General features: G+C 38.8%; 1 pseudogene; it reads left to right on the top strand.

Moving 5' to 3' along the window:
• The first annotated feature begins 313 nt into the window (after positions 1-313).
• LOC134368987 (XK-related protein 3-like) lies at positions 314-39,978 on the top strand (annotated as a pseudogene).
• Positions 39,979-60,948: the final 20,970 nt, after the last annotated feature.

Raw genomic sequence — 60,948 nt, 5'->3', positions numbered from 1 at the left:
AGTAGGTTTATCATACTACCTGGTGTTAGGACTGTCATCTGGATATTAAGAGGTGGTTAGTGCCTCATAAAAGTTTGATTTTTGATTTGTTTATAACAATGATTTTTGATTAACAATATGTCAAATAAGATAATGCGGTTTAATATTTCCTAAACCAAATGTAGAATTGTGTTTTGGTCAGTGATCCACATTTGACTTAACATTATCTGTGAGTGTTCAATTATACAGAATCTTGTTTTCTCCTATTTGAATTGGACAGCAAATTGTACTGGATTAACTAACAACAAGACTTTGACTTGTCAGGACCTCAAAAATGGAGACAATATTTGAAGGGCCTGATGAAGAAAGCTCAGGCAGAGTTCCATCTTCCAGGAAGAAGAAATGGTCCTTGACCACAGACCCCATGTAAACTTTCATTCAGCATTCTCTTCTTTACTGTTCTCTACTGCAGTGAGGCTGTCTCTGCTTTGTACATGTTTGAAACTTACAGAAGAATGATGACAAATTCTGGATGTCATTTACCATTGGCATCTTTATTGTGGGAGCAGTTTTGGGTCAAGTTACTCTCATGTTTTTCTACAAAAGTTTGACCAGAAATAAGGCTGTATTTCTTTTTTGGCACATTCTGCTCTTAGGACCTATAATGAGGTAAGTAACAATAAACATTTCTCCTTTGTTCACTGTTTCAAACAAGTAAGTTGAATATAAATACTATTCTAACGATTTAGAATGTAATAATCATCATTTCTCTACTGAAATGCCTCCCTTTTTAGTTTTATTTGGTTTTCATGCTTTTGAAGCTATTAGGAGTATATGATTTTCATCAGATATGACAATGATAGGTTTGAAAAATGCAAATATAAACAAGTCAACTGTTTCATCAGTTCTTTGTATGTACTTATCACTTGCTTGTCTTTATTATTTTTCTCATTCAGCTTATCAGGTATTTTAAATAGTTATGAGAAGTAAACACATAACCTTATATAAAGGGGTAAGAATGGAATGAAAATGAAAGAGAAGGGAAAATCACCTTGCAAAATAATCTCATAAAGTTTCTTTGTGAATTGAAAAGACCTAAGGTCTACATTTTAAATTCTCAAAACCTCCTTGAATGTGAGCTGAAACTTGGAATATTGAAATGTAGTTAAGCCATCATTTCCAGACCACTTCTGTTATTATACTGATTTGCCTGAGGACTATAAATTTTGTAGGAATTTATCTGAGCCAGTTCTACCTTGTAGGTTCAAAAGTATAGAAAACCCAATAGGGAAATACAAGGTCAATTAATGATTCTTTCGATGCCAAAATCTTAATCCCAGTGACAGTGTATGAAGTGATTTGGAGCCATCCACTTGAGCTAATTTATGTTTGATCAGCTGTATTGCCTGAAAGAAGAGGGCTTATGCATCAAGAACAAAAAAGGAAGTATGTATTAACCATAAAACTCAACAAATAAATAAAACTCCTGACAATGTTAGAAGCAATAATCTGTGATGAGTGAAAACGTATATGAGTTTTTCATCCTGATCAGTATTTTCTAAATCTCTTATGATGCCTTCTCTTACAATAAAACTTTAAAATGAAAATAATTTACAAAAATCCCTATCACTGGGAGTTACTGTATTGACCATTTCCCAGTTTATTAGAAAATATTCTAATAAGAATATTAAAGAAATGTGACTGAATGATAGAGAATTATTTGTTGCAAAAATATCTCCAACATAAACTTTTATCATTTTCCTCACATCCTTCACCTTTTAAAAAATTAACTCATTATTCCTTTCATTATCCTTTTGTATCCTACCTCTTCTCATCATGATAGTGTATCTTTTTAAACAAAAATCTCTATAGGTAAGGAAGAACAGTTGATCTTCCCCCTGTTGAAACAGGATATTTGTAATATACTTTTTGAGAATTCATACTTAAACTTACATTACGAAAATATTAATTTATTTATTGTAACTATTATCTACTGAAAAAAAAAGAGGAAGAAGCCCCAAATTAAGGTAAGTGTGCTTATTTTTTCCCCCACATGATATGGAGAAGTCTGTTATTTGGAACTAAATATGTTGATAGTAAATCTTAATTTTCTCTTGGAACCACGCATTATTTAAGAGCCTACTTGTTTAAAAATTCCAAACTGATTTTAAAAAGTTATTTCTGTATTAATGACAATAATGACAACGTATTTATTTATTTTTGGAAGTGTCTTACTTTTTGTCGTTTGCTGTTATGATTCTCTAGATGTTCTCTTTTGGTAGCATACACATTTGATATGACAGGAAATGATATAATATATAAGGTAATGATTTAATTATGCAGTTATATATACAAATACTCCTCAACTTTCGATAGGTCATGTCCCAATAAATAATTTGAAATTGCATTTCATACACCTAACCTACCAAATGTCATAGCTTGACTAGCCTACCTTAAATATGCTCAGTGCACTTATATTAACCTGCGGTTGGGCAAAATCATCTAACCCAAAGCCTATTTTATAGTAAAGTGTTGGATATCTTATGTAGTTTCTTGAACACTCTCCTGAAAGTGAAAAACAGAATGGTTGTAGGGGTACCATCATAAAGCTGAAAAATTGTAAGTTGAACCATTCCATGTGAATGATATACAAATTCACCAAATTAATTTTTAAAAATTTATTATCAATCATAAAATTTTGTTAATACTTCTTGTACATCTCTTTCATAGTATCTCTGTTACAGTTTCTATATCTCTGTTACAGTTTCTATTGTGGCTTTTTGCGGACTTTATATATATATATATATATATATATATATATATATATATATATATATATATATATATATATATATATATATATATATATATATATATAAGGGGAACATGTTCCGTGTTCATCTACTCATTAATTTTGAAAAATCTTTTCCTTCTCAGATTAGCACTATGGAGCTACATCATTTCTCTCAAAGTTTTACAATGAATAAACTATAATTTATTTAACATTCTCTGCTGATTAACATTTATAAAGCTTTAAGATTTTTACTATCATGAATAATAACAGTAAAGTGGTATAACATATTTGTGTGTGTTTAAGTAACAGTATGTATGAAAAATATACTGTGAATTTTGGTAGATTCTTCTAAATGCATAGAGAAGATACAGTTTATGTGCCCATAAGCAACATTTTCATTTTTTTTTTCCAAACTGGTTATGAAAATGGTTACAGTTTTGTTACTGTTTTAATTTTCATTTGAAAACAATTGTGGGGTTGCACATCTTTGCATATGCTTATAAACATTTGCATTTACTATTTAAATGAATTTCTTATCCTAGTTTCTTAGTTTTATCTTCGAATCTGTTTTTAGAGCATTGATCTTATGTAATGTTTTCCTCTAAAAATTCTATGTAGTAAATCACGATAAAGTTTTGCTATTGTTACTTCATACATTTTCATTTTACCCACTTCCATACATTTTTTATACGTATGACATAAATATGATATACATATATGAAGTGATCCATACATCCAAGATGTGATCTCATTACTTTACATTTTTTATTCCTTGGTAATTTAATTTTAGGCAGGACTTGGGTCACAGAATATTATTTTCAAAATTTAATTAGAAATTGTTTACTAAATAGTACATTTCACTGTTAGATTGAAAATATCTCAACTTAGAAAGTTAGGTTTCCTTTATATTTAAGTTACATATCTGAATTTGTTCTGCTACATAGATCCATCTAGTCATAGTTCCAGACTCTTAATTTATTACAGGATGTTAATAACCATAAAATCTGTTAGGTAAAATTCTGTTTAAATAGTCCTCTCTCCCCTGAATTTTCTAGATAACATCATGTTTATTTTTTATATGAATTTCCCAGCTAGATTTTGAGTAGTTTTATTTTATCATATCAACATTATGGATTAATTTTAGGAAGGACTAACATGTTTTTGAGGAATACCTTTTCATATCTATGAACCAAATAGGAATTGATACTCAATATTTATGTCTCTTATTTTTTTAATATTTTATTTGTTGAAGTTTTTACAGTCCTTTGGATTCTTGATTTATGGTGTTTATATTTTTGGTTACTATTGTGCACTATATGTTTTTGTTATATTTTTTATTTATTTTTGGCATGTAGGAAATCAAATGATTTTTGAAAATGTATGAAGATTTTTAACTAATCTTTTTAACTGACTTAAAACTTTAACTGCATTATATCAACCAATGTGCTCTGTATTACATCAAGCTGTAGAGTTCATATATGGAGGCTACCATTATGCATTATTAATAATACATAATAATAATAGCATTATTATTATCTGAGGTCAGCTATTATAAATGTTTCATTTAAGATAAATTGGTATAGTATGATCTAATTAATCTTTAAATCAAAACTAGTAACTTTGTTTTACTTTCTCATTCTTCCAAACCTGTTGACTTTTAATTCAAATATCATAACAGTTTCTAATTTTATTTTTTACTAATTTTGCCTAAAATTATTAAGAAAAATATGTGCCAACTCAATTATCTAGCACAAGCACAAGGACAAGAAAATAAATTGATTAATTTCTGGCTTTTCATCTTATTTTCAAAATTTCAAGGTTCTTAGATTTGATGTATATTTCATACTAAATAAAGTTGAACATTTAACATTTACTATGATTATTAAAATTTTAGGGCCTATTTCTACTGTTTTACTTTTGGATTTCTCTATCTCTTTAATACATGTTTTTAATTATTTTTTTCTTACATTAACTAAATTGGTAAGTTTATTTATTTCTTATTTTTTGAAGTAGAAGAAAATATTTACTGGTTTGGAATTTAAACTTTCTATTTTACTTCAGGAGGTGTAGATACCCTTACAATTTTACAATAATATAATGTGGCTAATTATGAACAGTATTTTTAATAATTAAAGAAAAATATCTTAGTTTCTTTTACAAATGGTTTTAAAAACTTAAAACCTTTAATCGCATGTATGTAAAACAGTCTTAAGATTTAATTTGTGTACCACTCATTACACCCAGTTAATATTTTTAATCCAATGATTTTTTTTTTTTGTAAATTTACACAGCTGAGAATTCATCACTACAGTAAATTTTGGAACGTTTGCATGAACCCCAAAAGAACCCTACTCTCCTTAGCTGTCAACCCTTATGCCTAGGCAACTACTAATATGGTTTCTGTTTCTAGAAATCTGCCTATTCTAGACATTTATATAAATTTGTGATCCTTTACTACTGACTTCTTTCACCTTGCCTAATGATTTTAAGATTCATGAACCTTGTAGCATGTATCAGTATTTTATTTCTTATGGCTGGATAGTATTCCAATTGTATAAATTACTTTATTTTATACATTTATTTGTTGATGGTACTTGGATGGTTTCTACTTTTTAACTATTATGACTAATATTGCTATGAACATTGCATGCAATTTTTCATGTGAGCATACATTTTACTTGCTCTTGGCTCTATATACCTAAGAATTGTTAAGTCATATAGTAACTATGTTTAACCATTAGAGAGACTGTCAGACTGTTTTCCAAAGTGTACAGCAGTTTAAATTTCCACCACCAATGTATGAGAGTTCTAAATTCTTCATTCTTCCCACCTTGTCTTTTTTTATAGTAGATCCTTGTGGAAATGAAATCAAATCTCATTGTGACTTTGATATGTATTTCCCCTTTGAATGGTCCTGACACCCTTATAGAAAATCAAATGACCATAAATGTGAGGCTTTATTTTGGACTGTCAGTTCTATTCCATTGATCTATATGTCTATCCTTATGCCACTACCACACAACTTGATTAACATATCTTTGTAATAAGTTTTGAAGTAGGAAGTATGAATTAAGTTTATTTTTATTTATCTTTTTTGAGATTGTTTTGGCCAATGGAGTCCAGTTTTGTATAGGAATGTTAGATGAATTTTAGGATCAGTTGTCCATTGATCACTTGCTAACTACTACAAAAAAAAAAGCCCACAAAAAACCCCCAAAAAACAGGCAACTGGGATTTTGATAGGGAAATTTGTAGATCAGTTTGGGGAGTATGGATGTTGTGTCTGCAACTTTGCTGAACTCATTTATTAGCTCTAGTGGATTTTTTTGTGTGAATTTGTTAAGATACTCCATGTACAAAGAAATGTTATCGTGAATAGAGATAGTTTTACCTCTTCCTTTCCAATTTGTATACTTTTATTTTCCTTCCCTTCACCTTAGCAAATACTTGCGTTGGTTAGAGCGTCCAGCTCCATGTTGAATAAAAGTGGTAAGAACATACACATTGATATAAGGGGGAAAGTTTCCAATTTTTTACCATTAAATATCCTGTTAGCTTTGGCTTTTTTATAGATGCCCTTTGTGTGATTGAGAAACTCATGTCCTATTTCTTGTTTGTTATGTGTTCTTATCCTGAAATGTGTTGGAATTCGTAAAATACTTTTTCTGCTCTATTGAGATGATTGCGTGGTTTTTGTCTTTTATTCTACTAATATGTTACATTACATTGATTTTTGTATGTGGAATCTGTCTTGTTCCTGGAATTGATCCTAGTTGATTATTGTAGGTAGTCCTTTTTAATATTTTTCTAGATTTGATTTGCTAGTATTCTGTACTGGATTTCTGATCTGTGCTCATAGAGGATATTGGTCTGCAGTTTTATTTTCTTGTAACATTTTTCTGGTTTTGGAATGCTTTCGCATTTAATGGATGTGTGTGTGTGTCCGTGTGCGTGTTTTTTTTTTTTTTTTTTTTTTCCTGGCTTACCAGTGTGGAGTTCCTAACTCTTGACCTTAATGTTGCAAGCACCATACTCTCCCAAATGAGCAGTGAGGTCAGACCTGCTATCACAATTACATAGATTGTATTCATGTCTTAACACAAAAGGGCAAAATAAATTTATAAACCCTTAACAGTTTCTAAATTCTTGTGTACTGCAATTAAGAGTGGAAAATTGTAGCTTAATTGTCAGCTGAGGACACCACAACCTAATATTAGTTTGGAAGTCTCCAATTAATGTATGTTTAAAGCTTAACATTCTCTTCAAGTTCTATGCAAGTTTTTAGAAAGTTGTATTTTCATGGCCACCTTTTTAACTTGTGACTGTTACATTTATGTAAAAGTTTCTTCTTTCTTTTTTCTTTTTTTTTTTTCAATTTTATTTTGTCGATATACATTGTGGCTGATTATTGCTCCCCATCACCAAAACCTCCCTCCCTTCTCCCTCCCCCTCTCCCCCCCAACAATGTCCTTTCTGTTTGCTTGTCTATCAACTTCAAGTAATTGTGGTTGTTATATCTTCTCCCCCCCCCGTTTTGTGTGTGAGTGTGTGTGTGTGTGTGTGTGTCTGTGTGAATTTATATATTAATTTTTAGCTCACACCAATAAGTGAGAACATGTGGTATTTCTCTTTCTGTGCCTGACTCGTTTCACTTAATATAATTCTCTCAAGGTCCATCCATGTTGTTGCAAATGGCAGTATTTCATTCGTTTTTATAGCTGAGTAGTATTCCATTGTGTAGATGTACCACACTTTCCATATCCACTCATCTGATGATGGACATTTGGGCTGGTTCCAACTCTTGGCTATTGTAAAGAGTGCTGCGATGAACATTGGGGAACAGGTATACCTTCGACTTGATGATTTCCATTCCTCTGGGTATATTCCCAAGAGTGGGGATAGCTGGGTCGTATGGTAGATCTATCTGCAATTGTTTGAGGAACCTCCATACCATTTTCCATAGAGGCTGCACCATTTTGCAGTCCCACCAACAATGTATGAGAGTTCCTTTTTCACCGCATCCTCGCCAGCATTTATCGTTCAGAGTCTTTTGGATTTTAGCCATCCTAACTGGGGTTAGATGGTATCTCAATGTGGTTTTGATTTGCATTTCCCAGATGCTGAGTGATGTTGAGCATTTTTTCATATGTCTGTTGGCCATCTGTATATCTTCCTTAGAGAAATGCCTACTTAGCTCTTTTGCCCATTTTTTAATTGGGTTGCTTGTTTTCTTCTTGTAAAGTTGTTTGGGTTCCTTATATATTCTGGATATTAATCCTTTGTCAGATGTATATTTTGCAAATATTTTCTCCCACTCTGTTGGTTGTCTTTTAACTCTGTTAATTGTTTCTTTTGCTGTGCAGAAGCTTTTTAGTTTGATATAATCCCATTTGTTTATTTTTCCTTTGGTTGCCCGTGCTTTTGGGGTCATATTCATGAAGTCTGTGTCCAGTCCTATTTCTTGAAGTGTTTCTCCTATGTTTTCTTTAAGAAGTTTTATTGTTTCAGGGTGTATATTTAAATCCTTAATCCATTTTGAGTTGATTTTAGTATACGATGAGAGGTATGGATCTAGTTTCATTCTCCTGCATATCGATATCCAGTTATCCCAGCACCATTTGCTGAAGAGGCAGTCCCTTCCCCAGTGAATAGGCTTGGTGCCTTTGTCAAAGATCAGATGGAAGTAAGTGTGTGAGTTGATTTCTGGATTCTCTATTCTATTCCATTGATCAGTGTGTCTGTTTTTATGCCAGTACCATACTGTTTTGGTTATTATAGCTTTGTAGTATAGCTTAAAGTCAGGGAGTGTTATGCCTCCAGCTTTATTATTTTGCTCAGCATTGCTTTGGCTATGCGTGGTCTTTTATTGTTCCATATAAATGTCTGGATAGTTTTTTCCATTTCGGAGCAAAATGTCTTTGGAATTTTGATGGAGATTGCATTGAATTTGTATATCACTTTGGGTAGTATGGACATTTTCACTATGTTGATTCTTCCAATCCAAGAGCATGGGATATCTTTCCATTTTCTTGTATCCTCTCTAATTTCTCTCAGCAGTGGTTTGTAGTTCTCATTATAGAGATTTTTCACCTCCTTGGTTAACTCAATTCCTAAGTATTTTATTTTTTTGGTGGCTACTGTAAATGGGCAGGCTTTCTTGATTTCTCGTTCTGCATGTTCACTATTGGAGAAAAGAAATGCTACTGATTTCTGTGTGTTGATTTTGTATCCTGCTACTGTGCTGAAATCATTTATCAATTCCAAGTGTTTTTTTGTAGAGGCTTTAGGCTGTTCGATATATAGGATCATGTCATCTGCAAACAGGGACAGTTTGACTTCATCTTTTCCAATCTGGATGCCCTTTATTTCCTTCTCTTCTCTGATTGCTCTGGCTAGTACTTCCAACACTATGTTGAATAGGAGTGGTGAGAGTGGGCATCCTTGTCTAGTTCCTGTTCTTAAAGGAAAAGCTTTCAGCTTTTCCCCATTCAGGATGATATTGGCAGTGGGTTTGGCATAAATGGCTTTAATTATGTTGAGATATTTTCCCTGTACACCTAACTTATAGAGGGTCTTGGTCATGAATGAGTGCTGAACTTTATCAAATGCTTTTTCAGCATCTATAGAGATGATCATATGGTCCTTGTGTTTGAGTTTATTAATATGGTGTATCATATTTATTGATTTGAGTATGTTGAACCAAGCTTGCATCCCTGGGATGAATCCCACTTGATCGTGATGAATAATTTCACGTATGTGTTGCTGTATTCTGTTTGCTAGTATTTTAGTGAGGATTTTTGCATCTATAGTCATCAAGGATATCGGCCTGTAGTTTTCTTTTTTGGTTATATCTTTACCTGGTTTGGGTATCAGGATGATATTTGCTTCATAGAATGAGTTTGGGAGATTTGCGTCCGTTTCAATCTTTTGGAATAGTTTGTAAAGAATTGGTGTCAATTCCTCTTTGAATGTTTGGTAAAATTCTGCTGTGAATCCATCTGGTCCTGGGCTTTTCTTTGTTGGGAGCCTTCTGATAACAGCTTCAATCTCCTTTATTGTTATTGGTCTGTTCAAATTTTCTATGTCTTCATGGTTCAGTTTGGGGAGCTTGTGTGTGTCCAGAAATTTATCCATTTCCTCCAGATTTTCAAATTTGTTGGCGTATAGTTGTTTATAGTAGTCTCGAATGATTCCTTGTATTTCAGATGAATCAGTTGTTATATCGCCTTTTTCATTTCTAATTTTGGTTATTTGAGTCTTCTCTCTTCTTTTTTTTTTAGCCATGCTAATGGTTTGTCAATTTTATTTATCTTTTCAAAAAACCAAGTTTTTGATTCGTTGATCTTTTGAATTGTTTTTTGGTTTTCAATTTCATTCAGTTCTGCTCTGATCTTAATGATTTCTTTCCGTCTGCTAACTTTAGGTTTGGATTGTTCTTGTTTTTCTAGTTCTTTAAGGTGAAGTGTTAGGTTGTTCACTTGCCATCTTTCCATTCTTCTGAAGTGAGCATTTAATGCAATAAATTTTCCCCTCAATACTGCTTTTGCAGTATCCCACAGGTTTTGGTATGATGTATCATTGTTTTCATTAGTTTCAATAAATTTTTTGATTTCCTGCTTGATTTCTTCTTGGACCCATATGTCATTAAGTAGAATGCTGTTTAATTTCCATGTGTTTGTATAGTTTCCAGAGTTTTGTTTGTTATTAATTTCTAGTTTTAATCCATTGTGGTCTGAGAAGATACATGGGATAATTCCAATTTTTTTGAATTTATTGAGACTTGATTTGTGACCTAATATGTGATCTATCCTGGAGAATGATCCATGTGCTGATGAGAAGAATGAATATTCTGAGGTTGTTGGGTGGAATGTTCTGTAGATATCTGCCAATTCCAATTGGTCTAGAGTCTTGTTTAGATCTTGTGTTTCTCTACTGATTCTTTGCCTAGATGATCTGTCTAATATTGAAAGTGGGGTGTTCAGGTCCCCTGCTATTATGGTATTAGTGTCTATTTCCTTCTTTAGGTCTAATAGAGTTTGTTTTATAAATCTGGCTGCTCCAACATTGGGTGCGTACATATTTATGATTGTTATGTCTTCTTGATGGATCAGTCCTCTTATCATTAAGTAGTGTCCCTCATTGTCTCTTTTTATGGTTTTTAGTTTAAAGTCTATTTTGTCAGATATAAGAATAGCTACTCCAGCTCGTTTTTCTCTTCTGTTTGCATGGTAAATCTTTTTCCATCCTTTCACTCTTAGTCTGTGTGAATCTTTATGGGTGAGGTGGGTCTCTTGTAGGCAGCATATAGTTGGGTCCTCCTTTTTGATCCAGTAAGCCAGTCTGTGTCTTTTAATTGGGGAATTTAAGCCTTTTACATTAAGAGTTGTTATTGAAAGGTGTTGATTTATTCCTAGCATTTTATTGGTTGTTTGGTTGTCTTAGGTGTCTTTTGTTCCTTACTTTCTGATTTACCGTTTGGTTTCTGTGTTTGTTGATTCCTTAGGTTGTAGATAGTGTTTTTGTTTGCTTGTTTTCTCTTCATGAATGCCATTTTTATTATACTAGTGGGTATTGATTTTTCTTGGGTTTTTATAGCAGTGGTAGTTATTTTTCAGGAACCAAACCCAGTACTCCCTTGAGGATTTCTTGTAAGGGTGGTCGTGTGGTAGTGAACTCCCACAGTTTTTGTTTGTCTGAGAAATATACTATTTGCCCTTCATTTTGGAAGGATAGCTTTGTGGGGGTAGAGCATTCTTGGCTGGCAATCTTTGTCTTTTAGTATTTTGAAAATATCATCCCATTCCTTTCTAGCTTTTAGGGTTCGTGATGAAAAGTCTGATGTTAGCCTGATTGGGGTTCCCTTATAGGTGATTTGACGCTTCTCTCTTGCAGATTTTAAGATTCTCTCTTTGTCTCTGAGTTTTGCCAATTTGACTATGACATGTCTTGGAGAAGGCCATTTTGGGTTGAATACGTTTGGAAATCATTGAGCTTCCTGGATCTGAATATCTGTGATTTTTCCTATACCTGGGAAGTTTTCTGCCACTATTTTGTTGAATATGTTTTCAATTGGAATCTCCATTTTCCTCCCCTTCTGGAATACCCATGACTCAGATATTTGAGTGCTTAAGGTTGTCTGATATCTCTCTCAGATTTTCTTCAATGTCCTTGATTCTTTTTTCTTTCTTTTTGTCTGCTTGTGTTATTTCAAACAGCCCATCTTCAAGTTCAGAGGTTCTCTCTTCAACTTCGACAAGCCTGCTGGTTAAACTCTCCATTGTGTTTTTTATTTCACTGAATAACTTCTTCAGTTCAGCAAGTTCTGCCAAATTTTTTTTCAGGACATTGATTTCCTTGTACATTTCCTCTTTCAGATCCTGTATTCTTTTCCTCATTTCATCATGATGTCTAGCTGAGTTTTCTTGTATCTCATTCAGTTTCCTTAGAATTATCACTTGAAATTCCTTGTCAGTTATTTCAATGGCCTCTTGTTCTATAGGATCTAGAGTTTGAAATTTATTAACTTTTGGTGGTGTACTTTCTTGATTTTTTGTATTTCTGGTATCTTTTTTTTGATGTTTATTCATTGTGGCAGGGGGTTTCACAGACCACCGGTTTGAGACTAATAACTAACTAGGATGTTGCTGTGGTTGCCAATTTCGTATGGCTCCCTCCGTGACTGCTCAGTTGGCCTCTAGTGCCTTGTGTGTGTGGTTGCCTCGGGTCTTGGGCTTCTCTGGGGAGCCACCTTTCTGGTCAGCTTGGACTCTGCTGGGCTGGTGGATCACGTACCTCAGGGTGTGTGATCTCTGTTGAGCTTTCACTTCCTGTGCAGGACTTCTCCCTGTTCTGTGTGCTCTGGCCCAGGCTATTGGATCGTGCAGTGGCAACCCCACCAGGTGTGTGGTTTCTGTCGAGTCTCTGCCTCCCTGGCCACACGTCTCCCCACTCCGTGCGCACTGTGCTGGGCTGGGGTGTGTCTTCTGCACCCCTCGTCTATCAGCTGGGCCTTCAAGACCCTGCTTGGCACCGCCACGCCCAGGAAGTCTACCAGGTTTCTTCTAGGCACAGACAACTGGTCTCTCTGGGTGCCTTTGTAGCACTGTGTAGATCTTTCTTGGGTCTTGTTCACCTTTGTATCCCCCCGGCATAGACCGAATCTAGCACCCACCTGCAGCCTGCTCTCTGGCAGGTTCAAGTGGACCTGGGAACTCTCCTACCACACTATACCCAACCAGAAATTGGTTAGGCTTTTTTCTGAACTGGTGGCTGCAGAGATGGTATCTGCCTCCCAGTAACAGGAAGTTTACTGGGGGCCGGAGTCCAGGGTGTGGTGGAGTGACAGTCGGCCCGCCCATACTTCCTTGCCCTCCCCACACTGGCCAGGGACGCCCTCCGCCACCAGCCCTGCCAGAGAACAGTGGAGGGAGTGGGAGGGGAGGCTGGCCCGCAGGCTCCAGAAAGCCCTGTGCTGGGCCAAGCAAGTGGGAAGTCTCAGTGACAGCCAAGCCGGGAGGAGCTGCCAGCACCTGGGAAAATGGAGGCAGCCCCTGGGCGGTGAGTGGCCTGGTGATGCAGGAGGGAGCCGGGTGGGTGTAATCCCCCCGAACAGAGCTGGGCCAGGGGTCACTCACAGGGTTGTGCCAGGTCGGGTGCTCACTCTCTGTCTCTGGTTTGCCGCCTTCCCCGTTCTTGGCCGCTGCTGCCTCGGGCTGTTCAGTCACGGCACGGCTCAGGCGCTCCCAGGAATCTTCTTTAATGCCAGCCTGAAACCTCGAACCCTGAATAGGGCAGCTGGCCACCTTCAGTGTGGCCCCAGCCTCCGGGATACTGGCTGCATCCACAGCAGCCCTGGCGCCGTGTTCCCTGTTTCGAGACTTGCTTTTGCAGCTAAGAATCAGTTCTTTTCCTGCTCCACACTTCAAAGCTGTTGCCTGTAAATGAGGCAGCCTCTCCTGCCGGGGGCAAAGTGGCGTTCAGCCCCCATGACCGGCCAGCAGCTGCGGTCCTCCCTTAAGAGATGGCAAGAGGAAGGTCCACAAGTTTCCCGGCTGCCTGAGGCCCAGTGGCCGCCTTTTCCACCTCAGCTACTCCGCGTCAGCCGCCGCCATCTTGAAACTCTCAAAAGTTTCTTCTTTCATGTCTTTTCTTAATGACAGAAAAAGGGGGGGAGGGAAGATAAAGAAAAAATAAACTCCTCAAATATCACCTTTGGTGTTAGCTGATTTAATGAATGTTTAGAAATGGAGATAATTTACACGAATTATCAGGTAGGACTAAATAGCAGACAGCCTAGTTTTTCAAAGTTTTCAGACATCTCTTTAGGTTTCCTTTACCCCTTATCTTCTTTTTTGTTTTGAAGGCAAAAATTCAACCAAATAAATTTCTTACATTTTCATATGCATGCTTTCTTTTTATAGCCTCTAGAAACAAATTCAGACTCAGAGCCTCTCTTTACATTTCTGAAGACGTGGAACGTATAAAATTTTTACTCTCAAAAACTTGATAAAAGTACTTAGATAAGATAATGGAAGATGGAGACAGAGGAAAGTGATACTTTTATATTGTCGGAAGCAAAATAACATAGAGGAAACATATGATACCGTGTACTTAAAGGACAAAAGAATCCAAAATGTATAACTATAGGATCTTATTTAACTTGTCATATATTTGATGTTTGCTAAGGAAAAGCTAGTTAGTATAATAGAATGAAATTATGTTAGCCCTTTGGTTTATATGGTAAGAGAGAGGCATAACAATAGAAGAATACAGAGGAGGCTTGCACAATACTGAAAATAGCCTCTTTTTGAAGATAAGTGACATTCATTACATTATTCTTTATATATTTTTGATATATTTTCTTTCATTGATAACTGCAGTTGGGTTATGACAGAAAATGAGCTCTAAAGCCTAAGACACCTCTGAAATTAGTTGAGATAATGTTTCTAATGGTCAATTATCATCTTCTAGATTGATGTTGTATCTGCACAATTTTTCATGTTATTAGACTTATAGAAGTTTAGAAATCATAAGATTTTCTGAAGAAATCAAAACACCATTCTGCACAGATTTCCTTTATTGCTGACAGTACTTTTTTATGCCTTAAAAGTGCTAATAGCTTTTCCTTGCATTTGTTTTATGAGGATTTCGTTTTTGCTTTTTGTTTGCCTTCATTCTTTGTTCTTATGCTTTAGTTCTAACTCTTGTAAAAAATATATAACTGAAAATCTATATCTAGATCACGATAAATTTAGTGTATTTGCACTCATTGGATTATTTTAAAACACGCAATTGTCTTTTGTTTATTGCAGATACCTTTTGTGATTGCGATATAGAGGACTTCTTAATCTTGAATCCTGATTAGAAGTGTAAGCTTTCTCACTGTTTTCTTGAGTGCCCTATAATCTCCAGCTCATATTTCCCATGTCTGTCTCTCTGAAGCACATTTTTTATAATTTATGAAATACATCTTCCAGTTGTCTAATTACCTTGAAACTATTTAATCTGTCGAACGATTTAAATTTCTTTAACTATTATATATTGTTTTCTAGTAGTTCTTTGGGCTATTTTAAAAATTTGTTAACCATTGAGAAGTTTTCTTTACCATTGAGAAGTTTTCTTCTTCATAGTTCTGAATTGCTCATTTACTTCTTTAACAATATTAAATATACTTATTTTTCAGTTTTTGATAAGTATATAAAGTATTTTGGGGTTGTCATTATGCTTCTCATGATACCTTGCTTCTATTTGTGTTTCATGATATTTTTATGAGGATATGCATATTTGTCATAGAATTTTAATTGTGGAAATTCTTTGAGAATATTTTGAAGCTAAATACTACTGGAGAGTATTCGTATTGGCTTTTGTGCCTGGCCTGGCACAATTTGAGTTTTTTTTGTTTGTGGCTAGCTGGCACATAAGTTTTAATTTAATGTTTTAAACCACATTGTTAGAATGAATGGCAAATGAGTTACAGCCCATTAGCAGAAAAAACAATAAGCCAAATCATGTTACAATGGTAATTTTGAGCCCTTTGAAAGCAGTTAATTTGAGGCATATTTACATCATGGAAAACATCTAAAAACACTGACAAGAAAATCATCAGAACGATATGTAGAACTATTTTTTTGCAGACAAATAACATGTGTAAGAATATAAATGCATAGGAAAAGACTGGAACACTATACATCAAACTGAAAATAACTAGTGACTATGAATGGAGGGATCTTTGCTTTTTAATCTATTTGACTTTTTACAATAATATACCCACATAATATTTTTGTTATTAAAATGAGAGACATAGAACTAAAGAAAGCAAATGGTAAGATGGCAAGCTACATAATAGGTGATTAAGTTAGTGTTTCTTACATTTAATAACATGATTTTAAAATTAGAGATTCATCTGATGACCCTTCAAATATTTCTATGCATCTATTGGCAAGGAATGTTAGTCTTGAATGTTATTTCTCTCTAACAGGTGTTTGCATGTCATTCTAAGTTATCATAAAGTTCTTGAAAAAACTTAACAGTAGGAGGTAGAGACTCACATTTGCATCCAAAGGATAAAGATGATGCTTGAAAGGGAGATTGTTCTCTCAATCTATGGTACTTTCATGCATCACAAGCCTTTCGAGTGCATGCCAGTGATCCAGGCCTTTCTTGGTTCTGTTCCACAATTTATTTTTCAGCTATGTATCACTCTCACTATAAGACAATGACTTTTGGGGAGAGGTAAGTTCGGTTGTTTGATGCTGAGAGCCAGTTCTACACATGCAGGAAGGGTAAAATAAGGTGGTAACACACACTGGGAAGTTTAAATGCTTATTCTTAAGTCATGACTGTACTGAAATTTTGTAGGGTTGATTTTCCATGAATTTCTTTGTTCAGTAGATTATAAATAGATGAGGCTGGCACCTACGGAAAATTATTGTGAATGAAAGTTAACATGAATTGATTTTATTGATGGGGTTAAATTAAACTTGATATATTTTAGATGTCAAGTGGAGGAATAATATGTTTTCATTTCAAACATTGTTTTATTATAGTCTATTTTTGGAAAACAGTATACTTTTAATAATAAAAGTAGAAACTATGAAAGAAAAAGTTGGAATGTGCATATGATTATCAAATTTTGTGGAAGCCAGTAAGCAAATGATTGTGTGTTGTGATTTCAATGGTAGTTCACATAAATGTATACATGTATAAAATAGGATAGAACCACACAAATGCTTTGAGCCAATGTCAATGTCCTATTAATTATGTTGTGCTGTGATTATGTGAGCTTATGTAGCATACAACCTAACAGATAAAATATATAAGATGTTACGAAGGACATTTCTATACTCTCTTTGCATCTTTCTACAAGTCTCTCATTATTTCAAATAAAAATATTTTTAGGGCCAAGCCCGTGGCGCACTTGGGAGACTGCGGTGCTGGGAGCACAGCAATGCTCCCCCCGTGGGTTCGGATCCTATGTAGGACTGGCCGGTGCACTCACTGGCTGAGTACCAGTCATGAAAAAGACGGAAAAAAAAAAAAAGATTTTTAAAGGTTACCAGGAATGTATGCATTTAGATATGACTCTAACACTTTAGCTAGCTAGATGAATAAGAGGAGTAGTAATTGAACATGACAATGACTGCTAAATATATAGACATTGATGACCTTGTAGGTAAAATGAAAATTTTCCATTTAGAGGCAAATGGTAATTCCAATTAACACTTAAAAGCAACCGTTTCTCATATTTCAAAACTAATTAATACAGACATGAATTTTTTTTGTAAAAAAGTAGAACGTATAGTACATTATTATGAAGATGTAATTTGCCATCTTAGACATCATTTGAAATTATCTGTGACTATAAGGGAAATCCCTTTAAAATGCTAACTACATTTTTTTGAAAGTTGCTATTACCATTTATCTGGACAACAAAATAAAAAGGAACAGCTACAGTTTGGAAACTATAACAACGACGGTAGACTATCTATTGTACATAAAGTCTATTATTAGGATAAAAAGTTGAGTTTGTCAGAAAAATAAGTAATTGACAAGTGAACATAGAAACTGAATTAAAACCATTTATATGCACATTTTCAAATATCCTAAATCATTTTATTGTATGTAACTTTCTGCGGTGAAACTAATGATGGCTAAATCAACCTAAAGCTATGCAGCTACTATGAGGGATGATATCAGTATTTATTTCTTAGAATAGGATGAACTCTAGTGGGAAAAACTGTTCATGAAAATGTAAAATATGTAGAGTAAATGTATGTAAAGTAAGTTTACATGTGTGTAAACGTATGTAAAGTAAGTTTACATGTGTGAAATTCATATGTGAAATTTGTCCTCTGGCTTTATTTTTTATGTTGTTCTTTTTTGTGTTTTTTTTGTTTTTTCTTTATCAATTTTACTTTTAAAGTTATACTAGCTCCACGGTATTAGAAGCAGTGTAATTGTACGAACAGAATCCATAGACTGCATTTGTGTGCTCACTTGTCTTTATATCAACTAAACAATTTTTTTGGAGAGTTTCTTAATTCATTGTTTCCTTATCTGTAAACTTGTAATATATAGATACATTTTTATAATTTTTGAAAATTATATGAGCTTGATACATTTTAAGTGCTTAAAACATTATAAAGCTCATGACAGGACATAATATATATTCATTATATTTGTTCTTGTTGTTTTTAATATAGTTAAATGTTAGGAAGATATACTCTGGTTTGGTATAATTCCCCAAGTGATGATTTATAATTAGAGGTAGAACTTTGATTTTATTAATTTTTTTAATAAATTTAAAATTTTTTTAATTTTTTGAGACAGTTGACTCATTCTTTGAATTAATTTTAATATTGACATATATTTCTTAAAGTCAAACATTCAGCTAGATAAGAATTTGTGTAAAATTTTACTTACTGTTAAATAATCTTGAATATTCCCTATTGATCTTTAATTGATTACCTTTTTTTTGTTTTTAAAGTTTTGTATTAGAAGTATCCAACTTTTTCCTTATTATAGTTTAAAATTTATGTCCATAATTAGTTTAAAATTTATTAATATCTGCTTTTTATTTATTAATTTCTTTCTTATATTCTGGAATTTTATCTTATTTAATTTTACTTTATAAAATTGAATTTTTAGGTCTTTTATTTTTAAATAATCTTGTTTTCTCATAAATTAAGATAAGGATATCAATGGTTTTAAGAGTTTCACTTTAAATATTTCTCAAATGTAAATGGAGTCTTGTGATTCATTTTCTAAAGGGTGTGCAATTTCAATTTTGATATCCTCATTTTAATTTATATGAGGAATGACTACCACTTGTTCTTTCTCATTATGTTTTCTGGTTTAATGCAATTATGAAGAATTTTCTTTATTTTTAACATTACACATGTATATTAAAAAGAATTTCCACACTTCTTTCAACTAAATGTAGTCTGAAATTATTTAAACAGACAATTTAATTACTTTTATATCCTTACTTTTCTTAATTTTCTTTATTTCATGTGCTTATCTGTCCAATTTAAGGGCAACAGTATTGAAATAAAATGATCTTTGCTTATAAAAAGAAATTCATTTCTTATAATAGTTAAGAAAAAAAATCTTTCTTAATTTCTGGAATTTCTTATTCCCCTTGTTGTAAAATACCTTTTATCCTACCACTGAGGAAATCTGTCAGCTCCATTTTTAGGATTTATTTTAGAGAAATAAAAAATAATAAAAAAATTTTTTAACTCCACATCTAGTTTTTCTAGTCTAAACCACATTCCATATTGTATTAGCCTTCTGCTTTTTATTCTAGTCTTCTCCTAAGCTTTCTATAAAGAACAAAGTTATCTTTTTATTCAGATAATTTAATTATTTTAAAGCTTAAGCTTCTTCCTGTGTCCTGTCACACTTTATGCTATGAGATGTGAATCTATGTCTTCAATTTCTTTTTTTTAATCAGTAAAACTGAGACAAACTCTCTCTCCAAATTCATCTCTGCCTTCTTGCCTTTGAGTGGATGTGTATATATGTATAAAGGTATGTATGTGTCTATTTATTATCTATTTTCCCAGGTGGAGTATATGTTTTACATGAATGTATTTACTATGTCCCTGATTCCAAAGATTAATAAGTTCTTATTTCTTGAGTAAATGATTTTCCAATAAAAAAGGAGGTGGGTAGGGAGGGGTATACCATAAAATGAAAGCTTTAGAGAACAAATAAAATATTGTTACCACTTATCGAATCTATTCACTAATATTTTTATGTTATTCTTAATAGCATTGCTGATGACATTTTCCCTAATATCAGTTACTTATGGGGCCATATACTGCTATATACTGACCACCAAAATCAAATATGACAATACTAACATTAAGTAAACTACAGCCAGTAGAATTCATCTGCATCATGATATGCTGTTGCTTGGAGATTACCTCCTGTGTTGTGGCTCTGGTACTTTTTACCACATCTCTGAAAATGAAGAGCCTACCATTTTTATTAATCATATTTTCTGTATCATGGTTGGCACCATGGCTGGAGTTTTGGAGACGTGGAGCTCATGTCCCTAGCAACACTAAAAACTAATTCCATTCCAGTAGGTATGTGCTGATGTCAAGTGAGGAAATAATTGACAAGAGGCAGAAGTGGGGTCTTAGAACACTATACTACAGCTTTTGGTTTTTAGAAAATGTGATAATAATATTGGTATTTAGTTTTTTTGGTGGGAATACTTCTTCATTGAATTGTTGTGACTCATTCATTGCCATGCAACTCATTATGACCTACCTATTATTCACTGGATTTATGTTCTTCTTCTATCAATATTTGCACCCAGACAAAACTTACCCAAACATACTGAAAATCATCCTGAAGCTATGTGATATTATGAAAACATCTAGAGAAAAGTCAATTAAAGGGGTAAATGTAAACATATGAGAGTTTACTATTACTCAGGGAATAGGATTAGGTATTTTCCATTTAAGAAAGTACAAGCTATTCATTTTATTTTTAAAAATGACCTTTACAGAAAAATGAGCAAAATTGCAAAAAATTACTTCATTAAGATACTCTTAATATAAGAGAAATTAAATGTTTATTTTACACACAGTGAAAGCTTGGAAGCAGCTGCTAATAAAATTGGTTTTTCTCCTGTGAATGCAGAATACTTCAAACTCTATCACTACTTTCAAATAAGTAACTTCTAATTTTTGTTTTCTCAACTCAAGTTACAGATTTGTTTGTTCGGTTTTTTTTAAAGGTCCTTCTCGGTCCCCAAACTGAGCAGGAGAAATAACCATAATCCATTTTTCACCTAGTACGTCTTCAGTATCCATGTATTTAATTTAATCAATAATATTTGTAATCTAGAACATAAATTATCTGTGAACATTCACCATTCAAAAAGAGTATTGCCACAGGTATCTGATGAATTTTGGAAGTGACTGGTGCCATTGTGCACACAATAAGCACAAAATAGCTGCTGTCCTTGTCTTCCACTCCAGCAACAAGCCCCACCCCCTTCTCATTAGGAGCAGCCTCCTGACTTAAACAGAAACGCTTTTTGCTTCCACAGGATGCAGTTCTCCACCCCAATCCCCATTAGCATAATGCCCCTCCTTGATTGTATCAGTCCATATAAGCTCTCCCACCCCCCACATCTAGTGCTGTCTTCCATTTTGAAGGCAGCACCAGGTTGCCCGCTACTTTGAGCACAGCTTGGCAGATTCTTTTCCTTTAAGAAAGCTTGAAGGGTACCTGGCATCTCGGTTCACTTTCTTTCAGTATCATTCTGTACTTAACAACAATCTGATGGAGAAGTCTTATAATAATGATAGTATTTATATTAGTTTATGGTAACTAAAGGTCCTCTTTATTGAAACGACTACCAAAAAGCATCTTAAAACACAAAATATTTGTTATTAAAAAGAATCATGTTGGAATGAATTTAAGTACTATTTTACATGCCGACCAACAGTGCACAAGAGTTCCCTTTTCTCCACACACTTGCTAACACTTTTAATCTTTTTCATTTTGCTGTTGTTATGGTGTGAGGTCAAATCTCTCATGGGTTTTTTTTTTTTTTTAAGGGAAAAATGAGCCTTTTTATTGTGCATCAATTCACTTGGTATGAACGATTCTACGTAGTATTAAAACACTGTGAGAAAGTGGTTGTGGATGAACTGGAATTTTTTAAAAATCAGGAATAAAAATATCCAGACATCCAGATGCATTTGTGATAAAACATGGTAGAACAACACATTGCCATTGAAAACGGGGAACCTTCTTTACAATGTTTGGCAATGGTGTGCACAGAGAGAGAGGAGGTAGACCATCTGACAAATACCTTCTGTTAGAAGGGTTCAGCATCAGGTGGGCTTTTTATAAATGCCCCTCCAGGAAAAGCGACTGTTTGGTGGCTTTGCTTCAACCTGGAAACCCCCTCCCAGGTCACTTATGCGGGGGCAGGGATCTGATTGCCTTTTCTTGGGCGCCGCAAAGCACGGTGCTATTAAGATGAGATGGATGAGCTGTCTGGAAGCCCAGCATCCTGTCCAGGAATGGTCTCACGGCCATCAAAGGGACCAAACTGAAGAGGAAAGACTTTCAGCCCTGTGCGGCCATGCTGTTCATGTCGCTGGATGCCACAGGTCACAACTGAGCAAGGCAGTCAGGGGAAAGAGGTATGTTCTAATGCCTTCTTGGAGTGGGGGAAGGGAGGGAAGAAGGAGGGATTCTGCTGCCCGATCCATTGCCCAGGTAGGCCACCGGAAGGGGGCTGGACATTTCTACCTGGCACCCTTGCTCACAGCCGACCCATTGGAAACACAGCACCGGCTGCAGAGGAAGGAAAAACTGTTCTGCCACCCCCTGTCGCGCGCGCGCGCGCGCGCGCGTGCGTGTGTGTGCGTGCGTGTGTGCGTGTCCTTAAATCATTTCCTCCTACACAGTTGAGAGATGCTCCACAAGGCCAAAGCTGCTGCTGTAGCCAATTCCAGTTGGAGATACACTCACCATACTGAAAATACCTGAGCAAAAAATGTTTTCATGGTGGATATTTCCAGGAGAGAAGCACTGCAATGGGCACATGTGCACTTATGTATCAGTCTGCAAAGCTATTTCCCACAGTACTGTTACTGAGATTTACTCTAAAAGTAAAAACTAATGGAAGATCCAGCCCCACCCCAAATTTAGAAAGAAACACACCGGTGGGAGGCTGTGGTCACTTGCAGGACAGTGATGCTGGAACACTTATCTCCAAAAACAATATTTGGAGAGTTCCCAAAAGGGAAGTGGAAATTGAGGATCCACATCAAGGTTAATTCGGGATAGTTTGTATTAATAAGGGTTCCAGTGAAAGTATTTAGTAACTTGCCATGATGTCTTCCTGATATTTGGGGACTTGGGGCAGTGAGACTAGACATGTTGGGGCTCACACCTTTTCTGGAAGAGGAGTTCCCAAGTGAGGCTGAAAACAAACTAGAGCCCAGTCTGTTAGGCTCTTACAAAGAAGTGGGGTACCAACAGGCCTCCATTGGCTGTGGCTTTATTCATCATTTATTATGGCTTCCCCTACTGGGAGAAGGTGAAGGGGAGTTGGGCTGAAGAAGCAGAGTTTTCATTGCACAAAGCTACAGATTTGAAGATTTATGAGGGTGAATAGTCCTGATTTTTGCAGAGGCCCTTTTGGGGAGAATCGTACATATGTCATGAAGTTTGTGGCTTTTACTTGCCCATCTGCAAAAACTACATATAATTACCCCTTATGGGTTGTATGGTTTTAAGCCTTGCAACTAATGAAAGATTGGGAATTCCTGCATTATTCATGAAGGGAAAAGCCTTCTCATCTAGTGTGGCAGTTAGCTACTAAGACTGTGCATGCAAATTCTGACATGACTAGTTGATAACTGTGTGATGTTGGGCAAATCTTTCTGGTACCCATAAGAACAGCACATACTTACTAAGCACTTTACAATGGTTGGGCAGGGGAAGGGGTCAGAGGATAAGTTCTGGAAAGTCCCTTAATCAGTTGGCATAGTTTAATGCAATTTAACAGTACTGCTACTACTAACATTAATGATATAGCCCTTACTATGTGTCACATACTGTCTGGAACTGGGTGTGTCTTGCAGCTACCCTCTAGTCAGCTTTTGGTCTCAGCCTTGGGGCCCTTTCATAGGTCCCAACTTTTTGACTAGTGTAGCAGCTAGGAGGTCCAAATCCACCCCACCCCCCCTTTTCCTATTTGTCCCATGTCAGGCCTCCAGGTTCTGGTTAACAAACACCTTGGTTGCAGTTTTTAAGAGCTGGGTGACATTCATGTTAGCAAATACTCTCAGCTTTTGGAGGTTGTGGTGGATATCTCCCTGTGTCTGTCCCACAAAAGTGACATTGACTATTCTCTGGTTTTTAGTCTGTCAGGATCAAAGGGCATGTAGAAGTGGGATGCCTTACAGAGCATCTCAAAAACTGACTGGGGCTTTCATTTGGCTTCTGGAGGTCTTCAGAGATCCTATTCATATTGGTCAGGCTTTTTTTCTTCCTGTCTTTAAGTTTCCCAGGAGAGCCTTTTGGTACCATTCCAGCATCCGTAGGCCCTGACCTGTGTTAGCTTCTTAGTGTGGATCCTCATCAGGAAAATGAGTATGGTCATGCATTTGGGCATTCAGCATCCTGGCTGGGACATGGTCTTGGAGCCACTTTAGAGCCACCTGGCTGATATGGCATTTCTCTTCTGTATTGGAGAGTCAGTAGGAGCTGCCTACAGTCCATCAAGTTGGGCCAGTGATTCTGGCATATGGATTGGACCAGATCAAATATAGCCTGAGGCTTTTTGGTATACATGGGCATTTGATGTTTTCAATTCAGGTCAGTCATTGTGAACAGCTAATAGATGAAGGTGGGATATGCTCCCCTAGGTGCCCATCCTGATCAAAGTATAAATGACCTAGAGTCTCTCTGAGTGGCAGACATCTGGAGAGCCATTCCCCATGGTGACTTGGTTGAAGGCTGGGCCCAGCTTGGACCATATGGGGTTAGAGTAGGTGGCAGTAGGGTCTCTGGAGATGTGGAAGCTGAAGTAGTCCCTTCTGATGGGGTGGGATATGTAGGAGTCACCGCTAGAGTAGGAGGCAGTGACAGGGACCAGTGGGGTGGCAGAGCAGTTGGCCCAGTCAAATAGGGAGGTAACAGATCTGAGGGCAAAATAGCTGGCTTTGGTGCCACATGCAACAGTTGCCTCTGGGCATGAGTCTGAACTGGGACTGATATTTCTTTGACCAGGAGAATCTGGCAATGTTTTTCCATGCAGGCCTTTAGCCAGGAGGGTTGAGAATGAACTATGTCTTCCTAAGAACCAATATAGTAGTTCTGGTCAGCATGGCTCTGACAGTCATTTCCATGTTGGCCAATAATAACCTGTCTGACTTGACAGGTGAGAGGGGAAGGTTAAAAGATCCCTCTGAGGGCCAATGAAAGACATTGAAAGACATAAAAAAAGACATTGAAAATACGTTGAAAGACAGCCAGTCTACCTAACAGAATGCCCTGAGTTTATCAGGAGGTAATTTGACATCATAGTCATCAGAAGAGCCTTTTAAAAAATTCCTCAGCACATAGGCTAGGAGAGTTTTGTGAGGTTCTCCTCCTATGTTTTCCACACGATTGGTGTTGCAACAGTCACTCAATTCCAATCGCTTCATCCGTCTCTGGCCGCTCACCTTGAGGTGATATTTCAGCGCCTCTTGGCTTTGGTGAGATGGTATAAATCCCACATCAGGACCTCTCTTGTGAGAGTTACTCTTATCCCTATGAGGTCCCAATGGACACATGGATTGGGACTCTGCACTTGCTTTGTATCCCAGATACATTTCAGCCACACACATTCATACACTTTCATTCATCACCTAAAAATTCCAAAAATCCTGGCCAAAAAATGTAATGTGGTTTTCTCCATAGAATAAAGTTCACTACTCAAAAATTACTGAAATCCTGACCTGATAATGTGGTTTCTTCTGCAAAACAGAGTTAGCCACCCCAAAATTACTGAATTCCTGGCCTATATGGGGAATGTGGTTTCCTCCATAAAATGGAGTACTAAGACATCCCCTCCTTTGGGAAGTGATCAGGCACCCCTTCTACTCACGTGGGAGTAGGAACCTAGTGGGACCTGGGTCCTTACCTAGCCCAATGGGGAGAGCTCCCCTGGCCTGTTTCCTGTGCCTCTTTGTGTTCCATTGTGCTCAGGGTTCGACCTCTGTGTCCACCTGGTGAATTCTTTCCCACTCATGGAAAACTCTCTGTTGGTGCCTGAGTGCAGTCTGCATCATTGGGTGTCCTGAGGGCTGAGGCAGAGAGACAAGAAAAGTGTTCAAGCTTCCATTTCCACCATCCTGGATGAGCCCCCAAGAAATGTTGCAGTGAGTTACTGTGAAGTCACAGGGAGAGGGAGGAAACACTGAGGCTTAAAACAGGAAAACAGAATTTATTGAAATGCCAGAATTTGGCTCAGAATGACTCAGGTCCAAAGTTCTGAGCAGCCCAACACAGCGGGGCAGTTATTTTTGTATCATAGCATTTCTGGGTTTTGCAGAGAAAAAAAGTAAAAGAAGTTCAGTCTCAGCAGTCTGTGATAACCACAGGGTGTTAGCTAGATAACCACAGGGTGAGATGAACCAAAGGTGCAGCATGACATTTGGGTGGGGGTCTTGCTTACAACACAGTGTGGCACAGCATGGGTGCCTAATGTCCACAGCCAAGCTGGGCACAGCTGGGTAAATGTCAGTGCCTCAGGCTGAGCACAAGCATACCAGGATCTCTCAACTGGGTTAAACTGCATCAATGCTGAGCTGCCTCCACCTCCTCCAGTGCTCACTTCTCCTACAGCAATAGGCTTTCCCTACTGAGTCATAGAAAACACATGAACTTGGGGAGCGGGGGGCCTATAATCTTTCTGAGTCTGTGGCTTCCTGGGGTCCCTGACCATGGGGTCTGAATGTCTAATTTTAAAAGTCCTAGAGTTAAAGTGAAGGGAGAGGAAAGTGCTGCAAGGGAGAAGAGGATATAGGGTGGGCTGACTGGGAAAATTGTAATGCTGAAGACCAACCAGTAAATTCAACTTAGATGTGATTTGCTCTTTAAAACATCCTTTCTTTTGGAGGTGAGGGCAGCCCCCACAGACAGCCATCAAGGGCATTCAGCATCATCACACTGGTGGCCCACAATTTCTGCAGACACCACTATCATATGGGTGGTCCACCACAGCCACCACTGCCACAAAGGCAGCCTGCTGCCACTGCAAGGGTGACCCACCACCACAGCAATGGTCACCAACCCTGTAGCAGCCACTCTGCTGTATTGACACAAGGAGGGTCATCAGCAGGGAAAGAGGTGAGCAAGTGCACACTCACAATACAGACAAAAAAGAGTGGGGAAAATATTTGCAATCTATACACCCAACAAGAGATTAATATGCAGAATACATAAGGAACACAAACAACTTAACAGTAAACAAACAAGTAACTCAATTCAAAATGGGCAAAGAGAATAGACATTTCTTAAGAGATGATATGCAAATGGCTAACACAGAAATGAAAAAATGCTCAACATCACTAAGCATCAGCAAAATGCAAATCAAAACCACCTTGAGATATCACCTCACCCCAGTTAGACTTCCCATTATTAAAAAGACCAAAAATAACAAATGCTGGTGAGAATGCTGGTGGGAGTGTCAATTAGTGCAGCCATTATGGAAAAGACTAAGGAAGTTCCTCAAACAACTACAGAGGGAACATCCACATAATCCAGCAACCCCAGTACTTTGTGCATACCCTAAGGAGTGGACATCATCATGTTGAAGGGACACCTGCACTCCCATGTTTAACATAGCTATATTTACAATAGCCAAGACTTGGAATTTTAAACATAGAAAACTCCCCACACTAATTTATACACTATAGAACTAACTTTGTTTTCTCTTTGTAGCTTGCCCTTAATGATTAACTAAGAGTGTATCAAAAGCAGACATTGTGTCTTACATGATACATCTCCCAAAGCAGGATGCAGCTGTCCATCACACTTGAAAATCCTGTATACCTTTCTCAAAGTATCCTGTCTTTTCTGATACATCTCTCAATGCATACTGTTTGAGCAGATACATTTACCTATATAAACCCAGTCCTCAGCCAGTCAGGGAGGCAGTTGGGACTTCACTGTATGTCTCCTGGTTGATGTCTTCTGAAATAAGAAGCTTTTCTTTAAGTTCTGTATAGCAAGCATGAACAGTGATTCTATAGTGGTGAGCACTTGGACCCACATAGGTCAGGGATTCCTCCAACTAAGTTGTCCTCTCACATTTTGGCTAATCATGAGCAGGAACTGTACAGGACTTCTTCATTACCAGAACCAACCTAAATGTCCGCTGAAGGATGACTGGATAAGGAAAATGTGGTGTGTGTATGTGTATGTGTGTATGTGTGGAGGATATTACTCTGCAATAAAAAAGAATGAAAGTCTGCTGCTCATAGCAACATGGATGAACTCAGAGAAAATTATTTTAAGTGAAATAAGCCAGGCACTACAGAAAGGGAAATACTCCTTGTCCACAGTCATAAGTAGGAGCTTAAAAAAAGGGAAAAATCATTTTAAATGAAAGAAAGAAAGATACAACAATCACAATAATTCATTGAACTTTCAAAAGGAGAGAAGAGAACAGAATTTAGGCCACTAGAGATGGGAAAGGGGGAGAGAAAGTGGGTTAAGCAAGAAATTGGTAAAGGGACACAAAATATGATAACATTGTGTAATGTTGAATATACTAATTTGAGTATCACATATGGCTCACAGGTATTGATTTTCAATGCTGTACTCTAGAATTTATACAATGGATACCCCACAAATACATACAATCGATTATGTTCCAACAACAAGAAAAAAAGTGAGCATGGATCTACCATATTCTGTGTAGATTAGTAGAATTGAAAGGATTTCTCTTCCTTCAACTCAACAATGTATTTCTCAACTCAATGGAATTTTGAAAATATCACTTGAAGGAAACCCTAAAGAGAACTGAATGAGACATACTAGAAATTTAAATATGGGATTTTCTTCACCATTTCAGATGTTCAAAGTCTTTACCCCTTAATTTGGTTAGATGAGGTTGTTTGGGAGAAATGGGGCATGAAGCTGAAGATGAGTAATAACAACTTGTCCACCATTCCCAACCATTACTACTACCATCAACGGCTGAGATTTTACATCTGGACACAACAATTTTTTTCCCTTTTTCCCATTGCTCCATCTAGGGCTCTTTGCTGCTTCAGATTGTTAGTCTCTGTAACTCCCTAGCAGTCTGTTTGATAACCCTTTTGTGTATAGGTGTGTCTGTTCTGGCTATCCCTTTCAGGCCAGACTAACATTTCTGGATCAGCCAGCGCTCTCTTGAACCTCTCAGGTCTGTGGGAGAGCCCACTGCACCTGTGATGATACCTTTAGCCTGTGTGTCTGGAAATTCTGTACTCCCAACACTGTGCTGGGGGTTGATTTGTCATAGAAAAACTAACAGGCCTTCAGTGGCCCTCCTTAGGAACTTTACTCCGGGTCCTGAGACAGTAGCATTCTAACAGGGGGATTTGCACGATTACAGATATTGTGTTGTTACTTTACATAATGTATAGTAGCCTGTTCCTATAAAACAATAATACAAACAACCAAACACCCACAATGAAAGCCTTACAGTCATTTGTAAAAAGAAGTCTAAGCAATTGCTGAAAGGCACTAAAAACATCCACTGGCCCAAGACCTTGCTACCCGTCTGCCAGCTGCTTTGAAGCACAAAGCATACATCTGTCTTCCCTCCATTTCCTGGTAAATGAAGTAACACCTGAAGATATATTTCTTTCTCAGGAATTTCTGTACCCTTGGAAAGTATCTAAGGTTACTTCCATTCTAGGCATCCCACCTAATTTATGCTTTGACTTGGGACCCAGGGTAGGAGACAGTTGCAATCAAAGGGCAGTAAAGTGTAAATGGCTGTTCTATATGGCATTTAGAGGGTTTTGGGGGCATTTGGGGAAGGAACACCGTAAGAGCAGGCCCAAGTGGTACTAGCAACATTGTCTCAAAATTTCTGCCCTAAACTCATCATTTGGGGGCCCTTAGCTCCCCAAGCCTTGGAAAGGTAGATGAACCACCTTCTACACTCCAGGTGTGACTGGGACTATGAGTGTCAGGTGAACAGGTGTAAATACAAGCCACATAGGGATTTGCTGAGTGCTGTAGCTCCAAGGAGGCTGTGTCTAGTCTAAATTGACGAACCCTGGAAGCCACCACTCTTTACCTTTACCCAGCTTGCTGGTCTATGGCCTCAGCAGTGGTGATAGAAACAAAGCAGGTTTCTAAAGTAAATTTTGCGTTGGGAAGAGTCTCAGGATCTCAATGTTGACATCTTGCTCCAAAGGTGAAAATAGGATGTGGTTTAGATTGTGGTCCAGTAACTTACTGACAAAGAAAGGTCGAAAAACAGGGGAAATGCGCTAGAAAATGCACATGGACATTTTTAGCTTTATGACGTAATTTCTGTTCAATGGTTATAACTTCTCTATTTTTACTCATTAGTAAAAATGAGACAACTCCAGAATGATGTGTCCCCTTCTCTATGTAAATTTTCCTATGAAAACTTTTTTGAATGTAATAGACTTCAGCACTTTGCCACCCTTTTTTCTGTATTTCCCAGGTCTATTCTCATGTTTGGTTCCTAACAAAGTTCTCTAAAATCCTTTTGCCACAACAGCTTTAATTTTCCATTTACAGTGGGAACCCAAGGTCAAGGGGGTACATAGCACCAGCTACATGTTAGCAAACCCAGAGCACCAGCCTCCTGCCTCAATCATTTTGTATACTTCTTGGCTTTTCTCTTTCCTCAGAGCAGCTTCAAAGACTTACCATGTCCAAGCCCCTCGCCAACCCTTCGCCTCAGCCTTCCCTGAGGCTCAGATTTGTTCTAAGTACCTCTTTTCTTTGCAAGTTTGTTTGGCAGCTGCCCAGTACAGGGAGTTGGAGGGAGTAGGTGGTGTGGGTTATGTGTGTGAGGTGGATCCAAACCTGTGACCTTGGTTTTAACAGGCTGTGCTGTACCCGACTGAACTGACCGGGCAGTGCAGGCTTTTACAATTCTAACACTGTGCTTCCCACTTCTTTAGGGCCTTGCACAGCTATTTTACTATTCTTTTCTGGTTTATTCCAAACATTTGCTTTTGTCCCAGCCTCTCTTTAAACCAAAGTTTTGGTGGGAACAGAAGGCAGTGCAGGCATAAGTGGCTCTTGGTGCTGGAAGATGGGTGGCACCAGACCAGAACTTGCTGGAACCACAACCTAATCACCCTCCTGCCAGCCATTCATATACAAACTGTTACAGTTAGCCTATACTCATATCCCTATCCTTGAGGTCCTGGTGACCCAGAAGGTTATCCAGGCCAGAGGAACTGTTGTGACCAGGGAAGAACAATATGAGGTTTTTATCAGTCAGCCTGGAATTTTTGGCAGTCCTTAATTTTGCTCCTGGCAAGAGGCACTAGTTGCCTCTTCTTTTTTTCACCACCCCAGTTTTTGTTTTGTTTTGTTTTTCAATTTTGATAGACAACACATTTTTACATAATGTGAAATTTATCTTCTCAACTGTTTCCAAGTGGCTGTTTTAGTAGTGTTAAGTATAGTCACACTGTTAGGCAACCAGTATCTAAAACTTTCTCATCTTGCAAAAATAAAACTCTACAGCCATTATTCTAGGTACCTCATATAAATGCAATAATAAAGTATTTGTCTTTTTCTGTGATTAGCTTATTTCGCTTAGCATAACATCCTCAAAGTTGATCCATTTTGTAGCATGTGCCAGAATTTTATTCCTTATTTAAGGCAGAATAATATTCTATTCTATTCCATTCCATTTTATTTTTCCATTCATCTGTTGATGGACACCTGGGTTGCTTCTGCCTGTTGGCTATTGTGATTAGTGGTGCTATGAACATGGATGTGCAAATATCTCATTAGGATGCTACTTTAAATTCTTTTGGATATATACCTAGAAGTGGAATTGCTGTATCATATGGTAATTCTATTTTTTAAATTTTGAGGAATTGCCTACTGTTTTCCATTGTGACTGCTACATTTTACATTCCTAGCAACAGTGTACATACTCACCAACACTTGTTATTTTCTCTCCTCTTTTTAAAATAGTAGCCATCTAAATGGATGTGAGGCCATATCTCACTATGATTTTGATTTGAATTTTCCTAATAATTACAAATGTTGAGCATCTTTTCATATACTTGATAAACATTTGCATATCATCTTTGGAGAAATATCTTTTCAAGTCTTTTACCTATGTTTTAGTTATTTTACTCTTCCTTCCTCACAGCTGGCTGGTACAGGGATTGAACTTGGACCTCGGTGTTATCAGTGCCAGGCTCTAACCAACTGAACTAAGCAGTAGCCTGTGCATCTTTTAATCAGGTGATTTTGTTGTTGAATTGTAGGATTTCATTTTATATATATATATATATTTTTTTTTTCGTGACTGGCACTCAGCCAGTGAGTGCACCAGTCATTCCTATGTAGGATCCGAACCCGCGGCGGGAGCGTTGCCGCGCTCCTAGCGCAGCACGCTACCGAGTGTACCACGGGCTCGGCCCTTCATTTTATATTTTGGATATTAACCAAGGAATTAATATATTGATATTTGATTAGCAAATATTTTCTCATATTCTGTTGGTTGCTTTTTTTACTGTTTAATGTACTTTTTTTGGTTTGTTGGTTTGTTTTGTTTTTAGAGACAAGGTCTCCCTGTGTTGCCCAGGCTAGAGAGTCATGGCTGTTCACAGGCATGGTCCCATTACTGATCAGCAAGGGAGTTGTGATCTGCTCCATTTCTGACCTGGCCTTGTTCACCCTTCCTTAAGCAACCTCGTGATTGATGGCTCCGGAGGAAGTCACCATACTGATAAGAAACAGTATAGACACCCAATTGGTATAGCACACTACAGCTCACAACTCCTGGACTCAAGCCATCCTCCAGCATCAGCCTCCCAAGTAGCTATGCCTACAGGTGCACAACATGCCCAGCTGTTGTGGTTTTTGATGTCAAGAAGTTTTCTTTTGATGGAGTCCCTTTCATCTGTTTTAGTTTTCATGACCAACTTTCGATGTTGTGTCCAGGGAATCCTTGCCAAATTAAATGTCAGAAAGCTTCCCCTCCTGTCCCCCCCCCCCACCTTTTCAGGAAACTTCATAGTTTCAGCTCTTAAACTAAGGTCGTGGATCCAATTTTAGTTAATTTTTGAATATGGTGAACAATCAGAGTCTGATGACATTCTTTTGCATGTAGATACTCAGTTTTTCCAGCACCACATTTTTGAATGGTCTGTCTTTTCCCCATTGAATGGTCTTGCCACCATTTGTCATTGACTTTGAAGGGAAAAGTGTATTTCTGGGCTTTCTGTTCTCCATTGGTCAAGGTGTCTGTCTTTATGCCAGTACCACACTGTTTTAATTATTGCAGCTTTGTGGTCAGTTTTGAAATTAAAAGGAGTGAGACCTCCAATTTTGTTTTTTCCATGGTTGTTTTGGCTATTCCAAGTCCCTGGCCACTTGGGTTTTGTATCCACCAGTGACGTAGCAAGAGAAACTGTTTCAGATATGTGGTTTTAAGAGTTTGTTGGAAATCCTCATCTGTAACTGCACAGGGGACTGCTTCCTTTATATTGCCTAGAGTAAGAAATGTGGAGTTCTAGGAGTCAGCCTGGGGACTGAATAATATACTCTACTGGACTGCTTAGTCATACTCAGTCTGCATGTCAGTGGGGTGACCTACAGTGTGTGGGATTCCAGGGCCAAGCTGTCTGTCCAGGAGATACCAAATTTCTCTCTTGGGGCAGGGGCTTAGGATTTCTCCTGTGATTTTCTCCAAAGCAGTGCTGTACCCTGGGCCAATTTGTCTCAGAGCTCCTAACACAATAAATTTGTAAGCTTGCATTAAGCAAGGCATGTTTTCTCTGCTAGTGTTGATCCTTTCAGTCATGTGTGACCTTTGTGCTTGGAACCTGGGGAATCATCGTGAATGAGGAGGACAGTCTGGCCAATGCCAGCCTGCAAAGCCCAGCTGCGCTGCAGACCTAACTAGCACTTGAGTGAAGTTTTAGCACCCCTCTCTTTTACTGCCCCCATAGTAAGTTGGCAACACTACTCCTCCTACCCATGTACTCTGCCTGCAAGATATTCTAGTGGAATCTGCTGCATAAAAATGGAAAGTGTATTTTAGTGCATGGGGAAGTGGGTGATAAAGTCTATATTTGTAACATTTGTGTGGAGTGCTCAATTATTGGAGTGGTTTTATTTTGGGTGTTTGTGTTGCCTCCTATGAGAAATGAGAATACTGCTTAATGCTTTTGGTGCCCAGGGCTCCCAGCAGCACCTGCCTCTGCATGGCCAGGAATAGTCCACAGTGAGCAGGTTGACAGCCAGGTGGGTGACCCATTAAGACTCATAAAACCAGGCATTCTAATTACCAGCAGCCAAACTATGGCACTTCCCAAGGTTACATTAACCCAAACAGGGCCTCCTGCTTATTAGCCTCCAACACTAGTAGAGCTGCCAGTGGGAACTAATCAAGAGGCTGCTCCTTTCTGTAGGCAGGGAGGCTTCTTTATCTGGGGTGAACTCACTCCAATCTGCTTTGCTCACCTGCAGCTCCTCAGCTGGGACAAACAGCAGGGTGTGCACTGGCCAGGTGGGGTGGGTAAATCAGTCATTAACTTTATCTCTAGGCCCAACCACTAGAGGGAGTGACAGCCAGAGCCAACTCTACAGGATGAGCTCAAAGCCCCCACCCCAGGTGGGAGACCCCAAATGTAAATTTCTAAGACCCCCACTCATCCCCTTGTTTAACTTTCCGCTTGGAATGAGCTTGCTTGTAAGAGACACCTGAGAGTTGTGCTAATGGCTAATGGTTGATTGCATCTCTGGCCTCTGTAACTCTGTGGCTTGCCTGATTCAGAGAAGCTATCTGCTAAGTTTACAGAAAGCCTCTTAAACACATTTCCTCCCTTTGTAACCCCACCTGATGAAGACCCCAGCTTGGGTGACTCTGCCTGGATACAGGCAGGGCCAATAAAGAAGCTTGCATGCTTGCTCAAGAAAGATATAAAACCCCAGTTCTCCCTGCACTCAGGGCCCAGGAATTCAGAATGAGAGTTCACCTGGGACCACTAGCATAATAAATCATCTGACTTCTCCATCTGTCTGAGTGTCTGCATTTCCTTGCTTACTTTTTCTGTAACACTACTAGTTGCCAGCAAACTGGGAGCATGAAGAGGGAAGCTGTCTCACAGGGATCTCTTGGCTCTTTCCAGAAGCCTCCTTTGCTGGGCCTTTGAAACCTGGAAAGTCAATTTACTGTGCAACGCAGTAGGGAATTTGAACATTATCAGCCTCAGCCCTCACTGCCTGCTCTTCCCAGGACAGCCTGTTTTCTTGCTTTGAATTTACCCTAAAATTGACACAAGTGTTAAGTTATTCCAAGATACTCACATAAAGTTGTTCAGTGCAGCTTTGTTAGAGCATAAGATTAGAAACAATCTACATGTCTAGCCATGACCTTGAAGATACTTTCATACAATAGAATATTCTGAAGCAATTTTTAAGAAAATAAAGATTAGTTCTGTGTACTGGTTTCCTAGGAATGATCTCAAGGTCTGTTGCTGAGGGAGAAACCATCAGGGAAGAACAATTTGTATAAAACATGTTTCAAATGGATAAGCAAAAACTTGAGAACAGAGAGAGAGGATCTGGAAGGCTGTGCAGCAGGAAAGGGAGGGCAGGACATTTCTCTCATCTTTGTAGCTTTCCATCAGTATAAAGTGCACACAGAAGGATAAATGCATAACCCCCCTCCACATTTTTATGAATGAGAATATACTGCACATCCAGTTTTGTACTTCCCCTGTGAAATTTATCCTTGGCAAATATGGAATTTTAATGTATGTTCTCTTCAACCCACTGCTTGTATTTCCTCCCCATTCTGCAGAAAGTGCCAAGGACTACTAGTCGCTTGCTTGTTGCCAGAAATGGTGGGCATATTTCAGTCCTTCCATTACTCAGCTGTTTGGAAGCATTCAAGATGCATAACCACACTCTCTTTTAATCTTGATCCTCTTGGCTTCAGCATAAACAGCCCCTGACATTATGGAGAAGCGCATACAGTCCTGTTGAGGAAATGGTTGCACATGAAGGAACTCTCAGAGCCTGTTAAGGGAGACAATGGCAAGCAATGAATTGGCAGGGATTGTAAGCCTTGATAAAAATTTTGGGTTTTGTTTTAAGTGCATTTGGAACAAATGGGGCAGTGATATCCAATAGTCATAGATCTTTTATTTATTTATTTATTTTGGTGGCTGGCCTGTGCAGGGATGGAACCCTTGACCTTGATGTTATCAGCATCATGCTGAAACCAACTGAACTAGCCAGCCGTCTCATAGAAGAATTTTTTTAGATGTCTTGTGGAGGATGGATTAGAGGAGGGTGAACCACAGACCAACTGGAATGATAATCCTGGATAATAATGTAAGGAACATGGCAGGCTTGCTTAAGATAGACAAGGGAAAATGGAGAGAAGTAGGCTTATTGGATAAAATATTTGGAAGTAGGACCATCTTAGGTTCTGGTTCTGTGGGTTTCCGAACCTTTTTCAGTCTCTTTCTTATTCTTTCCTATACTTTATTGGTTATATTTGGTACTGATCTTCCCCTTCTGCTCATCACCAACTCATCCAGACCCATGGCTTTAAATATGAATTATTGCTGATGACTAATGGCTTGAGAGCAAGTTAATTGTGGGTATGTAATAAAGGAAAAGGGGAGTTCCTGAGCTTGCAGGTAGAGCCCTTGTAGTGCTGGTGATGACTAAAGTAGAAGAAAGCAGAAGTTAGGTATTGAAAGAAAGTGAACTGAAAAGCCGGGTACTGATAAAGTTTTATTAGATATAAAATCTGCCAGGCTGTGCTCAGAATGGAGGGCATCACCAGGCCTGTGGGTGGGAGAGCTTATATAGACTGCAGGGAAGGCTGACGCGATGAGAGAGGGGTTTTGGTGCTGGAATGGAAGATAAGGCTGGTGAATGTAACCAGGTGAAAGGTTGCAGCCATGTGGGAGTAGAGAGTTTCTATTTCTCAGAAACCACGAGGTTTCTCATAAGGGAAAGGCTGGTGACCATTTTGTGCTCACTGTGTGTAAAATGGCACCGGTCACATCTAAGATCCATCAGGGGGCCGAGCCCGTGGCGCACTTGGTAGAGTGCTGCGCTGGCAGCGCGGGATGCCAGAGGATCCATTACCCTATGGGAAAGCCCAAGGGAGACTCATGGAAGTATAGGATGCATGTATTTGTGTCTTTCTGCTGACAGAGGAGCCAAGTGACCAGGGTGCATGATGGTAGGGAGGACTTACAAGTCCTATCCTTGTGAATTGTTGGAGAATATCATCCTCAAGAGATAAGAGAGGGATACCCTAGCCATGAGCAAGAAAAAGCCACAAATCAGAGCCTTTGTACAATGCTGGGTCTATTGTGAACTATTTGTTTTTCTTCTTGGTGGCAAAAGACTGAGACTGTCTTTTTCCTAGAGACCCTCACAGACAAGCAAAGGGTTTCCTGATCACAGTTGACCTTTGGGCAACTACAGTGTCCTTAATTTCATGCCATGTTGCCTCTAACAGTAACTGTATGTCCATAGTATATTTGATAACAAAACAAGTCCTTTTGACTAGGAATAATTCCTACATGATAAAAATAGCTATTGTTTATTGAGAGATTTGTTTTGTCACTTTACTACATATATTTCAAGTTATCTCATTTAATCCTCAAAATAACCCTACAGGGTAGTTATTAATATGCACACTATATATTAGAAAAAACTGAGGTCTTACAGTTACCCATATAACACACAGAGCTAATGTAGCAGGAATTCTACCTGACTCCAAAGCTAGGCTCTTTCTAGTACAGTATATTGTTTGCCTCATATGCATATGCACTGTTCCCAAATCTGAAACTATTTCTTGGATCAGATCCTACATAGTTTCTCCAAACATGTTCTTCTGTATCATCCTTGCTACTGCAGTAAATATCATAAAAGGAGTTTCACTCTTTCTGGGATCAGCAGATCTCCAATGATCTTCCGTGTTCATTATCGAAACACAGCATTTTCTTTTCTTTCTTTATATGCATGTCTGTGTATGTGTGGTTGACATTTTTGGGGATCCAAAACCATGACCTTAGTATTTAGTATTTATCATACAAAGAGTTGCCTTTCTCTCAGGTAAGTCTTGAAAAAGAGGACAAGAAGTTAATGGGAAGGGTTTCCACCCCAGAACAAGTAGATTCTTTAGTTCTCTGTGGAAAGTTTCTGCACCACAGCAACATCAAATTATGGCTCAGTGTTTGGCAAGATTATAAACCACCTTGCTTTTTCATATTTCTGAGTAACATTTTTCTGTTTGGAACTTGGTGTACATCTAGTACAGAGCAGAGATGAGATGGAAGAATTCACCAAGAACTCAGCACAAAGCTCTTCTGAAGCTGAAGAGTTCTTGAGATTTAGGGTGAAGAAGGTCACTAGCTCTTTTTCAGCTTTTAGAAGAACAATAGCTAAAATTTATTAAGGGCTACGTGCAAGGCAAAGCTCTAAACATTTTATATACATAAATAATTTGATATAGGAAAGTAACCTATAATAAAGTTACTATTATTAATCCCCATTTTGTTAATGAGTAAACTGAGACTTAAAGAACAATTAACTTGCCTAGACATTTATGGCTACTTGGTGGAGAAGCCAGGACTGGAACTTAGAGCTGATTCCCAGTGTTCAAACTTTCACCCACACCATCACTGCCACTGCCATTATGATGTGACACTCTAAATTTCAGACTTTCCAGGCACCTGTGGTCAGCTTAATTACCATGCCAATAATTGGGTGCTTTATTTGGATCTGATGGCAATGACCTTCACTACATCCAGGCATGCAAATGATGTTTTCTCAGGATATGAAGGCAGTGAATTTATACTGCAGGTCCACGTAACAGGTCTTATCTCTTCTGTAGCTTTGTAAGATGCAGCTTGTTCAGAGCAAGAAGGAACCTTCCTGGCCTACTTGCTGGCACAGGGAACACAAAGGAGAGAACATCAATCTCCATGAGAATTTGGTTCCAGTCTTTCCTCAAACCAGCCATTGTACTCTGCTCTGGGTCTGTTTTATCTATTCAGCTTCTTCCTTGCTTTGGGGTTTACTTTCTAGCTGTTGCCATAGTTCCTCATGAGAAGACACTAAACACTCATAGACTGGAACACAGACATGGTATTGCTTTGAAAGTGTCTCAGGTGGCAGATCACACTGGACCATTCCTGGAGTAGGTGATGTTACGGTTTGAAGGGTTCACCACCTCCACCAACTGAGGCCTAATCCTTCAATTATTCTGGGGAAAAAAGACAAAAATCAGGATTATAGGGAAGACAACTAATAGGATTATACAATCTATTCCTCATTTGCAATTATACTCATACATTAATTTTTTTCTCTCTGCTTTGTTCCAGTAATGATTGTTTCTGCCACATGGGGGACCAGACTTTAACATGAGCTTTGGTGAGGCAGAAGTGGGGAATATATCCAAACACTATCATTCAGCCCCTGAGTCCTCAAAACTTATGTGCCTATCACATACAAAATATAATCATTCCATCCCAATAGTCCCAATAGCTTGTTTCATCTGCAGTGGTGTTTGTGGCTTTTCCAAGTGGGCACTGCACATTGCCAATTGCCTTACAGTTCTGGGGTTCTGGCAGCCCTGCTCCCATGACTCTACTAGACATTGCCCTGGTGTGGATGGCAGGTATCTGCCTGGGCCTCCCAAGCCTTTCCATACATCCTCTGAAAACTGGGTGAAGGCTGGGGCACTGCTTCTCTGCATGCTTTTGTGTTCTGTGGGCCTGCAGACTAAACACCACGTGGATGCTGCCAAAGTTTCTGGCTTGTGCTACCCGGAGCTGCCACACAAATCACACTTGAGACCACTTGAGGCCAAGTTGCTCCAGCCAGAGTGGGCTGGATGCAGGGAGCAGCTTCACAAGACAGGGCAGAGCAGCAGTGCCCCAGGTCCTGGGACAATTTGGTCCTCCTAGGCCTCTGGGCCTGGGACCCCTCTAGAATTGAGCAACAGGGTACAGCCTAACCTAGGAGACTGCAGATAGCCTCCCTGTGGCCCCCCTCCTCAGCTGGTAAGTGATGGACTGCTAGCAGTTAGAGGAGGCTGTCCATTCTCAGCTAATGATCACCTTAGTTGTCAAATGATGTGAAATCTAGGTAGGCTGACAATGTTCAGGGCATAGCCAGGGACAATTGTAAGGAACAGTTTAATACTTCAAGAATGATTTCAGAAGGAAAGCTGTGTGTGTGTGTGTGTGTGTGTGTGTGTGTGTGTGTTTCCTGGTCTCCTTTCTTCCCCCTCTCTGTTATTTCTCATTTTGTTCCCATTTTCTCTTGCTTGTGTTACTAACCCATTAGAGTTGAAATCAGGAATTATTTGAATTAAATAATCTGTTTTAACAAAGAAAACATTTGAAAGCAACACACAGCAATTTAGGAACTATAAAATTCAGTTTACTAGAGACATAATTAACATACTCTTTGACTTTCCCTAAAGTTTGTTGCACTGAGGACAAGACAGAAGAATCAAAACCAACTTTAGTAAAACAGAAGATGGTATCAAGGCAAAAGTGAACAAAAAACTTTGGGGTGGGAAACAAAAGCCAAAGAGGGGATCTTTTTCAAAACTTTGTGGTAAAATGTACATAACATAAAATGTACCATCTTAACTACTTTTGAGTGTATAATTCACTAGTGTTATGCATATTCACTGTGTGCAACCAATCTCCAGAAATCTTTTCATCTTGCAAAGCTAAAATTCTATACCCATTAAACAACCTCCCCATTCACCAAAAGCTATGACTGAGTTATAATAAATATGTTTCTAAAAATAAACATAATTTCCTACAATTTTTTTAGAAAATAAAAGAATAGAGAATATTTCCTAACTCATTCTGTGATATCAGCATTGCCCTAATACCCAAGTCAAATAAAGGCAGTACAGGAAGGGAAAACTACAGACATGTATACATAGATGCAAAAATACTCAACAAAATCTTAGCAAATTGAATCTAACAATTTATAAAAAGAATTTTACACCTGTCAAAGTAAGATTTCTTACAGGCATGCAAGGCTGACTCAACATTAGAATACCAATTAAAGTAATCCATCACCTCAAAAGACTGAAGAAGAAATACCATATGATTAGAAGCATATCAATAGATGCAGAAAAGCATTTCAGAAAATCTAAGATCAACCTACTCACTTAATGCAGCCAGCAAAGATGGGAAATAAAAGGTATACAGACTGAAAAAGAAAAGTAACTAAATCTATGCTTATGCACAGATAAAAATAATTGTATAAGGAGAAAATGCAAAAAATCAACAATGACAAAAAACCTCTTGGAAACAGAAGTAATCATAGCAAGGTTGAAGGATACAAGATTAATATATAAAAGTCAATGATTTTCTTATACACCAAAGGAGTATAATTGGAATTTAAAATTAAAAACACAATACCGTTTATTAAGCACAAGAGAGAGAGAGAGAGAAACATCTTAATTACAAATCTAACAAAATTCACATGAAGAAAAGTAGAAATCTGTGTGAAAGTAATCAAAGAGATCTAAGTAATGAAGAGATATTCCTTGTTCATGGAAGACTATTGTTAAGATGTCAATTCTCCCTAACTTGATCTGTAAATTAAATGCAATTCCAATCAAAGTCCAAGAAGTCACTTTGTGAATACTTACAAACTGATTCTCAAGTTTGTATGGAGAGGCAAAAGACCAAGAACAGTCAACAAACATTGAAGGAGAAGATTGAAGTCAAAGGACTGACACACCACCAGAAGACTTTAAGATTCACTGTAAAGCTACAGTAATCAAGACAGTGTGTACTGGTGAAAGAACAGACAATGAGGTCCACAGGAGAGAATTACTCCTAGAAACAAACCCATACAAGTATAGCCAACTGATCTTTGTTTGATATAGACGTAAAGGTAATTCAATGGAGAAAAACAGCCTTTTCAACAGATGGTGCTGGAACAACTTGACATCTACATACAGAAAAATAAATTGAGACACTTACATTACACAAAAATTATCTTGAATTACATCCTGGACTGAAGTGTAAAATACAAACCTATAATTTATAGGACTTTTCATATATAAAACTTGAAGTTATATATAAAATAATTATAAGTTGTATATATAAACATATATAAAACTTAATGAAGATAACTTAGGGGAAAATCACAGTGACCTTGGGTATGGCAATGTCTTGTATACATCACCAAAAACATGATACATGAAATAAAGAATTGATAAGTTGGACTTCATTAAAATTAAAAATTTCTGTTTTGCAAGACACCATTAAGAGAATAAAAAGACAAGCCAAGTTTGGGGAGAAAATATTTGCAAAATACAAATTTGATAAATACATGTTTAATAATCTAAACATACAAAGAACTCTTAAAACTCAATGGTAAGGAAACAAACAATGCAATTAAAAATAGGCAAAAAAGGGTCTGGCGAATTAGCTCACTGTTAGAGTGTGCTGCTGGTAATACTGAGGTCAAGGGTTCACATCCCTAACTGACCAGCTATCAAAAATAAAATTAAAAAAAAAGGTAAAGAGCCAAAGAGACACCTCACCAAATAAGATACACAGATGGCAAATAAGCATATGAAAAGATGTTCATCATAAACATATGGGAATCATAAGTTAGGGAATCATAAGTTAAAATAACAGTAAGATACAAGTACACTCCCATTCAAATAGATAAAATCCGAAATAATGACAACACCAAATTCTAGCAAGGATGAAGTTAAAGCAACAGGAACTCTCATTCATTATGGGTGGGAATAAACAAAATCATACAGCCAGCACTCAATTGTACTTCTCAGTATATTCCCAAAGGAGTTGAAAACACATTTTCATATAATAATATGTATACAAATGCTTACAAGCAGTTTTATTCATAAATGCCAAATTAAAAGCAAGCAAGATGTTCTTCAAGGGGTGAATGGTTAAATAAAAACTGTGGCACATCCATACAATGGACCATAAGTCAGTAAGAAAAAGAAATGAACTACCAAGACAAAAAAGGAAACATAAAGGAATATTGCTCAGTGAAGGAAGCCAATTTGAAAAGGCTACATACTACATGATTACAACTCTAAGACATTCTGGAAAAGACAAAGCTACACTGACAGTAAAATGGTCTAGTTGCCATGGATTAGGGGGAAGGAACATCAAGGATTTTGGGGGCACTGAAACTGTTGGGTATGATACCGTGATGATAGACATGTCATTACACATTTCTCAAAAACTATAGCATGCACAGCACAAAGAGTGAACCCTTATTTAAACTACAGACTTTAATAGTAATGCATCAATATTGGTTCACCAGTTGTAACAATATACTAAAGGGATGCAAAATGCTAAAAATGGGGGAAATGGTGAGAGGGAGGGGGGATATGTGAACACTCTCTGTAATTTCTTTTTTTTTTTTTCTTTTCTTTTCATGGCTGGTCTTCTTTGTCATTTCAGATCAGTTTTTCTGTAACCCAATGCTACAAAAAATTAAGTCTAGTAATTAAAAAATAAATATTTTTTTCTTTTTTTAGAAGCCAAAAGCTCAAATCCAAGGTAGAGAAGAAAGGAGGTAAAAGAATAAGGAGGAGATAAACCCTGGACTTTCAGGAGTCTGATGTATCAAGGCCAAGGCAAATTTCTGTTCCACACATGAGTCTTCATTCACTATTACTTCCAATAAACTGTTCCCTTCCTCACTCCTTGGAGGAAGTGAAATAGGACATAGATTTTCTATAATCTCATATGGCGGTGATCAACTGAAACCAGGAGAAGGCCAATTTATAGAAATTGCATCTGTTTCATTGAATGGCTGGAACCAGGGGTCTGAAAATAATAATCTACTCTTTGATGTGTGAACTTGCCTAAAAATGACAAACTACATTGCCTGTACAAATGGTGTCTTTTGAAAGGTAAAGATGCTCTAGAGAGGCCTGCTTTAGGAGACCACTGTAGAGGCCCACCAGAAGGTGACCTGAGCACATATTTAAGCTGCATCAAAGACATTTATTGTATCTCCGTCTATTTATTTAGGCACTTATTTTATCTTCTGTCTATTCTGTCATGAGTTGGCATTTCCGTCATTCTTGTTTGTTTATTGTTTGTATGTTTACTGAATTAACTTTTATTAGACTTTCCTATTTGTCCTTCAAAGGTGGCTTCTGGGAGTTGGGCCTCTTTTGTCTTTTTGACCAATTCTCATCCCCAAGCCAGCAGGGGAAGGTCACAGCCTCTGTTAATCCTTTGCGTGGTGGTGTCTTTCTAAGTACCAATCACCTCCTTTTGATCACAGCTTAGTTCTCAGATTGAAGATAAGACAATTTGACAATTCTGTCTGGCCTTTTACGTGAGCCTGAAACCACCACAAATTAAAAACATCTACTAGGCTGATTTGCTGATTGCTAAACAATACGATCCTCAAACATCCCTTCCCCCAACTGTGTGTTATTCACAAATTAATCATTTAGTGTGGGAAATAAATCAGGGAGGTCTAGGAGCCTCACAGGAGACAAACACAGCACAGGCCCTTTCCAAAGAAGCTTCCCAGGAAGCTGAGTGAGCAGACCTGCCAGGAATTGGGAGCTTCACCTGCTGGAATGTAAAGAACACCTTTGGCCTTCTACCATTTTGGCTGCTCCCAGAGCAGGAGGGATGGGTGGGTGATGGCAGGGACACAGCCCCTACCGTGTGTCCTTGGTTTTGTCACTTCCTTCCTTGTGACCTCTCAGGACCTGACCACTTCTCTCTCCTTAGTACTGTGCTATGGGCAGCCCTGACGAGAGACCATTAACAAAGACTGTGATCTCGCCCATACCCAGTGGTAGCCTTCAACTGGTGGAGTTCTGCCCAAAGGACCTCGGTCTTACATTAGCCTTTGGTCTCTTCCATTTCATCTGTGGTCTCCCCTAACTGTGAGTGCTACCCCATCTCTTCATGTTGGTCCCTCCTAGACTGCTCTGTTCTAAGCTCCAAAAAGCTACTTTCAGATTCAGCCAGGGATTTGGTTGCACTTTCTTTTATGGTGTATTAAGGCTTAGGGAAGATGCAGTAGAGGCCAAAGGCATGAAGAAGATCCAGGTTCCTAGTTGCAGAAACCCAGGGCTAGGCTCCACAGATGACTGAAATGCAGGGGCTCAACCTGGGTGTTTCCTCCACCACTGTGGATCTGTGAAAAATCTGACCTGGGATAGACCTATGCAAAGACCTCACTTGTGTTGGACTCATCTTGTCAGGGCCTCCCTCGCCAGAACATACTCAAGTTCACTGTTGACTGGTGTTCTGGTTATTATTGTGGGACTCCACAGAGGATAGGAGGAGATTAGTATATAGAAAAGCTTTTTTCACTCGCAGCTCTCAAAGGAGCCAGAGAGAAAAGTAGGAACTACTACCATCTCCGTTTAATATTGTACCCAAGTTGATCTTCTACTTTTCCAGCACAAATTGGGACCATGAAAGCCATTACTGTCAGCATGTGCAACGCTTTGAAATATTTTCAAACAATACTTCTGCATTTTATCTATTTATTATTTTTTATTGGTTACAAATATTCATGGAGTACAAAGCAAATTGTCACCACACGTGCCTAGATGTGATGGCAAGGTCCATATTGGCAGCATGCCCATTACCACAAATTGTGATTATATCCCTGGTCCTCCTCCCAATTGTCCCAATTATCCCTGACCTCCTTCCTCATCCCCCTTTCCCCACTCCAGTTTGTATCCCTAGGTATGCTCTCTCCCTCTGCAAGTCCAAGTTCCAATCCACTGCTGTGGATTTCTTTCCTTTCTTCTTTGTCTATTTATTTTCTCTTTCTTCTTTCTCTGTTTTCTCTACTTATTTTCTTCTTTCTTTTTTTTTATTTTAGATCCCACTTATGAAAGAGAACATACAGTATTTATCTCTCTGTGCTTTGCTTTTCTCACTCAAAGTAAGTTTCTCCAACCTCATCCATGCTGTTGCAAATGGGATAATTTCATTCTTTTTCATAGCAGAGTAGTATTCCATTATTATAATAAGTAGTTTCCTTATTATTTCTGCATTTTAGACAAACCCATCCAGTCAGTACAGACACTGAAAGCAAGGCTCTGCTCCCTCTGAGAGGCTTGGAACCTGGAGCAAAGCTGTCTCTCCCCCAACTTCTCCTACAGCCTGCATATTTTCTCAGGTGGCAGGGAGATGGCGGGAGACTGCTCAGTGGACACCAGGGCCCTGCTAGGAACACAGCAGAGCCATAGAGGACAGCACAATAGAGAAGGGAGGACCACAACTTGGATTTAACAGTTGTCATGGAGAAGAGAGCAAGACACAAACTTGAAGTTTGCCCTGTGATGAAATTCAGGGAGCTGTCACCTAGCCTGGCCACTTGTAATTTTGCTAGTGACTAACAGCTCTACACAAGCTTCAGTGAATGAATGGATTGCAAAAAATGCCTGGGTACTTCTCAGCTTAGAAGACTCTACCCACCTGCCCCCAACCAGGGACTGACCTCAGTCTACCAGAGCTGGTCCCTGGGAGTAAGCTATTGAAGCCCGAGGCATGGTTACTCCATGTGTCTCACACACCACCTTTCCTAAAGCCTGGACTCCTTGCCACCAAGTGTCACTGCAGGTCTGAAAGTTTACACAGCTTTCCCATCCTCCAGGAGTCAGATAGACATACAAGGCAACTCTCTCCCTTGCTCTCATTGCCTATAGCAGCAAGTTTACCTTCAACAAGTTGAGCCCAGTTTATAACGTGAAGGGTGACCGTGTGCAGATGTGGAGGTGGCGGAGGACTGGGAAGAGTGTCTTCAACTGCCCTTGGGCTGAAGTTCTTCTCAGGACTCAGGCTTGGCCCTTAGCTCATGGGCCTGGTGGAGGTCACCATCAACCACCTTACCTATAGTCCCTGTGATGTGCATACATACACACCCAGACATCCCCAACCAGGCTGGCCACCTATCAGGTCAACTGCTCAAGTTTGTGCCCAAATTGTCCTCTGACAAAGATAAGCCCAAGGTGTGAGAAAACAGCCCAGGAAAGAGCCCATATTCATGTTGACAGGCAGCACAGCATTAAGAGCCGAGGCAAGAGGGACCCCCAAACAAACAAAAACGCCAAAACAACAAAACACACACACACACACACACACACACACACACACACACAAAAAAAAAAAAAAAAAACTATTCTTGCAGAAGAATTACTCTGAAGTGTTTTAAAAATACAAATTCACATAATTTAGGTAGAATTTTTTTCAAATGAGACTATTTTGGTTTAATAAAAACAACTTGTATTTTCTGATTAATTGGTATTAAGTATAACACAAGCACATTTTTGTTCTACTTGGTACATTCTTCCATGTTTACTCATAAAATTATTTCTGTTTATTGTTTAAGATTACAAACAAGTATATTGATGTTTAACCAAATTGAATCATTATAATGACAAACTTTTATTTCAACAATAAGCACATTTTGTAATATGTGAAGTAGACGATTATTTCCCCAGATATTTAGTAATTTAAAGTGTTACACTGATACAAAAATGAGTCCATTAATGAACATTCATTAAATTCCTAAATTATTTCTGAGACAGTACTGAAACATTGGTTATTAAGCATAATTTTAAGTTTTATAGACTTTTACTTCTGCTTTTTATATACCACAGAGAGTCTATATTATGAGTCTGTTTATACTGATGTTCATATGTCCCACTCTGAGAAACCATAAATGGGAAGTTTACAACCACGTACTTTGTAGTTGTAGAAAGTTACATCCCCAGGCTTACTCAGCTGGGTACAGGGGCCAGCACTTAGCAGGCTGGTAGGCCCTCAAAAGCTTTTATGGAAGCTGGTTAATGGGCTTCTGGCTTCCTTTGATGAAAGGCACTGAAGTGCATCTAGTTATGATTACAGGGAAGGAGAAAGGTCTTTCTTGGGTAAGATCAGTCAACTGGCTCTGACTTCCTCTAGGCAGAGCAGGCTGCTGGTGAGGCAAGGAGGCCACATCTAGGGACAGAGGTGGGAGAGGACAGGCAGGACAGTCCACTAACCTCCACTGTCCAATTCTCTCAGGCTCCTGATCCCTGTCCCTGGCTCTGTTGGACCCAGAACCCTAGAAATAAAGCAAACGTACTATTTCTTTTTTTTAAAAAAATTATAACCATAGCATTTCCTTTCTCCTTTTTCATGTAGGTTATATCAGTTTTCCCACAAAAGAGTCATTGTTAAGCATGTTCCATATCAGTAGTACTAAAACCATGATGACTGAGGAAAAAATTAATGTTAAAATAATGTGACTGCCTCAGAACGTCATTAGCCAACACAAGATTCTGTATTTATGTCTGTATGAGACTCCACGTGCACACAAAAATCTCTGGTAGAATCAAATGGGTGAAATACAGTTCATGGTTTTGGAAATAATTATGTTTTCTTTATGCTTACTTTGACTTAGTCCTGTTGCTTGTTATTATCTATTTTTAGCACCACTGCTGTTTTTAAAGAGAAAACACTTTCAGTATATAGGGTCTTCCTCTTTCTGTGTGGCTTTCACTGTAGACGCAGGCTGATGTACATTCTTCCAGTAGATCTGGCAGTTTTGGCATGGACAGCCTCAAGTTGGCATTTCAAGAGACTACTGCATCTCAGTGGTATTACTACTACTATATGGTACTACTACTATAAATAATAGATGATAATAATAATAAAAGGCATGAAACAAATGCCTCCTTCCTAAATAAATCCAAATTTTTCTTAATAAAATCCATAACTAGAAATAAGCTTTTCAAAAGATAATTACAATATGGCAATGTAGGAAAAAAAATTGTGCTACATTGGAAAACTATGCTTTTTTAGGGAGCATAGATAACAACCTTCTGGGTTATCTAATTCTGAGAAATATATCACCCTTTTCACTGACTCTGCCGTACATGCTATGTGAAACTTAGATGAACAAGACTGAGTTAGAGATACTTCAGGAGTTCAAAGCAGGGAATATACCACTATCTATGCTTCACACTAACAGATGCATAATTGGAAAGCTACTTTGAATTGATATTCTTCATCAGGTTTTCTTCTCCTTTACATGAGGTTTGACAAAATTGAGAGTCACTTTTTCCTTCCATTTAATTCCTAACTCTTCAAAAGGATTTTTCCTCCCTCAGTTTTCCACTGGAAACATTTAAGAATCTTTTCATTTATTTCCCATGTTCTCATAACATTTAGGAAGTTATCACAGTACTTGAGAAACTTAATTTGAAGGGATATAAAAGAATAAGAGTTTCAAAACATTAGATTGCCTTGAATTCTCTTTATCTTTTACAGTCCTACACGGATTTGCAAAAGAATCAACTTTTGTTGTTTTTTTAAAAAAAATCAGCAAAAGACTGTTGTCTCTAGGATAAGAGAACAAAACACTGATCACAGTGAAATGGAGATGTCAGGCCATGTTTATAAAGTGCTTTAACATATTCTTTCTCGAGGTCTTCAGAATCCCATGTTAAGTGGACAGGATGGTGGTATTGTTGCCATATAACAGATTCAGAAACTCCCTAAGTAGGTTTTAGTAAGCTAGGATTCCTTATTGAACTGGGGCTAGAAACCAAGTAAAACCTACCTCCTGTTGCCCATACCTGCCATGAAGGTCAGTGCCAATTAGTAAATGCTGTACCCTTTTCTGAGATTTTTTCTGCTGGGATACAACCACACTCTCAGCTGAAGCAGCCTGAAAACTGCAGGGTCTTTCTGTTACAATCCTCTGTTCACTTACTTTACCTTGTCAATTCTAGCTCTAAGCCTGGAAGAATAATTTTAAAGCATTTGTACACACTGATGTCTGGCCAGGATTAAAGAGTTTTTGGACTTGTGATCCTAGATGATAGTAGGGCAGACAACAGGATTAATCCAGGTAGGTGGGGAATTCATGTAGATATTATTCCCATGTGAGGTAGGAGAAGGGACTTCCATCACTTAGGCTATGTGTATTCTCCTTCCTACTGTTTCCAAATTTTGCCAAGATGTATAGTCCTGAATCTCAGTCCATCTTCATGGATGAGACACCATGCAGGATAATAGAAGGCATGCCACATTGCGGAGTCCTGAGAAAGAAATTCTCTCATTGACAGTCCAGTTTCATGGTTTGGTTTGGTTTTTGATTTTGTGGTTGGAAGGTGTGAGTATTCAAACCCTTGACCGTGGTGTTACAGTTTCATAAGCTTTAGCAAGTGTTTATTCCCAGTTCTGTGGAATGAAAAGCCGCAACTTCAGGAAAAAGTCACTAACAACCATGGCTAACACTGAAGTACCTGCATTAGGCTTTTAGTTTGCAGAAAACCGGTGTGTTCTACCTTGAGGGACACAGGAGCCTGATGGAGTTTGGATGTGCTGTCCCCTCCAAAACTCATGTGGAAATCTGATCCCCAATGTAGCAGTGTTGGAAACTGATTGAGTCTTGGTATAGATCCCTCATGAATGGATTCATGCTCTCCCGGGGGAGGGAGGATTAATGAGTGAGTTCTTGCTCTATTAGTTCGTGTGAGAGCTTGTCGTTTAAAAGACCCTGGCATCTCCTCTCTCTCTTGCTTCCTCTAGCTGTGCGATCTGCTTGTACCTGCCACAAGTAGAAGCAGCCTGAGGCCCATGCCAGATGCAGCTGTCCCATAATCATAAGCCAAATAAACCTCTTTTCCTTATAAATTACCCAGTCTCAGGTATTTCTGTTATAGCAACACAAAACAGACTAAAACAGAAAATTGGTACCAAGAGTGGGGTGTTGCTAAACAGATACCTGAAAATGTGGATGCAGCTTTGGAACTGGGTAATGGACAAAAGGTTGGAGGAGTCTGGAGGACTTAGAAGAAGAGAAAAAGAAGAGGGAAGGTTTGGAATGTCTTAGACTTATGTGGTAGTGACCAGAATGCTGATAGAATATGGATAGTAAAGGTCAATGCAGATGATGAGGTCTCAGATAGAACTTATCAGGAATTGGGCAGAAGATCACCTTGCTACACCATAGCAAGGAATTTGGCTGCATTGGGTCCATGCCCTTGGACTTGGTGGAAGGTGGGACTTAGGAATTGTTGTTTGAGTCTGTTTGTGTTGATATAACAGAAATACCTCAGACTGGGTAATTTATAAGGAAAAGAGGTTTATTTGGCTTACGATTCTGGGACAGCTGCATCTGGCGCAGGCCTCAGGCTGCTTCTGTTTGTGGTGGAAAGTGGCAGGGTGCCGGCAGGTACAAGCAGATCACATGGCAAGAGGAAGCAAGAGAGAGGAAGCAAGAGAGAGAGAGGAGGTGCCTTGGTCTTTTTAAGCAACGAGCTCTCGCAGTAACTAATAGAGCGAGATCTCACTCATTAATCCCTCCTCCCCTAGGGCGAGCATTAATCCATTCATGAGGGATCCACCCCCATGACTCAATCAGTTTCCAACACTGCAACATTGGAGATCAAATTTCTGCATGAGTTTTGGAGGGACAACACATCCAAACTCCATCATTCTGCTCCTGGACTCCCAAAACTCATGTCACTGTCACATACAAAATACAATCATCCCATCCCAACAGTCCCAAAAGTCTTAGCTTGTCCCAGCACCAACTTAAAAGTCCAGAGTCCAAAGTCTACACGTTCTACTACATGGCCTTTACTGTCCACATTTCTATCAGCATTCTGCTCACCACCACATAAGTCTGTAAGACATTCCAAACTTTCCCTCGTCTTTTTTTCTTCTTCTAAGTCCTCCAGACTCCTCCAACCTTTGCCTATTACCCAGTTCCAAAGCTTCATCCACATTTTCAGGTATCTGTATAGCAACACCCCACTCCTCGGTACCAATTCTCTAGTATCTGCATAGCAACACAAAACGGACTGAAACATCAAATTGGTACCTGAAGTGAGGTTAGGGTGAACTGGAATGTTTGGTAGAAGAAATTTCCAAGCAGCAAAGCATTAAGGAAGCTGCATGGTTGCTTTTAAGAGCCTACTCTGAGTTATGGCAGCAAAACCATGATGTAAAGCCAGAATTTAAAAGGGAAGCAGAGTGTGTGTAAAGATTTGGAAAATTTGCAGCCTGGCCCTGTGGTAAAGAAGCAGAGAGCCGGAGAACAATGCAAGGGTGAAGCAGATAAACTGGTTGCTAAACATATCATCTTGGTGGTGAGGCAGCCAGATGCTAACAGCAGAGACAATGAGAAGAAAGCCCTGCAGGCATTTGAGAAGTCTGGAACTGTGCCCCACCCTTCACATGCCGAGGTCTAGAAGGACTGAGTTATCCTGGAGGACAGACCTTGGGCACAGCTGCCCTCAGGATCCTGCTCCCTGCATCCCAGTTGCTCCAACTGGAGCGGTCCCAAGTGTGGTTCATGCAGCAGCTCTGGAGAGTAGAAGCCTGAAACCTCGGTGGTGTCCACATTGTGTTAAGTCTGCAGGCCGGCAGGACATGAGAGCAGTGGAGGTGTGGCAGCCTCCACCCAGTTTCCAGAGGATGTATGGAAAAGGCTGGGGCCCAGGCAGAGACCTGCTGCAGGGGTTGAGCCACTGCAGAGGCCATCTATTGGAGCAATGCCAAGCAGGAAAGTAGGGTCAGAGCCCCCACCAGGGAGCCCCCACCAGGGAAATGTCTAGTAGAGCCAAGGCAGTGTAACCACCATGGAGACCCCAGATGCATGGAGCTACCAGAGTGGAACACCGGCCTGGAAAAGCTGCAGGTACCAGCGCAGCCCACTGGGCTGCACCTCACAGAGCTATGGGAGTGAGGCTGCCTGATGCTTTGGGGGCTCAAAGGCCCCATTGTGCCCAGGATGCAGGACTTGGAATCAAAAAAGATTATTTTGGAGCTTTAAGATTTAATATCTGCCCTGCTGGATTTCGGACTTGTTTGGGGCCAGTTTCTCCTTTCTTTTAGCCTATTTTTCCCATTTGGAATGGGAATGTATACCCAATGTCTGTTCTACCTTTGTTTCTTGGCAGTAGATAAATTTGGTTTTGACTTTTACAGGTTCACAGCTGGAAGGACTTTTGCTTTTGGCCTCAGAGGAGACTTTGGACTTTGGACTTTTAAGTTGGTGCTGGAACAAGCTAAGACTTTTGGGACAGAATGACTGTATTTTGTATGTGAGAGGAACATGAGTTTTGGGGGATGGAAAGATGCAGGTTGGATGTGTTGTCCGCTCCAAAACTCATGTGGAAATCTGATCCCCGATGTAGCAGTGTTGGAAACTGATTGAGTCATGGGGGTGGATCCCTCATGAATGTATTAATGCTCTTCCTGGGTGGGGGAGGGAGGAATAATGAGTGAGTTCTTGCTCTCTTAGTTCCCATGAGAGCTGGTTGTTTAAAAGACCCTGGCACCTGCCCTCTCTCTCTTGCTTCTCTCTGCATAGCAACATGTGATCTGCTCTCGCCATGTGATCTGCTTGTACCTGCCAGCTGCCTGCCACTTTCCACCCAGTCTCAGGTATTTCTGTTATAGCAACACAAAACAGAGCCTGTTTCAATTTAAGCAACAGTGGCTCAGCTGTACAATCTCTTAGGGGAGCCTTCCTCTATAGGTCATGGCATAAATCCATCCTTTCAGGTTTCAGGCTTCAGGGCTGATTACTGCAATGGACAATGGAAATGGGTCTGTCCAACGGGAACTGCAGGCTGATTAGAAGGTTATCACGAACTACATGTTAAACTTCGAAGGATTAGTGTTGAACGTCCACGTCCTTTATTCACTAGGAAGCACCTGAAGGCACAAGAAAATATTAGGCCACAGTCAGCTCAGGACCTGAATAATAGAGACTAGGATGGTGTTGGCAAGGACTAGAAGGGGCATTCTTAGAAGGGATTTTTACTGTCACTGCAGTTGCTCCAGCTAGTTCCACCATGTAACCCTTTCATTTGATTCTGCTGGTATGGTGGAACATGGAGAGCACAACACACAAATCTGGTATATTTGTCACCTTTTTGGTGGGTGTGTGTGGGTGGTCTCTAATCTAGCTGTGTACCCAGGGTAGCAAGCTGGTGCACTGCACTCACCCTGGGCACAGCACTCGTGTGTATATAAGTGCATGTGTTAGGTTGTTAAAGGGAAGCTGGGCAAGAATAATCGAGCTGGAATAAGATGCCCCTACCTAGACAGAAGACCCACGGTTCTCTCATGGATCCCCAGTTCCCTACCACAGCAGAACCAAAGGCTGTCAGAAATGTAGGTCTGGCCATCACGTGCTCTGTTTCCCCGCCCTAGCCATTGGATGAGGCGTTCCTAATAATTTGTCATGGAATTGACTACTGAAAGCCTCCCCGTCTTCTCCTTCAGCCAATAATGGGCTACAGAATTTTCTTTTACAAACCAGGGGCTGAATATTCAGTCCTCTTGTTGCATAAGTTGGTCACATTACGTTTACCTGGGAAAGTTGGGCCTGAGTTACATGGCTCAAGACATTGCCCCAACACTAAGGACATGACACTAAGGACAACACAACTGATGAAGGAGCACAACTGGTTGTATCCAGATCACAAAGGAAGAAGTATTACTAATTTGCAAGACACGATCTTGTATATAGAAAATACTAAGAAACATGCACTCCTTCCTTCCCCCGCATCTACCAAAGCTAATATGTGACTTCTGCAAATTTGCTGTAAACAAGATCAACACAAAAAACAATTGTCTGGTTTCATTTCTACATGTTAGTAATGAATAATAGACTCCATTTACACTATCATCAAAACCAATAAAATACTCTTTGGCCAGTGGACTAGGGTGGATGGGTGCACTGCTATGTCAAAAACTGTTCGGGCTCAGAGGGGTCCATAGCAGCAAGTGCCTGATTGGGGAAGACCCTGGGCTCTGGGAGTTTGTTTCCAACATCTGCGGAGAGGAAGCGGCCTCAGTTCTAAATTCAGAAAACTACATGCACAAGCCATTGAAGCTGGGACCCTCTAATGCTTGCTGGTTAACCTGTACCATACCTGTTTCCATGCCATGACATAGGAGTTAGAGAAGTAGGACAATGATGGTGGTGACAGGGCAGTGTAGCAAGTGTTTCATATTCATGTTTTTCTTTAATTCTCCCAACTCTGAGGTTTTATAGATGAAGGAGAAGGTTGGGTGAGTAGCTCTGAATAAAGAGCATCATGTGTGTAACTTTGGCTATGTGAGTTCTGGAAAGTCACTAATCTCTTGATATTTGGTGTTGTGGTGTAACAATAAAAGATATTTTAAAAGATCAGGCCAGTTTAGAGGGAAGGACCACAGTAGAGCTGTTAGGAATACAAGCTCTTCAGAGTATTTAATTGCATTGAACCTAGGGAATTCTCCCAAAATTTGGCACAAAGGGAGCATTTGTAAGTGTGTTATGTGTTTTTGATGGCACAGTGGTGCAAGACTTAGAATATAGTGCTGGAGGTGATGGGGAAAGTTTTCACATGGGAAGAAATGTAATAGTCCAGCAATGCACAAAGAGCCCAATATAGGCTAGAAAAAGTCCATTCTTATTAACTAGTCTGCATGTCTACCAACTGAGATTCTGATATTGGCCTGTATGTCAGTTACAAATAACACATTTTCCAGAACCCATAAATGAAGGTATTAAGTATTTTTAAAAAAAGGAAAGAAACTTAACCAAAGAAGTACAAACTTATACATAAAAACTACAAAAAAATTTTGAAAGAAAGCAAAGCCTTTTTTAAAAAGGGAGAGACATCTGTGTTTGAGGACTGGAAGACTCAATACCATCAGGATGTCAGTGTTCCCCAAACTAACCTACGACTTCAGTCTAATCCCTATCAAAATCTCACCTGGCATTTTTGTTTGTTTTGTTTTTCCAGAAATGGACAGCTGATTTTATAATTCATATAGAATAACAAAGACTAAGAAAGTGAAATCAAACTTGAAAACAAATTTGGAGGCTTATACCTCCCAATTTCCAAAGGCATTACAAAGCTACAATAATGAAAACTGGTATAAGGATAACATACAGACCCATGCAATAAAATTTAGAGTCCACTATAAACTCTTACATTTATAGCCAATTGATTTTTAGCAAAGTCGTTAAGACCATTCAATGTAATAAAAAATGGTGTCTTATACCAAAGGTGCTGGGAAAAATGTATATCAACAACCAAAAGAATGATTCTGGACCCTGTCATATGCCATATACAAAAATTAATCCAAAGTGGCTCAAAGTTATAATTGTTAAGAACAAAAATATAAAACTTATAGAGGAATCAATAGCAGTATATTATCATATCTGAGGCTGAGGCAACAGTTTCTAAGAACAGGACATCCAAAGTACAAGTGTAAAAGAAAAAAAATCGGATTTCCTGAAAATTAAAAACTTTCAGGGGTCAAATCTTACTATGAAGAAAGTAAAATGGTAATTTACAGAATGAGAGAAAGTATTTGCAAATCATATCTGCCAAGGGATTGTATCAGAATGTATAAAGAACTCTTACATTCCAATAATAAAGAAAAATAACTCGATTTTTAAAAGGGCAAAAGATTTAAATATGTATTTCCCCATAGAAATATACAAATGGCTAATAAGCACAAGAAAGTATCCACAGTATCATTAACCATCACGGAAATGCAAATCAAAACTACGATAAATATACAATTATGATTTGTCAATTAAAATAATACACAATAAAACTACTATTTTACACCACTAGAATGGCAATAATCAAAAGGATGAATAATAGGAATTAGCGAGGATGTATAGAAATTGGAATCCTCACAAGTTGCTAGTGGGAATATAAAAATCGTGCAGCTGCTGTGGAAAACATTTTGTCAGTTACTCAAATAAATTAACATAGAATTGTCATATAATCCAGCAGTTCCAAAGAATTCAGAACAGGTACTCAAAGAAACACTTGGACAAGAATGTTCATGATAACACTATTCAAAACAGCCCCAAAGTGGAAACAATCCAAATGTCCATCATTGGACGAATGACTAAACAAAATGTGGTAAATCCAATAAATAGAGTATTAGAGTCTTAAAAAGGAATGAAATAGTGATATAAGAACCTTGAGGTAATATCAAGGTCAAGGGTTCTATCTCCATACAGGCGAGGCGCCAAAAAAAAAGTACAGAAAGAAGAAAAAGAAAAAACGAACCTTGAAACTTTGGTATCATTTTGGTAAGTGGAAGAAACCAGACACCAAAGGCAACATATATCATGATTAAACTCATATGAAATGTACAGGATAGGCACATTTACATACACGGAAAGTCGATGAGCAATTACCAGTCCCTGGGGTGAAGGCACAAAGGGAATTAATTTTTAACCAGCATGGTTTGTTTTTTCTCTCAGTGAAAGAATGATGTTCTGAAATTAGATCGTAATGGTAGTTGCAACACTTGATAAATACTACTGAATGGTACATTTTAAACCGTGAATTTTATGTACGGTGTGTAAATTATTACTCCTCTCGCCAAATCCCAAGTCTACATCATTGGAACGCTGATTCCCTCAAATAGAAATAGATAATATTGTTCAGGGAAACTTCTCCTCCCTTGTAAGTTTTCGTGTCAAGGAAAAACAAAATGGATTGAGCAAACTTTTGAAAACTTCTAGGTCAAGAAAGGATAGAGGGAAATGTAGGATCCAGTCCGCATATACTAAGTGCAAAACGAATTGCCCATGCTGCACTGTTCAGCCACAGTGCACATGAGGTCGTCTGTACCCCACAGGAACTCTGGACAGGTCAACAACAGTCAGGATTCTCGTCAGAGGGCAGGACGTTGGCCCGGTATTATAGGTACCTGAGTACTCAAATACTGAAAGTCGATATACTGCCCCTTTAAAGCTGCGGATTATTTCTCTTTATGATCATCCCAGCTAAGAATGGCAGGTGATACTCCCATACGATAACGCAATAACGCCACAACTTTATGACTACTCCCACTTTTTCATGATCCAATACCCTCTCAAACTCTGAAATAGTTATAGACGTTTCTACCACGACACTGATTACCTTAGGACATGAGAACACAATCCCAGACACTACAAATCTTTTTAGGTTTTTCACCAAACAGGGACACTCCAATGCCAATTCGGAACTGCGAGGCATGGCCCCGCAACATGCTGGGACTTGTAGTCTCCTCCATATTCCTTCATCTTCTTCTTCTTTTTTTTTTTTTCTTTCTGGCAAGTAGCCGGTTAGGGATCCGAACTCTTGACTTTGGCGGTATCAACACCGCACTTGCACTAATTGAGCTAACCGGCCAGCCTCTTTCAGAGGCACACACTCCCGCGGCCAGAAAGTGGATTCTGCTCCCTTGACTTTGCAAAAGCGTAGCAAAGAATTCAATGTTCCCAATCCCTACCCCGCGTCCTTACAGGGGCGGGGTCAACCTTCATAGGTCACGTGGAAGCACCGCAAGTGGCGATTGGACATCAGTGTTCTGGGACTAGGCATAAAGCCTGAGAGTTTACCAGTAAATTGGTGTGACTGCCGGTTTGGCTGCTGCCGTCACCTTGTGGCGACGCTTTTAAAGAAGGCAACGCGGAGAGAGGCCGGAAGGGGCAGACTGCAACGCAGCCCGCTGCAGCAGGTTAGTCAGGGGACGTCCTCGTTGTTGCCACGCATGGGAAGATGCTCTGTCTCCCTTTTTCTGGGTCAGCCTCTTCCCTCTCCACAGTTACCTTTAACTACATCTACTCAGGTATGACAGCCGCGGGCGCCAGGTGTCCTGTTTCCCCGCCTCCGCCGTCACCGTGCTCCTAGTCCTGGCACAGCATCTGGGGGCTCATTAGGGTGCCGGGCTCACTCTCCTCGCGTTGGACAGGTGCAGGGGGCGCGCCACGCGTTTCTCCGCCGTTGTGCAGACGATACTGTTGCGCACTAACTGCGCGGAACCGGGGCGGGGATGATGCGACCGCTTGGCGTCCCCCACACTTTCGACTCCTTGCCTCAACTCTTGATGCTATTTTCTTGGCTAAACTTCGGGCTACAAATGGGAAGTGATGCGGGGAATAGCTCTATCCAAAAGAATTGAGGAGACTCACCTGGTGAAACCTTGTGTTTTCTACTCATCTTTTATTCTCTTCGTTTCTAAGTTCTTTTCTTTCTTCCTTTCCTTTGGCGTGTGTGCTTGTGCGCGCGGGTAAAATTATGAGGTTCCCAGATTCAGGCCTTTGGTCTCTTAGTCCTGGAGTCATGTTGGAACATTTCTCTTCTCTTACTTCACTTTGTAGTTTTCAAAGTTTCTCTGACTACAGAAAAATCGAGACAATCTTCAGGATGGTAGAAATCTTATTTGTTCTAGCGTTCACATGGAGTTTGAAAAGTTTGCACAACAAATTGTCTACAGGGTGTAAGGTTTTTAGGGCTTTAGAGTGGAAAGTCTAAGCAAAGGCTTTAAAAAGATAGAAACCTCATTTCTTTTTCTTTGCATTTGAACATAATTGATTCATTGGACGTCCTGCCTAATCACTTACAACTATTTATATTATTTAATTATGCATCTGAGTACTCCTAAAAGTCATTCCTGTGAGAAGTTACGAAATATTTTTCTGCTGTGTTTCACTAACTTCAAACAAAGATCCGTTTTACATAAAGGCAAAGTGTGAACTTAACTTTTTGGGGCCTTTTTTAGGGTAGGTATTTTCGTGTGTCTGTGCATGAGGGTGTTACTACTTCTCAGTTCGCTTTTTCTCCTTTTATATTTCCTTCAGTATTTGAAGGATTCTGAAAGAAGCTATGGACCATCTTTCTCTATGTATTCAACTTTGTCACTTTGGACACTTCACTTATTCCCAGAGGGCTGGGAATTGATCCCAGCCCATACCCAGGGGAGAACTCTGTTAAAAAACAAAGAAAGAAAGAACAACCAAACTACTGCAATTTAGAATGTAAATTCCTGTTTATGATGCTTGGAATGCTGATTGAAAGTCCTTGAATTAGGAACAAAGGTTAAATGAACAATAATTTAAATGGCCAAATTTAAATGGCCAAGTTAAAAGGTAAAGATAATGATCCTTTGAGGAACTGAGCTCAGGTTAATAGCTGGATATGAATAACTGTGGAAAGTTAAGCTGACACTATGTTATCTCATTGTTCTTTATTTTCCTTTCGTAATTAAGATTTTATTGGTTTTGTTGAGGATCATTATGCAGACATTCCAATTTGTACAAAATTCTTATATGTACAGAAGTTCCAAAAACACACTAATCATGATTTTTTAAAAAAACTTATTCCAGTGACCTTCCAGATCCATATTTGGAGGCAAATTTTCCATAAGACGATATCAAGTACCAGTATTTCCAGAGGTTAGTAAGTTGTTACATAAATTTACAATTTAATATAATATACAGTACATACTCAAATTTTCAATCATTCACAATACATTAATAAAATTATTAGGAAAAACTGTTTTGCTGTGATGAAAGATGTTACACAGTGCACACAGTTCTGACAGGGAACCATTCTTCTGAAAACCAAAATGGGAATAGAAGTAGATTTAAATGTTCAAGATACGTTAAATGTGTGACTGTGACTCCAAATTACCGCTTAGCACACTTTGTATGTATAGAATATAAAAACTATCCAATCTATGAAATGTTAAACTGACACCTAAGACAGTCGGAGCCTCCTATAATTCAATATTCTATTATTTGCTGGTTGTACCAAAAAATAACCAGCAGGTAATTTCACCTCCTAAAAAAAAATTACACGAAAAAAATGTGATGAGTTGGGATTCCTTCCTTCTTAAAAATGTTTCTAGAACTACTAGAAAACTTGAATTTATAAAATAGTTGACAAAAATATTCTTATGGGTTGTATAAGGGTGACAGGGACCACTGATAAGACATGGTATATAATATTAATCAGATTTGGCTTCTTTTTCTCCTGCTTCATCAGAGGCTGGTCTCACCTCGGTTTTAGTTTCTCCATTTTATGCAGGTAGATAACTTCTTCAATTTCTTGGTTTGTGTGTTTTCCC

Source organism: Cynocephalus volans, chromosome Y (genome assembly GCF_027409185.1).
Source record: "Cynocephalus volans isolate mCynVol1 chromosome Y, mCynVol1.pri, whole genome shotgun sequence".
NCBI classification, from domain to species: domain Eukaryota; kingdom Metazoa; phylum Chordata; class Mammalia; order Dermoptera; family Cynocephalidae; genus Cynocephalus; species Cynocephalus volans.
This window is presented reverse-complemented; position numbering and strand designations above follow the sequence as displayed.